At 43.1% G+C, this 72,089-nt stretch overlaps 1 protein-coding gene across 1 annotated transcript; it reads left to right on the top strand.

The window, feature by feature from the left end:
- The first annotated feature begins 18,611 nt into the window (after positions 1-18,611).
- Positions 18,612-67,695, top strand: LOC132897844 (ras-related protein Rab-37). Its single transcript, XM_060939084.1, has 9 exons — positions 18,612-18,719; positions 48,572-48,682; positions 49,015-49,056; positions 54,286-54,352; positions 59,193-59,245; positions 62,392-62,457; positions 62,641-62,697; positions 63,072-63,148; positions 67,200-67,695. The coding sequence occupies exons 1-9, from the start codon at positions 18,612-18,614 to the stop codon at positions 67,303-67,305; spliced, it is 687 nt and encodes a 228-aa protein (XP_060795067.1). The 3' UTR covers positions 67,306-67,695.
- The last annotated feature ends 4,394 nt before the right edge of the window (positions 67,696-72,089 follow it).

Here is a 72,089-nt window from a genome sequence, read left to right as displayed (position 1 = left end):
AACCTGCATGTCTTTGGACTGTGGGGGAAACCGGAGCACCCGGAGGAAACCCACGCGGACACGGGGAGAACATGCAAACTCCACACAGAAAGGCCCTCGTCGGCCACGGGGCTTGAACCCAGGACCTTCTTGCTGTGAGGCGACAGTGCTAACCACTACACCACCGTGCCGCCACCATACGGACCTCCCAGCTGGTAAATAACATATATGTATGTGCTGCCCATACAAATGCTTTAAGCAGAATCGTTCACCAGTGGATGATTAGCTTATAGCTTATCACTTTAGAGCCTCATATATTCTATTCTATTCTATTCTATTCTATTCTATTCTATTCTATTCTATTCAGGCCTACAGTCTTGATTAGAAATGTTTTTAACCCTAAAAAGTGTTCATCTAGACTAACCTCGATTAAACTTTTTGTTTTTTGATTAAATGTGCCTTAATAAGTAAAGTAAAGTAAATGTTTATAGCTTCCTAAAATGGTTCTACATCGAATCCTCTCTTATAGGAAAACATACTGTAGATTAGGAGTGTAATGCAATAACAGTATCCCTATCTGTATCCATTTAGTGCTACAGATATCCGTATCTGTATTAGGTAAACCCCGAGTGGGCATGACCTGTTTTGTTCTTTCTTGCTCACGCCCACAAGAATGTGGAAAAAACTTCCTGTTATCACAATTTTTATTTCCTTAGAGTCTCACAACCACAGTCCTAATGCACATCCACATACAGTCCTGTGCAAAAGTCTTAGGCACATGTAAAGAAATGCTGTCGACCAAAAAATGACTTCAGAATAATGAAATGAAATGTTTCAACATTAAAAAAATACTATAAACAGTAATCAGTAAGCCATAATAAATGAAACAAAGTCAATATTTGGTGTGAGACGACCCTTTGCTTTAAAAAAAAAAAAAAAAAAAACAGTAGTCTCAGGTCCAATGAATACAGTTTTATGTGGAAATGAGCTGTAGGTTTTCCTGAGCATCTTACAGAACCAGACGCAGTTCTTCTGGACACTTTGACTGTCACACTCACTTCTTCATTTTACACCAAAACCCAGCAGCCTTCATTATGTTTTCTTTTTTCATCTGAAAAGTGGGACGGCACGGTGGTGTACTGGTTAGCGCTGTCGCCTCACAGCAAGAAGGTCCGGGGTTCGAGCCCCGTGGCCGGCGAGGGCCTTTCTGTGTGGAGTTTGCATGTTCTCCCCGTGTCCGCGTGGGTTTCCTCCGGGTGCTCCGGTTTCCCCCAAAGACATGCAGGTTAGGTTAACTGGTGACTCTAAATTGACCGTAGGTGTGAATGTGAGTGTGAATGGTTGTCTGTGTCTATGTGTCAGCCCTGTGATGACCTGGCGACTTGTCCAGGGTGTACCCCGCCTTTCACCCGTAGTCAGCTGGGATAGGCTCCAGCTTGCCTGCGACCCTGTAGAACAGGATAAAGCGGCTAGAGATAATGAGATGAGATCTGAAAAGTGCTCTCTTAAAATGTAATATGCTGCTCAGATACAAACTTATTTTTCTGTAACTTTTAATTTTGTCCTGGAAAACAAACATTTGGACTCTAAAATATTTTTGTAATGTTTTGACTCGATGATGTAGAAGTCATAAAATAGAAATCTATAACAAAGTTTGTATGGAAAAAATAGGGGGGCTAAGACTTTTGCACAGTACTGTATATAAACAGCTAATATTGCATCTTTTATTGATAACTGTTTAGTACGCATTATCTGTTCAATCCATCCATCCATTGTCCATAACCGCTTATCCTGTGCAGGGTCGTGGGCAAGCTGGAGCCATGGAAGCTTGAAATCTAACCTGCATGTCTTTGGACTGTGGGGAAAACCGGAGCACCCAGAGGAAACCAGGGCTTTGAACCGGTTCAAGGAACGAAAACGAAAACCGGGAACTTTTTCTATTTCACATGGAACAGAAACGAAACCAGAAACTTTATTATTTTTTATGTTCCGGAACAGAAACGCTTATTAAAAATAATGGTAACCGGTTAATACCGGTTTTTATTTCGTTCCTCAAAGTTTCCATAGCCTACAAATAAAAAAGTCATTCTTCTCCTGCGCAAGTTTCTATGACCCGCTGGGGTTCACTTCCTGTGTGACGTTCGCTGACTGAATGGAGAGAGCGGGAGGGTGGACTACTATCACGTCTCCACATCTTAAATAAGAGGTAAATATTGCAGTCTATCGTTATTCAAAAACGTCAACTTCAAACACGATATCAATATATTTGTCCACGTTAATGAGAGGCTCACGAACATTAAATGACGTTAACCTCTGTTAGCCTATCAATGCATAGGACCTGACTAGCCTTTGGTAACACACTAAACGAATTATCTTTCATTTTTGGCACTTTTTCTGTTTGTGTAGATGGGAAGACATACTGAGAATCCAAATCGCCAACATTTGAAATAATAATTGTTTTGAATTATTTCTTGTCTTATTTAATGAAGGTTGTAATAGAATTAGCCTACATTTGGCTTAAGCTGGATGAGACAGAGACATAATTTTATAGCCATTTGTTAAACAGCTGACAGGGAACGTAATTAACCGTTCCGGGAACGAATTTTTTTTGTTCTAACCGGTTCGGGAACGTCTATTTAATGGTGGAACCCAAAACTGGAAACGTTAAAATTCCGTTTCTGTTTGGAACGAACCAATAGGAAAAAAATTCTGGTTCAAAGCCCTGGAGGAAACTCACACAGACCATGCAAACTCCACACAGAAAGGCCTCCATCAGCCACTGGGCTCAAACCCAGAACCTTCTTGCTGTGAGGCAACAGTGCTAACCACTACATCACCATGCCACCCTTGTTCAATCTAAATTCAGTGTTATATACCTGCATTCATTCCACATACATCCCTACTGGAGAAGGTTCTACAATGAATCTTTAAGGGTTCCTCCAGAGGGACAAGCTCTGTTCCATGTCGATTCTGAGACACCAGTGATGCTGACCTCTTCTGCTCCTCGGACCTGCCTGATCCATCCTGGTGCCCTACTTCTGGCTGGAGTCTCATCACATCGCTCCTGTGGAGGACGGCCCCATATGGACAGCCAAAAGTCACACTTGGAGGATGCTCTGGACTCTTACAGTAATGCTTTTATGGCTGAGGACTGCAGTTGACTTGCTAACTTTAGGACTGCAGTTGTCATGAACAGTTTTGCACTCAAGTTTCCATCAATGAAGAGTTTATAACATCAGCAAAACAGACTTCATGTTAAAACTATAATGACTTTCCTGGTTACACAGTTGTACTTTGTGACTCTATAGGACACTGTTATAGAAGCAAGTTATTTATAATCACGTTGTTTGTTATCACCCAGATGAGGGTGGGTTCCCTTTAGAGTCTGGTTCCTCTCGAGGTTTCTTCCTCCTGTCATCTGAGGGAGTTTTTCATTGCCACCATCACCACAGGCGTCATCATTGGGAATAAATTAGGGATAAAATTAGGTCATGTTTAAAGTCTTTAATTTTCTGTAAAGCTGCTTTGCGACAATATCTGTTGTTAAAAGCGCTATACAAATAAACTTGACTTCACTTTTTTTGTTTGTTTAACCCTTTTTGTAAGAATCCTTGTTGATATTAGAGTATTAAAGCCTGTCGATGCACAATAATTTTGAATTAATCAAGGCTTTTCTAAATAAACTCATTTGCCTTTAATGCTACAAAGGAAGACATTAACAAATGCGACATGAGATGGTTTAATCTGCTCTCACATCTCAGAACTGGTTGTAAAGAGTGTTTACCATCCATCATGAACAGTAGGAGTGTCAGATATCACATTATTCTTTGTTATATTCAGGTCAGTTCTTGCATTAAGCCCAGGGGTGGAAAATAATTAAGTAATTATACTTCATTACTGTAAGTGTCATTTCAATTTGTTCTATGACATGAGCTACTTCCTGTAAAACCGTGCGCTCTGATTGGTTCCTTGGCGGGCAGAATTTTCCGTAATGCCCGTGGGTGATTACAGACTTTCTTTCCAAGTTACCAGCTTTCAATGTTACAAAAAGTAAACAAAAACAAAATCACAAAAAGAGATTAACTGGAAATCAAAACGGAATCAAAAATGGCTGAAGCACAAAAGACAAACAAGAGACAGTGAGTTATTCCAGAAACGAGCAACGAAGAGCGTTCAGAAACTGTTAACCGCTAACAGAAATTCAGTTTTGAAACTGCTAGCTGTTCATTCTGCATGCATGTCTCAACTATGTTACACATATGTGAGTGAAAGCAGCGTCATGCCTCATTATAATGAGTGACTATTTTAATCTTAGAAAACAAAAAGCCATATAATAAACTCCTTATTAACCTCGCTTGCTCGGTTTTTACGGGAAAATATCACATCTTGGTCTTTTTGTCTAGTCTCAAGTCCTCGGTCTGATATTTTCCCGTAAAGACCTTGCGCTCAGTTAATAAGTAGTTATTATTTACACTTTACTTGAATATTATTGCAGTTGAATACTTATAATCTTTCTTAATTACATTTCCATACAAAAATAATTTTAACTTTTTACATTTTTTTTAAAACTTAGACCTTGAAAGTATAAAGGTCGGAGGTCTTTGCTTCTCTCATCCAGCCAATGACTGTATCAGTTGAATGGGTTCATTCGTTTCAGTTTAGCATCCAAACAAGTTCATCGGTGTCAGAAAACACAGAAGGGTCGTGAATTCATCCCCTCTGGTGACTTTTTTCTGCTACACAATGCAGTTAGTGCTGTAGCTATCCATGTGTGAGTGATTACAGATAAGCCACCAGACAGCAGTGTTGAACTTGAGGATGAGCACCCCGGCCCTCCTTCAGTAAAATATGCTCGAGTAACACTGTGTTTGACTTGAGAGCGACTTGAGGGTTTGAACTTCCAAACAGGAAAAAACTAGATAGAACTCGAGGCCAGTGTAGACTACACGCCTTATTAAGTTGTGATTTGGGGATGGACATTTGATCTCACAGTAATCTTGACCTGGTGAAATTACTTGTATCAGCCTTGGAGACATTGTGTTCACAAGGTTTTCGGACAGACATTTGACCTCACAGTGACCTTGACCTTTTGATCTCAAAATCTAATCAGTTTATCTTTGTCCCCAAATCCACAAATGGTGAAAGTTTGATGAAATTCCTTTCCTTCGCCTTGGAGATATTGTGTTCACAAGGTTCTCGGACAGACATTTGACCTCACAGTGACCTTGACCTTAGACCTTTTGATCTCAAAATCTAATCAGTTCATGTTTGTCCCAAAGCGCACAAATGATGAAAGTTTGGTGAAATTCCTTTCATTAGCCTTTGAGATATCGCGTTCACAAGGTTTCGGGACGGACGCACAGATGCGCGCACGGATGCACGGACAGACGGACAACCCGAAAACATAATGCCTCCTGCACCTTACGGTGGCGGAGGCATAAAAAAAAGCAAAGAAAACACGTCCTCAACTTGAAATTCCTACTTGTCAATTTGGGGTTGTCTTTTCATCTATTGCCGCTTTTCCACTACCAACGCGGCTGAGCCGTGCCGTGCTGAGTTGGGCTGAGTCGAGCTGAGTGGGGCTGTTGGGGTTGCATTTCGACTACAACCGTGCTGAACCGTGCTGGCTGGAAGTGGGTGGACACATTGGGTGGAGTTAGCGAAAGTGGGTGGACATCACGTGATGTCGTTAGGCAGCGCAAACAGTGACATCAGTGACCTTTTAAGCGGTAGTCTCACGACCCGGATAGTAAACAATAAACATGGAGGACATGGAGTCGTTAGTGTTGCTGGTCTTGGTGCTGTGGCTTGTTGTCACCGACAACGCCAACAGATACTGGCAAGAGCGTATAGATGAGGCGAGGCGCATAAGGCTTCAGAAATTCTCGTAATTCGTAATTCTTCTTCTTCCAGGTTTACGGTGTTTACAGATCCCAGCGTGCTCGCGGGGCGTGTGTGGGCATGTTTGGACACTCCTCCTCACCAATCAGTGCACAGGGGAGTGTCTCCTCACGCCCCTAGCCCCACTCGGCTCGGTTTGGCTCGCTTCAGCCCCACTCCAAAACCGTGCGAGTTTTGGGTGCTGAGTAGGGCTGAAGCGAGCTGAGTCGTGCTGCTCTGAGGTAGTCGAAACGTGAGCCGTGTCGGGCTGAAGTGAGCTGAAAAAGGGTAGTGGAAAAGGGCCATATGACTTCTTTCCCAGTTTACAGAAGGACATCAAATCAACATGGCTGCACCCAGCATCAAGAGCTGCACTTTTTTATTTTTATATGAGTTATACTGTATATATTAGTATTTCCTTTAGCTCAATTAACATAAGGAGATATTCACTTGTTAAATCTACGAGATTGATTATACAGTTTGATTATACACCTGCTGTTTGGTGCAGTTCTCTAATCAGCCGATCTCGCGACAGCAGCACAATGCATCAAACCATGCAGATACAAATCAAGAACTTCAATTAACTAATGTTCACAATGTTCAAACATCAGAATGGGAAAAATTGTGATCTCAAAGTGTGACTTTCTGTCACTGTGGCATGGGTGTTGGTGGTTTGAGGCAGACAGACTGCTGGCTTGAGTATTTCAGAAACTGCTGATCTCCTGGGGTTTTCACACAGAACAGTTTCTAGAGTTTACACAGACAGGATGGTGCGAAAAACAAAAAACAATGAGTGAGTGAGTGAGTGAGCCACAGTTCTGTGGGTGGAAACAAACGCCTTGTTGATAAGAGAGGTCAGAGATCAGAAAATGGCCAGATCGAGCAGTTTGAGCTGCCAGGAAGGATATAGTAACCCATATAATCACTCTTTACAAACGTGATGAGCAGAAAAGCATCTCAGCATGCAACAGAAAACAGAAGACCACATTGGGTTCCACTCCTGCAGCCAAGAACAGGAATCTTAGAATCAAGAACAAGTTCCTACTAAAATGGCTAGCGAGGGTATAATTGTGACTTTGTATAAAACGGGATGGATCATGTACACACCTAGAAGGCATGGAGTCCGTTTAATTTGAGAAAGTATTAATTTATGTACATAAATCAGCTATATTTAAGTAAGTTTGCCTGTCTTCTTTGCTAATGCAAGGTTAACATCATTGGCTTGGCAGCAAATCAAATTCTAGCTCATGGTTAATATTTCAAAACTGAATGATTGAATGAATAACTGAGATTGAATGATGTTTTCAGGCAAAATGGCATCGTTATTTTGAAACGAATGTTTTAGATACACTATATAGCCAAAAGTTTGTGGACACCTGACCATCACACCCATATGTGGTTCTTCCACAAACTGCTGCCACAACATTGTAAGCGCACGATTGTCTAGAATATTCTGTAACATTACACTTTCCCTTTCCTTGGAGTGAAGAGGCCCAAACCTTTTCCAGCATGACAATGCCCCTGAGCATAAAGTGAGCTTCACAAAGACATGGTGTGCCAAAGGTTGGAGAAGAGGAAGAACCCTGACTTCAATCCTACTGAACAATTTTGGGATGAACTAGAATACTGACTGTACCCCAGGATGTTGAATGTTGACCTCACTAATGGACAAATCCCCACAGTCATGCACCAAAATCTAGTGGAAAACCTTCCCAAAAGAGTGGAGGTTACTATAACAGGGCAAAGAGGAGACTAAATCTTGAATGGCAGTATGGAACTGTCAGGGCCTTCTAGGCCTTTAGAGAAGGTCCAACCATATCAGTATTTCCAATGTTATTTAATTTCTTCTATTCTTTCATAATTTCATTATAATTATTCTCTTCTAATTCTAATTCAGCCTCATTTTCTATCAAATTTGCTTCAGAAATCAAAGGGTTACTGTCCTGAAAACATTAAAATCGAGTTATCCAGTGAGATTGTTTTGTTTGTTGTCTCCAGGCTGAGAAGAATTTAGAGCTGCTCACTCATTGGTTAGGACTTCATTGCTGGGACAGAAGGCCGTGGCAGTGTATATTTAGGTAGGAAGTGATGAATGAATTAACCAATCAGATTTTGATTTATAGTGGGAGGGACCAAAAATGTATTGCCCTAGTCCTTCTCGAAGGTCAACATGAGCGTAACTGTGAGTCGGCGCCATCAGCGCAGCAGTGAAGTCACCTTCCAGCTGGTGTAGCGTTCATCAGTAGTGTTAGCAAATGCTAATAAAGTGGTCAAGCCAGTGCTACTGAGAGCAAGTAGCACAGGCTAACGACCGAGAAACTAAGATTTCTGTCTCCAGACTCTTCTTCCATGCTGCACGCTCGTTACAGTATTTTTCACTCAGATCTAAGTATTCATTTCCTTCTGTAATTTACTGAGTTACTTTTAAAATCAACATCGACAGCTACACACAACGGAGCGACCTGGCAGCCTGACGCTAATCCCTTACAGAATCCTTTACCCTGTTGCTTTGTTGGTGTCTGGCTACGTTTTGGCTGAGCTCAAGTCCCAGCTCTAACAGGAACGGTTCGCTACTGTTGAATGGGATGTTCATAAAGCACATATGGTTAGGTGTTCACAAACTTTTGATCATACTGTGTCAGTAAAAGATTCCATTTCACATGAAAACATGACATTTCATCAGTTAACCTCATTTAAAGTTTTGGGATTTCACGTACATTTATTATTTTAGTAGCATTTATTTGGCTGGGTATGGGGTGGCACGGTGGTGTAGTGGTTAGCGCCGTCGCCTCACAGCAAGAAGGTCCGGGTTCGAGCCCCGTGGCCGGCGAGGGCCTTTCTGTGTGGAGTTTGCATGTTCTCTCCGTGTCCGCGTGGGTTTCCTCCGGGTGCTCCGGTTTCCCCCACAGTCCAAAGACATGCAGGTTAGGTTAACTGGTGACTCTAAATTGAGCGTAGGTGTGAGTGTGAATGGTTGTCTGTGTCTATGTGTCAGCCCTGTGATGACCTGGCGACTTGTCCAGGGTGTACCCCGCCTTTCGCCCGTAGTCAGCTGGGATAGGCTCCAGCTCGCCTGCGACCCTGTAGAACAGGATAAAGCGGCTAGAGATAATGAGATGAGATGAGACTTATTTGGCTGGGTACTTCCATTATTAATTGACCAAGATTTTAAGATATTATTTATATTCTCACTTCCTGTAAGCACAATTTCTCAATACTTTGTCCACCCCTGATGATTAGGCTGTTGTAAAAAAAAAAAAAAAAGAAACCGAGCCATCTCTGCAGTATATACATGGACACATAAGGCTCGAATCCATTGCAGTGGATAGTGTGATCTTCACCTAACCAGTGCAGGATCCATCCTCATCTCTGTTATTTGTATTTATACAGCATGTGTTTCTTTTTGTGTGGGTTGTCTGGCAAAAAAAAAAAAAAAAACGGAATATCTGTGGTTAAAGAAAAGCAACACAAACTCAAAAACACAAAAACAATGGAGCTCTGTGAAACTCGTCGAAAAACATCAACAATGTGGTTTGAAGACTCAAAAGGAAGTTTCTTCTGAATTTGCTCTGAGAGCTCACTGGTTATTCAGGTTCTTCCATTTGCAGAAAGCACAAACGCTGTAAGAATCATTCCAGCACGGCATTTTTCAAAACCGTATGGTATGCCAGTGCAATCTCAAGAAATAATCAGACTGGATTCCAGCGTTTTTAACTTCCTGCCAAAACACCTATCCATCGTTGTCACTTGGCTTTGTTCTTCATGCTCTATTTATTTAATCTGCACAGGCCCGGGCCTCGATAGAGTCTCTTTGTCTGATTGCAAAGCATTCTGGGGCTCCAAATTACCTCCAGATTTCTCCAGAGCAAATGAGCCAGGAAAGTATGAGAGCAATGTCAGACTGGGTGGATGAGTGCATGAGTCAATGGCAGCACAGCATACACTTTTCGGCACTATCATCTGTTATGCTAATGAGCAATAAAGGATAAAAAAATAGCATGAAATCACGTTACATTTATTGCATCACATTTCATAACCAGACCGTCAATGATGGTGTAGCTCATTCCAGCCCCATCTAGTCCAGAAGGAACGATCTAAAGTGGGCCACCTTGCGCAATAAATGTTGCGAGCGATATACACTATATACAAGCTATATATAGAAGCGATATCCACCCTAGGAATACCGACCTATTTACCAGAAAGAATCCAAAATGGTGAAGAATTGACTGAGGAGAAGTGTTTTTTGTTGAACTGCTCATTAAGGCTTAATTAGTCCATAACTTCATTAATAATTGTAATGAAGCAAATCTGGGTAGAAGTTCTATGCACCCTAGGTTCCCCTCCCTTCATGCCAGAAAGAATCAAAATCTGTGAAGAACTGAGGGAGAAGAAGCGATTTGTGTAGAAACTGCTCGTTAGCGATTGATTAATTACTCCATACCTTCATTATTAATTGCAATTATGCAAATTTGGGTAGAAGCTGCATATATGCACCCCAGGCAGACCGACCTTCCTGCCAAAAAGAATAAAAATCAGTGAAGGACTGAGACAGAAGAAGTGATTTTCGTGAAATGTGGATAACGCCGGATGCACAACGGACTACACATGATGGCATAAACTCATCGCCTGTCGGTCAGATGAGCTAATAACTAGGCCCTGCTAATAATAACCTCGCAAAATTAATGAGGTGAATTAATGAATTATCTATTAAGAGTACATTCTCAGCACTGATTTTTACACTAATAAACCATTATCAATATCAGCGTCGAATTTAGCACTCTAAACATATCAACTCATCTTAATTTCCTTATTAATTGTTGCTTGTTTGAAGCTCATACAAACAAATTAAAGAACCATGGCTCGGCATTTATGGTTGTCAGACTGTCCAGGACAACCATATGTTTAGTCCAGACAAGTCAAATCTGCATCTACCTGTCCGACAGGACAAGCTGAATATTTGTTGAAAATCACTATTTTCATAGGGGACACCATGGCCTAATGGCTAGAGAAGCAGCTTTGGGACCAAAAGGTTACTGGTTTGAGTCCTTGGACCAGCAGGAATGGTTGAATTGCCTTTGAGCAAGGCACCTAACCCCAACTGCTCCCCAGGCTGCTCTAGGTATGTTGTATGTCGCTCTGGATAAGAGCATCTGCTAAATGCCATTAATGTAATTTATCTTAAAATAATTATTCAAAAGTTACATCAGTGACTAGTTCAGTCACTTCAGTGATCCGGCCGTGTAATTGTTTATGAAATTCCATTGAACCTGAATACAGCAGGTTTGGGGCGGCACGGTGGTGTAGTAGTTAGCACTGTCACCTCACAGCAAGAAGGTTCTGCGTTCGAGCCCAGTGGCCGATGGGGGGCCTTTCTGTGTGGAGTTTGTATGTTCTCCCCATGTCTGCATGGGTTTCCGCCGGGTGTTCCGCTTTCCCCCACAGTTCAAAGACATGCAGTTGTGTTAACATGGGATGGCCTTTGGCTGAAGTGCCCTTGAGCAGGGTACCTAACACCCAACTGCTCTCTGGGTGCTGTAGTGTGGCTGCTGACTGCTCTGGGTGTGTGCGTGTGTTCACTGCTTCAGATGGGTAAAATGCAGAGGATGAATTTCACTGTGCTTGAGTGTGTATGTGACAAATAAAGGTTTCTTCTTCTTCTTCTTCTTCTTCTTCTTCAGGCACGCCAGCCGGGGTGGGAAAGCCATCTACATCTATCTTCTCTCCAGCTTTATTCACTTCGCCCCCTCGCTTACTGCAGCAGAGAGAAAAGGACAGAAAATAACCAAACATATGTTATGAAGGAGCTTTACAACAGCTGGTCGTTAAAAATTGCCTGTTTTTCAGATAAAATGGCACCCAGACTTTGCAACAACAAAAAAACAGTTGTATGGAAATGCTGTATAATCAGTGAGACTTTTTTTGCCTGCTAATTGTATTTTATTAAATTGTGTAGATTAAACATCATGATAAAAAACCCACATAATTACCTTTTCAATTTAAGCTGCTAGAGTTCACTGAACTAACATTATTTAAATGCTTAAAACAACAACAAAAAAAAAATTTAAAAGAGCCCTGTTTGACTCTGCTGGCTTTCCACGTTCCACATGCACCTGTTCCTAATTTCCCTATTTTCAGTATTTAAGTAGTTTTCCACCTTTTATGGGGGGTGGGGGAAAGTCTTGTTCTCTGACTGAAATGGTATCATAGTCCATGCTTTCTATTCCAAGCAAAATGCAGTGTTGAGTGTGTATTACAAGTATATGTGCTCTGCATCCCCCATATAGCTACAAAGGTTATTGGTTTGATTCCCTGGACCAGCAGGAATGGCTGAAGTGCCCTTGAGCAAGCCACCTAATCCTCAACTGCTTCCCAGGCTACTCTGGGTATATCGTATGTCGCTCTGGATAAAATGCCTGTAATGTTATGCAACATAAAATAGTAAAACCTCTACAACGGTGCACTATAAAAGGGTGTGGTTTCAGCCATACAGCTGGATTCTTTGTTCGCCTTTTCTTTGTGATTCTTAACATTTTCTCCTGATTTTTTTTCTTATGTCTTTCGTCTTTCATATATCCCTTGTCTATATTTTCCTTATGCCTCGCTGTATCTGTGCATTTAGTGTATTTTGGGAATTTGCCAGTTAACTCTACTCGAGTCTGCATTCCTGAGTGTGAGCGTTACATAAGCCACATAAGAGTGTGAGTTAGTGCAGAAGCATGTCGAATTTGGAAAATGACAGAAGAAAAAAAAATCTTGGATCCAGGGTGTGTTTAAATTATTTCCAGTGGCACAGATGGTACTATTTTTAAAACAAAAAGTGCCTGAAGTTTGTGCTTTATTTTTGTGCTAGAGCTACGGTATAAGCTTACTGTAGCCAAGAAGTAATAAGCATTTGCAGAAAACATACATCAGCAAGAAACACATCCGTAGTCTATCTCAGTCATGTTGATGTGGTTTCTGACACTGTATGGATGGTAAATATCCATACATGTCAACCTATACGGAATGTCCATATTTTATACGGATTTGATTCAATAAACATAGTATACAGGCGTACAAATAAAGTTATACAGATTCCTTAAAAAAACTTCAATATTTATTTAGAGCTATAATTAATTCCCACGATGATAAAAGAGCGCATAACATTTACAAACATACTGTACAGCACAGACAGCCAGTAAAGAGTCTTATGACGTCTTATAGCGCCGGAGCGCGCTAGCTCCCAGCCTGCCCGAGCGCGCTAGCTCCCAGCCTGCCCGAGCGTGCTAGCTCCCAGCCTGCCCGAGCGCGCTAGCTCCCAGCTTGCCCGAGCGCGCTAGCTCCCAGCCTGCCCGAGCGCGCTAGCTCCCAGCCTGCCCGAGCGCGCTAGCTCCCAGCCTGCCCGAGCGCGCTAGCTCCCAGCCTGCCCGAGCGCGCTAGCTCCCAGCCTGCCCGAGCGCGCTAGCTCCCAGCCTGCCCGAGCGCGCTAGCTCCCAGCCTGCCCGAGCGCGCTAGCTCCCAGCCTGCCCGAGCGCGCTAGCTCCCAGCCTGCCCGAGCGCGCTAGCTCCCAGCCTGCCCGAGCGCGCTAGCTCCCAGCCTGCCCGAGCGCGCTAGCTCCCAGCTTGCCCGAGCGCGCTAGCTCCCAGCTTGCCCGAGCGCGCTAGCTCCCAGCTTGCCCAAGCGCGCTAGCTCAGTAAACTAGTAAATACAGTAAAGGAACAACTTGAGACTGAAAGGTTTTAACAGTCATCCAAATGACTGAACGTAAACATTGCTACAGTAACATACTAGCTACTATGATGTTGACATTAGCTAGCTTGACCTTCAAAATGGCGGACACCGGGGCGTCACGTGACCCTGTGACGTCAAGTGAAAAACCTCAATTGACAGTGACGGGGGGATTACAGGTGAATTACACCTACTTCATCAATATTCATTTGAAAGGGCAATTGCCTTTGGAGAAAACAAAGGTAGTCTGAAGTTTCTACAATTAGTATTGAAACTACAGAACATTTCTGAACGCTGTTCTTACTTTTATGTAGCCAACACCTATGTTTACAAGGTTCAGACTTCAAAAGTCTTGTGCAGATATATTTATAGTGTGTTTTTTTTTACAAGGTTTGAAGACTCTGAAAATAGTTTTTGTAAGGTTGTGTTTGCACTTAATTTAAATAAAAACAAATTTCATTACATTCACTTTACTCTCATATTATTATTACAGAGGGTGTCCAGAATATAACCATCTGTGTCACTTTTGCATGGATGCTTTTAGTTAGATGAAATACTTAAAATGTCAAGGTTTATCAGACTGCCACAGAGTGTCTGACAGGCCCAGGACCTCAGAGTGTTAAGAAGAAGCCTTTATTTATCACATGCACACTCAAGCACAGTGAAATTCCTTCTCTGCATTTAACCACACACATACCCAGAGCAGTGAGCAGCTATGCAGTTGGGGGTTAGATGCCTTGCTCAAGGGCACTTCAGCCAAAGTCTGTCCCATGTTAACCTAAGTGCACGTCTTTGGACTGTGGGGGAAACAGGAACACCCAGAGGAAACCCACACAGACATGGGGAGAACATGCAAACTCCACACAGAAAGGCCCTCGTCAGCCACTGAGCTCAAACCCAGAACCTTCTTGCTGTGAGATGACAGTGCTAACCACTACACCACCATTGTGCACTGCACAACGCCTTCCGTTCATGACGCATCCTTAATTACAACGGTTCTGATCAAAACTGGTGGAAATGCAAATTAGCTGGCACCAAGGTTCAAAGAATCCTGAATGGAACAGGTTCAAGAACCCATTCCCTTTTGGTTGAAAAGGGGTACATATCTACAGTGCTCAGCGTAAATGAGGACACCCCCTTTGAAAAGTAACATTTTAAACAATATCTCAGTGAACACAAACAATTTCCAAAATGTTGACAAGACAAAGTTTAATATAACATCTGTTTAACTTATAACATGAAAGTAAGGTTAATAATATAACTTAGATTACACATTTTTTCAGTTTTACTCAAATTAGAGTGGTGCAAAAATGAGTACATCCACAAGAAAAACTACTACATCTAGTACTTTGTATGGCCTCCATGATTTTTAATGACAGCACCAAGTCTTCTAGGCATGGAATGAACAAGTTGGCGACATTTTGCAACATCAATCTTTTTCCATTCTTCAACAACGACCTCTTTTAGTGACTGGATGCTGGATGGAGAGTGATGCTCAACTTGTCTCTTCAGAATTCCCCAAAGAAAATAATTTCTTTACACCACAAAGGTGAAGGCTACAAGAAGATCAGCAAAGTTTTACTTATCAGTCAGAATACTGTAGCAAAAGTGGTACAAAAATTTAAGAAAGATGGAACTGCAATGACCTCACAGAGACGTCCAGGTCGTCCACGGAAGTTAACACCTCGACAGGAGCGTCTTCTGATGAGAAGGGTTGAAGAAAATCGGCATGCAAGTTCATTGCAGTTATCTAAAGAAGTAGAAAGCCAAACTGGGGTGACTATTTCCCGTGACACAATACGGCGTACACTGCAGAGGAATGGCATGCATGGATGCCGTCCATGAAAGAAGCCTCTCCTAAAGCCCAGGCACAAAAAAGCCCACCTAGAGTTTGCCAGGGCCCATGCTGACAAAGATGAAGACTATTGGGACTCTATACTCTGGAGTGATGAGACCAAGATAAATGTTTTTGGAACTGATGGCTTCAAAACTGTATGGCGTCGCAAAGGTGAGGAATACAAAGAAAAATGCCTGGTGCCTACAGTGAAACATGGTGGTGGCAGTGTCCTTATGTGGGGCTGCATGAGTGCTGCTGGTGTCGGGGAGCTGCATTTCATTGATGGCATCATGAATTCACAGATGTATTGCTCTATACTGAAAGAGAAGATGCTACCATCACTCCGTGCCCTTGGTCGTCGTGCACTTTTCCAACATGACCAAACACACATCTAAGGCCACTGTTGGATTTCTGAAGAACAGGGTGAAAGTGATTCAGTGCCCAAGTATGTCTCCTGATCTGAACCCAATCGAACACCTATGGGGAATTCTGAAGAGACAAGTTGAGCATCACTCTCCATCCAGCATCCAGTCACTAAAAGAGGTCATTGTTGAAGAATGGAAAAAGATTGATGTTGCAAAATGTCGCCAACTTGTTCATTCCATGCCAAAAGACTTGGTGCGGTCATTAAAAATCATGGAGGCCATACAAAGTACTAGATGTAGTAGTTTCTGTTGTGGGGTGTACTCATTTTTGCAGCACCCTAACTTGAGTAAAACTGAAAAAATGTGTAATCTAAGTTATATTATTAACCTTACTTTCATGTTATAAGTTAAACAGATGTTATATTAAACTTTGTCTTGTCAACATTTTGGAAATTGTTTGTGTTCATTGAGATATTGTTTAAAATGTTACTTTTCAAAGGGGGTGCACTCATTTACGCTGAGCACTGTACATATATCTAGATCTTAGATCCACATACATAAGAAGAAGCCAAGCCAAGAAGCCTTTATTTGTCACATGTATACTCAAGCACAGACTTAAGCACACAGTGAAATTTAACCTCTGCATTTAACCCATCTGAAGCAGTGAACCCACACACATGCACGCACACACAAGTCAGCAAAAGGCTTGTAGTACTCGAGTCCGACTCATGCCCTAATTTTAAGGACTTGTGACTTGACTTGGACTTGAGCACTGATGACTCAGACTTGGGCTCGTGCATTAACTGCATTCGGACTCGTAAATTGGAGACGAGGACTCTGATTTTTTCTTTATTTTTTGTAACATGCCATAATAATTTGGCATAAGATATTTATATCTACATTCATTTTTATACTAATTTCGTGCAAGAGAATGCACATTCACCTGTTCATACATCATGTTCAGGAACAAACTAACGTTCATGGCACTAAAATGCCTGGAGAGACGCTCCTAGGATTGTCCGCATTGCTTCTACAGACTTCTCGTACAGTGGGAAAAAACGTACTGCTGTGTGTTCCATATGTAGTAGAACTATCAAGGAGATGACGGGGACAACCACGAACTTCAATTGTCATTTGGTAAGACTCCACCCAGAGAAGAAAGTGACACTATGTTCATTGCACTGTTGATAGTGGGTGGGGCTTGCTTGCTGAGCAATGAACTAGCTAGTGAAAGAAAGAAAGCAGAACTTTATTCATCACACACTTGTGAAATTCTTCTCTGCATTTAATCCATCTGAAGCAGTGAACACACACGTGAGCAATGAGCACACACACATACCCAGAGCAGTGGGCAGCCATGCTAACAGCGCCCGGGGAGCAGTTGGGAGTTCGGTGCCTCGCTCAAGGGCAGCTCAGCCCAAGGCCGTCCCACATTAACCTAACTGCATGTCTTTGAACTGTGGGGGAAACCGGAGCACCCTGAGGAAACCCATACAGACACAGGGAGAACATACAAACTCCGCACAGAAAGGCCCTCGCCGGCCACTGGGCTCGAACCCAGAACCTTCTTGCTGTGAGGCGACCGTGCTAACGACTTACACCACTGTGCCGCCCAGTGTTAACCCTCTCTCATGTTATTTGCCCTGTTGATAGTGGGCGGGGCTTGCTGAGCGATGAACAAGCTTCTTATCTGTAGCCTGTTAACTAAAATGGGGCAGTCGAGCAGGAACGTTAGTCCAACACAGCAGCAGAGACGCTTTCACATAAAGGCAGGAACAGACACCGTCAAATGGTGCGGTTGGAGTCTTGTTCTCGGATTCGACTCGGATCCATAGTGGACTGGACTCAGACTCAAGGTTTAGTGACTCGACTACAACACTGATGAGCACACACACATACCCAGAGCAGTGGGCAGCTATGCTAAAACACCTGGCGAGCACTTGGGGGTTATTCAGATTTGCATCAAAATCTAATCAATTGTTCCTTCGCCAATGGCTGACCTTTCCTCCAAATTTCATCAAAATGTGTTCACTACTGGGCGGCACGGTGGTGTAGTGGTTAGCGCTGTCGCCTCACAGCAAGAAGGTCCGGGTTCGAGCCCCGTGGCCGGCGAGGGCCTTTCTGTGTGGAGTTTGCATGTTCTCCCCGTGTCCGCGTGGGTTTCCTCCGGGTGCTCCGGTTTCCCCCACAGTCCAAAGACATGCAGGTTAGGTTAACTGGTGACTCTAAATTGAGCGTAGGTGTGAATGTGAGTGTGAATGGTTGTCTGTGTCTATGTGTCAGCCCTGTGATGACCTGGCGACTTGTCCAGGGTGTACCCCGCCTTTCGCCCGTAGTCAGCTGGGATAGGCTCCAGCTCGCCTGCGACCCTGTAGAAGGATAAAGCGGCTACAGATAACGAGATGAATGTGTTCACTACTTTTTGAGTTACGTTGTAAACAGCTGAACAAACAAATGGAGGCGAAAACACAATGTCCTCCAACAAAGCTGATTTGAATTGATTTTATAAATGATTTTGTCGCCATCTAGTGGTCACTTAATATCAGTCCTAAAGGTTAGGAATGATCAGTGCATTGATGAGATTTTTTAAATAATGTGAATTTTTCAAAAGGGAGGCGGGGTTTTATTCTAACAAATACCTGATACCTGCAGTATGTTTGTTTATGTTGCGCTCTCTCTCTCTCTCTCTCTCTCTCTCAGAGCTTTTGAAAAATGTGATGAAGTCGAGTTTGACGTCACGACCACACAGAGGGATTCCTGCGTATGAGGTGACGTAGGCAAGTTGGGAAGGAGCGCGCGCTGGACCGCCCCTCTCTGTGCGCATCCCGCAGATCCGACCGCGATGGAACCGGAGACAGTCGGGGAACCGGAGGTGCGAGAAGAACTGGCCGCTGGAGAGGAGCAGAGCTGCACCGTGTATGGCCTCTACGACCAGGATTTAACGCACAAGGTAAATCATCATCAGATCATCAAAGGGTTCCTCTTCCACACTCTTCCAGAAAAAAAAAAACAAAAGGTGCAGCACAGGTCCAGTTTGCTCCCCAAGGTAGAAAGAATGGGGCAGTTATTTATCTTGTTGTGTAATTGTGTTTCCTTTAACCAAAGGCACAGGGGTCTTACAGAGAAGTGTTTGCTCTTTAAAAACCTTTTTTTTTTTCATTGAAAGTGCTTAAATCCAAATTATCATCCAAACTCTAAAGGTTCTGAATTCACAGAGGAAAAAAAGTACACACAGATTCACACATCCAAATTCACTGCATGTCAACATGCTCGTAGTGTTGGAGTCAAGACCACCTCAACCGAGACCAAGTCATGACCGAGACCAGGCAGGATGAGACCGAACTGAGACCAGGACCAGACCAGTGTGCGTGAAGGTGTGAAAGAAGGCGGCGAGGGGTGACGGTTGGAAGAAAAATAAAAAATTTGCATTGAGTGTTATTGTTATTGGTGTCATTTGAAGCAGGAAATTTTACGTCCATTCACATTAGATTAGATTAGATTAGATTAGATTAGATTAGATTCGATTCGATTCGATTCGATTCGATAAAACTTTATTGATCCCTTTGGGCGGGTTCCCTCAGGGAAATTAAGATTCCAGCAGCATCATTACAGACAAACAGAGAAAAGAAATAGAGAAAACTTCTAGATAAATTAAAATAAATTAAGTATTTACATATACAAATATAAAAGAATAAGATATGGGGAAGAGAGGAAGGGGGAGAGAGAGAGAGAGAGGCGAAAAAAGGGGGGGCACAGCAGGAAAGGTATTGCACTTTATATTTGTACAGTCTGATGGCATGAGGGACGAAGGAGTTTTTGAGTCTGTTCGTCCTGCACTTGGGAAGGAGCATTCTGTCACTGAACAGGCTCCTCTGGTTGCTGATGACGGTGTGCAGAGGGTGACTGGCATCGTCCATGATGTTCAATAGTTTGTCCATAGTCCTCTTCTCTGCCACCGTCACCAGAGAGTCCAGCTTCATGCCGACCACAGAGCCGGCCCGCCTGATCAGTTTGTCCAGCCTGGATGTGTCCTTCTTGGATGTGCTGCCCCCCCAGCACACCACGGTGTAAAACAGGACACTGGTGACCACAGACTGATAGAACATCCACAGGAGTTTCCTGCAGATGTTAAAGGACCGCAGCCTCCTCAGGAAGTACAGCCTGCTCTGTCCCTTCCTGTATAAGTGATTGGTGTTGCAAGTCCAGTAATGATGATGTTAACAAATAAATCAGGCAATGCACAGGCAATTTCGTGAAATCCACACAGTTGTGGTCTTGACCAGTCTTAAAATAAAATCCCGAGTCCTCTATGACTCTGACACCGAGGAAAAATGCGGTCGATTCCGAGACAAGACCGAGACCTTCAAAAAGTGGTTTTGAGACCGGTCTTGAGTACAACACCACTGTGTATAAACCTCTATATTTTCACTATTTACAGATACAGAAAATCTAAAATAGGTTATATTTCAAGAGATATTATCTAAATCTACTTCCTGCAAATGTTTTATAGGATTATTTTAATTGTAAGCTAAGAAATATTTTTAGATCCTGCAGCTCAGTGTGTGTCGTCTTCATACGCTGGAGTGTGTTCACATGTGCACATTCTGTTATTTCGGATTAGAACATTTTCCTAAACCTTTTACTGAAGTCTTGCCACATTGTACATTCTCAAAAAAAAGAAAAAAAAAAAGAAAAGGGTCCTAAGCTGTATTTCTCCTCATCACTGAAGTGGTCCTTTCACATTCACCTTGTGTATCTTTAACTGAGAAAATTGCATGTAGTGTTCTTCTAATGACTACTACTCCATTTACCTACTTTATTATTATTATTATTATTATTATTATTATTATTATTGAGTCATACATGAGTAGACTGAAAATGCTCCTGAAATCTAAACTGAATGGTAAAAACTTGATCATGGCGACCGACTTTGTGAGCAGTTGCAGTTGTTAGGTACAACGCAGCAGTGGTAGGGTGGACTAAGAAGGAGCTTGAGGAGATAGACAGAAACACCAGGAAAATGGTAGAACGGGACGGAGCGCTCCACCAACGAGCTAACATGCTGTCTGTACATGCCGCGGAAATGTGGAGGTCGTGGTCTAACTGGAGTTGAGGAATGTGTAGCCAGTGAGTGTAGATCCTTAGACCTGTACCTGGCTAGCAGCGAAGTGGATCTGCTGAAGTATATAGCAGCTGTAAACAATATGGTGAAGGAAAACATCGAGGGAAAGGATGAGTATAAGGAAAGGATAGTGAAAGAGAAAGTTGCTTTAAAGGAGGCTATGCTTTAAAGGAGGACATGGGCAGTTTGATTGAAATACTAAGATGTTAAAGACAGACAGCTCATGGGATTGGTTTGTGAAGGGTGACTTGAAGCGTGAAACTGAAAGTCTGTTGGTTGCTGCCCAAGACCAGGCACTGAATACGAACTCTATCAGAAAAAATATTTACCATCAAGTTGAATCTGAAAAGGTTGCGAGCGTAGTACACATTGTGAGCGCCTGCAAAATGCTGGCGCAGAATGAGTACAAGCGACGCCACGATAAAGTGTGCTGTCACCTCCACTGGTGTCTCAGTAGGAAATATGGTATTGAGACCGATGACAAATGGTATCGTCATGACCCAGAATCTGTAGTAGAGAATGAAGAGGTAACGATTCTATGGGATTTTAACATCCAAACAGACCGTATCATTGAACATAGACATTCTGATATCATGGTGGTCGACAAAGTAAGTCAGTTAGTCGGTCAGAAGAAGATGTTACTTGGTAGATGTAGCCATCCCTGGAGATCATAATATTGCCAAGAAGGAGATGAGAAAATTGGCAACTATGCCGATCTGAGGGTAGACGTTACCAGGATGTGGGATATGGAGACTACTGTAGTCCCTATAGTGATTGGTGCAGTGGGCTCTGTACCATAGAACTTGAATGCCAACCTTGATAAAATAGGCATTTAGTCTCATGTACCCACTCTCCAAAAGTCAGTTTTGCTCGGCACTGCCAACATTCTGCGAAAAGTGCTCTCGGTCTGAGGTCAAAGTGACTTGATGGAGAGCACTATAATGTAAGAACTCCAGTATAAATTACTGTTCGCACTAAGAGATAATAATAATAATAATAAATTTCTCATGCACTCCAAAAAATTCTCAGTGACCTTATATATATATATATATATATATATATATATATATATATATATATATATAATAAAGTCCCCTCGTTAGTATGAATAAAAAAGTCAAACATTTAAATAAGAAAGAAAAGTCTTAAGTTGTCTTTTAAAGCTTTCTATATCTTAAGTTCCTTAGAGCAGCGGTTCTCAACCTTTTGTACTTAAAGGCCCACCTATTCATACTTGTAACAAGTCAGGGCCCATTAAAAAAGATCCCCAATTATTTTGGCTCATCTATTCTATTATAATCTAATAATCTGTTGTAAAGTGTATTAATGGGATGCAGCATCACTCCCTGCTACAGATGGGAGCTCAGGAATTAAATAAATGCAATAAAACAAACTGTTTTTAATTGTAGGTATTGTATTTAAAACTGTATGGATGTGCCAGAAGCCAAACCCATGCATGCGGGTCATTCTCAGTCAAAAGGGATTAATGATCCAAAAGTGAAGTCTGGTCCATTAACACAAGAACTTACTGCCATGTTTGTGTTCAGCAAACAAGCAAGTTATTAAAAGCAAGAAGTACACTCAAAAGAAGTGGATCTAGAAACCACTCAATGGGATTAGATCCTTACATGCTAAAAAGAAGAATTCCTCCTATGAAAGAAAAATTTACTTGCTAAATTTGACATTGGTAGAATAAATTTTAATCCTATTGCAGCCATAACTAAATACAAAGACAATAGTTATGCATACTATTAATTAACTTAATGTGATGATAATTAACAGGTAATCAACAGATTTTAAGATTGTGTTGTTGTTTTTTTTCAGATTGCACGCAAGTTAAATGTAGAGGAGGAATATGACAAAAATAAAGGCTTGTTCTTCTTAATTTACCCACAATTGTACAGTATTTATTCTACTTGAAAAGTGTACGGCAAACCAGCTACCGGATCTGGGACACTTCGTCATCCTGAATTATTTAGTATTTGGCTTTAAACTTGAAAAAAAAAATTGCAGCCCACTAGATGGCGTTTTGCGGCCCACTAATGGGCTGCGGCCCAGTGGTTGAGAAATGCTGCCTTAGAGTATGTGGAAGCTGGTTCCAAAGCCTTGGTGCACATGATGAAAATGCACGCTTTCCATATGTTTCAGTTCTGTAACGTGGCCTAGAAAGACAGATGGTGTTGTTGCTGTGAGAACGTAGCATCCGGTGTGGCTTAAATGACCTTTAAAGTTTCGCTATATCCATGTTTCCAGGTGAATTTTGCATATTAAAGATACAAATGATAAGGATACCACGCCAGTGAGGAAAAAAGATCCAGTTTAGTAAGCTACATTTTGGTGTTTTGCTCTTATCCAATTATCAATCCATTAAGAAGCCATTCGTGAGGTTTTAATGGATGCGTTAGAGCATGGAATCACATTTGGATTAGAAACCAATGAAAAGCAAAATAGAGCTTTTATTGTGAACATGTGAAGCACCAGAGCACGCTGATAGATCTGCACTGTTTATGTCTTCAGTCTCTGCTCAATTCATTCAAATTAATCATGCATGGATGGATGAATCAGGGTGCTTTAGTTCAATGCACAATCCAGAAGGAAGAGTCAGTAGATTGTGTTCTGCGAGACTCAGGGAGAGAGTTTACCCTTGGGCACTTTAAATATAGAGTTACCTTTTCATCTATAAATAAAATGATTCATGTTTCATCGAGTGTACATGATGTCCACTGTATTAATATCCCAGTTCCACAGTTTGGGTTTAAATGACTCACTTCAGGCAGATTTTATATGGATGAAATCACTACATTTGCACTGCTTGGTGTCGGTTCACAGAATGTACATGCTGGATGATAAGCCTGCGGTTTACAACGCTGTGGTGTGTCATTTCATCTGAATGGAGGTATAAAGTGTGTGTAGTGTATGGAGTGTCTGGATAGAGCTGGAAGCAGAAGAGAGATGCAGTCACACTCGGATTGGAGCTCTGGGGATTTAGTGTGTGTGTCCATAGCCGTCAGTCCCATTGAAGAGGATGGTGGGTGTGTAGGGATCAGTCGTGGACAGAAAGCTCTGTGGCCACCTCAGTGTTACATCACTGACTGTGTGGACTAGAGTCCGTTCTGACAGAGTTACGGCAGGTTAGTTGTGATTTTGTGCATGTTGCTGGGAAAAAAAGAGCTTTTCATCCCATATGTCTTTCTAATAATTCTTAATCATATCCACCCCTCTTTCATCCATCCATCCATCCATCCATCCATCCATCCATCCATCCATCATCCACTCACAAATCCGTCAATCCAGTTATCCACTCACCCATTCACCCATCCATACAGCCTTCTGTCCATCTATCCATCCATCATCCATCCATCTACGCATTCATTCACAAATCCATCCATCCATCATCCATCCATCATCCATCCATCCATCCATCCATCCATCCACCCATTCATACATCCTTCTGTCCATCCATCCATCCATCCATCTACTCATTCATTCACAAATCCATCAATCCATTCACCCATCCATACCTCCTTCTGTCCATTTATCCATCCATCATCCATCCATCATCCATCCATCCATCCATCCACTCAACCATTCACCCATTCATACATCCTTCTGTCCATCCATCCATCCATCCATCCATCCATCCATCCATCTACTCATTCATTCATTCACAAATCCATCAATCCATTCACCCATCCATACCTCCTTCTGTCCATTTATCCATCCATCATCCATCCATCTACTCATTCATTCACAAATCCATCCACCCATCATCCATCCATCCATCCATCCATCCATCCACTCAACCATTCACCCATCCATTCATCCTTGTTTCAATCTTTGTCTGTCCATTATACATCCATCCACTCACTCATTCACAAATTGATTCATCTATACATACATACAGTACATTTGTCCATCCAGCCATCCATCATCCATCCATCATACTGCATAATTCATGAAACAAATTCCACTTTTCCATCCATCCATTTACCCATCCATACATCCTTCTGTCTATTAATCCATCATATAATTCTTGAAACAATTCCATCCATCCATCCATCCATCCATCCATCCATCCATATTTGCATGCATCTATTAGCCATCAATGAAGCTTTTATACAATTCTGAACATATGCCATTCATCCATCTATTCAAGCATGATCTATTACCATCCAAATCATATCATTCCATCCATCCATCCATCCATCCATCCATCCATCTTTTCACCCATCCATTATCCATGTAACCATCCGTGAATGTCATATGATTTTTTAAATAAGTCATATTCACCCATCTGTCCAACCATGATCCATCCATCTGTCTATCCAAGCATCCATCCATCTATGCACCCATCCTTTACTCATCCAACCACCCATGAGCTATATAATTCAATATAATTATGAAATCATATTCAACCATCCATTACTCCTCCATCCATTCAACCTTTCACCCACCCAAACATCTATCAATCTATGCATCTTTCATCTGACCAGCTATCTAGCCATGATGTAATTCTTGGTAACTCTTACCCATTCATCTCTCCACCTATCCATCTGTCATAATCAGAATCCATCCAACCTTTATCTAGCCATTACCTCCATCATACAACTGTTAAAACAAATATCCATTTATCTCTCCATTATAAATCCATCCATATGGATTCCATAATAATCCATATCCATTTGATCTATAGAGGGAAAAGGTGGTGCATTTCAATGGAGTCAGTTGTTTAATCGATGCAGTATTTTTTAGATTTTTTTACTTATTAGATTTGTGCATTTCATTTTTTTTTCTTTCTTTTGAAAAGACATTGGTGAAATTATGACAGGCTTGACAAAACTATTATCACTGGGAACTTTGTTGAATGTTTTCCGACAGCCAAGCAAACAGTTCATACAGTTACAGAATAGAGCTCTTACAATGTATTTAATTTACATTGACAAATTTCAGAGCATCTGTGCTGATTCCGCCTAATTACTTCCTGTCATGTGGAGAAGGGGGAGAGGAGACCCACGCTCGCCTGAGACTTGCTGTTGTCACGGCAACCGCATCTTCAGTCTCCGGCATGGTGCTGGATGACGTGGCGCTGTCAGGTTGAGCATGTGTGAACAATAATGCAAGTGGAGGAGTGTGAACTCAAAGGCCTTGAGGATCGATTAAAAAAAGATTCTTGACTGTGTGAACGAAAACAGCGTGGAGGTTAGAATTATTCGGAGGTGTTGATTTCATTCACTTGCCTTGAAGGCACGGGCAGAAATAATCAAAAGAGCCCTGAGCTCTAACTCTATGCATAAATATCTACTTTTTTTGGTACATTTTGGTGCAAACCTTGTTCTAATTTTAAAGTCTTTGCTGTTGCAGCCTGGAAGCTTCAGTGATTTCCAACTGGGGTTTTATAAAAAACCATCACAGTGGCTGAACATTGAATTTCAACATGAACATCTCATTAATATGGTAATCACAAGGAAACTCTAGAAGCACACCAACTTTTTTGGGCTGTATTATTGAACTCTTGTATGGAAATGCATATGGAAATGTGAAACCCTAATGACTAAAACTTTTAGCTTCATTTTTTACTTTATGACGAAAGGTCTATGCATTAATGCGAAATGCAAAGTACGTGTTGGGTGTCACTCGGCACATCGGTCACGTCGATTGCAGCCCCAGGCTTTATTCCCTTTTAAGTATGGTTCCTCTCAAGGTTTTGATTTGATTTATTCATTATTAAAATGACATGGTATAGAAATGATACAAAAACATAATAATAAATGGATAACACAATAAAGTGCAAGTACTTATTTCCATTGTTGTCCAAGAGGTGTTACACGATCAACGTGGGAACAGAAGTTAGAGTATACAATAGCAAGTGGGGTTAAAAATTATATAGTCAACAAAATAAAAGTAAAAATACTGTAAGTAAGCCCAAAACGGAAGTCATGCATGCTCAGTGCTCTGAACCACCCTCGATCCTGCTTGATAACTTCCAGTTGAAGAGAGCGCATAGTTTTACCTACCTTGGAGGAGAACTAGCAGATGACGGTGACCTAATGCCTGAAATAAGGAAGCGGATAAGTCGTGCTGTGTTCGCCTTCTGCTCTCTCGACTCTAGATACTGGAGCAGGGACAGCCTGTCCATTTCAACCAAGCTGAAGGTGCATAACTCCATCGTTCTTCCAACACTACGGAAGCGAAACTTGGCCGACACTCGCCAAGCAGCTCCACATTTTAGAGGTGTTTCCATTAACGGTCCTTACATCAAGTGGTGGCATCACATCACAAACACTGAGGTCCTCAGATGTGCAAAACCAACCACTGTAGAGATGATCATCCGAGGCAATAGGTTCCGCTGGTTGGGCCATGTCTGCAGAATGGATGACACTCAGATGCCAAAGCAACTTCTCTTCGGTGAGTTAGCGCAGGGTTCAAGGCCAAGGGGTTTACCAAAGAAATACTGGAAAGACTGCGTAAAAGACGACTGGAAGTCTTTCAACTTCAACAAAGACTGGCACGATATTGCCCTTGACAGAAAGTCCTGGCACTCCAATATCTGTCAGGAAAAAGCACTCTCTGAACACAACCTCGAAGATCACCGGCAAGCCAGATGGGCAAGACAGCACAGGGGGGACCCCAATCTTCAAACCTGATGTGGATTATATGAGAGACGAGAGAGACCGTAAGTAAGTGTTTAATTCCGAATAAAAGCTGAAGACACCTGAGAACAATAACTATTGAATAAAAATTCTTTAACCTGAGACTGAAACTAGAGTTTGTACCTCATGTTCTGGATATGACTAGGTAGGCTATTATTCCATAACAAGATCCTGATGTAACAAAAAGAAGATTCACCATGGCACTTCCCTGAGGGGATCTGGAGAGATGTGCTACTGGATCTTGTTCTGATTGAATAACGATTATGTGTAGGTTGAAAGTGAGCTGAGAAATAATTTGGAGCTTTACCATTGTGTGTTGTCGGCTGTCCATTGCTAGCAATGATGACTGCTTCATTAGGATGTGCAGAAACGCAGATGGGGTGTGCGTAATTTTCCTTTCCTAATGAAGCGCCTTGCACAGTATGGTAAGACAAACGACATCATGCCCCCATCGTGGTGGCTCTCTGGACCTCCAGACCTGATGCCAAGTGGTGGGTGCACAAAAGTGCCACAAACCTGATGGGTATGGAAGTTGCCTTGCAGTGTCAACTGACTTGCCAAGTGATGCATCCATTGGCCATTTGAGTGGCTTTTCCACATGCCATCTGGTGGTGTGCCATTGATGCTGTTGGGTTCATCTACCACATTGCACCGAAAAGTGCCCTGCTTCCAGCATCTTATTGACGATGTACTATTTAACCCCATAGCTGGAACCCAGGCAGGTGCTACCACTCTGGGTCAGAGCAAACCTGGGAGCAATGGTGATTAAGGGGTAACCCCATTTTCCCCAGTAATCAAATCTTCCTGGATCTGAGACTCACCACCAGTTGCAGTTTAAAGTCACACCTAGGACTAAACCATTGACAATATTATGAACAATATTTAATTTGAGTTGGTAAACACAAGTCAACAGGCAACATACCAACCGATTTGAATTCATGAGCACCAATATGAGTTCTGCCTCATGCATTTAAAAGGACTTTGTTTTGGGTACACTGTAACTTAGTCTTGTATTTCATAGTTAAACCAGAGTACCATGACGTGCTGGCATAGTCCAGATGACATTGGATCAAGGCAGATACAAGCATCATCTTACTTCTATTGTCAATGTTCCTTGCTTTTCTGTAGAGGAATTTAAGCTTAGCATTTGCCCTGGAAATTGCATCTATAGCCATGTTCTCTCCAGATGGAGATTGATCAAGAGTGGCACCGAGGTATTTCACATTAGTTTGGCATTTCAATGTATTTCCAGCACATTGCACCTGAACGAAATGTTGTTTTGTTAATTTGTGTTTGGAGCCAAATAGAATTTTCAGTTTTTCCAACATAAAGGGAAAGCTTGTTGTCAATCAGCCATTCTTTGATAGACTCAAGCTCTGAAGAGAGTATCTGCTCTATGCTTCTTCCTTGTATCATCTCAGGAAGTTTCTGTTTTCCCCACTGCTATTAAATATGGCTTGTTAAGATGTATGAATTTATATTCAATTTTTATAAAGCTGCAGTGTTTTGTTAAAAATGCTGTATAAATAAAATTTAAGTTGAATATCTGCATGAACCGGGTGGCACGGTGGTGTAGTGGTTAGCGCTGTCACCTCACAGCAAGAAAGTCTGGGTTCGAGCCCCGTGTCCGGCGAGGGCCTTTCTGTGTGGAGTTTGCATGTTCTCCCCGTGTCCGCGTGGGTTTCCTCCTGGTGCTCCGGTTTCCCCCAAAGACATGCAGGTTAGGTTAACTGGTGACTCTAAATTGACCGTAGGTGTGAATGTGAGTGTGAATGGTTGTCTGTGTCTATGTGTCAGCCCTGTGATGACCTGGCGACTTGTCCAGGGTGTACCCTGCCTTTCGCCCGTAGTCAGCTGGGATAGGCTCCAGCTTGCCTGCGACCCTGTAGAACAGGATAAACCGGCTAGAGATAATGAGATGAGACCTGCATGAAACAACCATCCATAATCAATTCTTTAAAGTGTATGTAACGCCCCTAAACCCCACTTTTTTCCTTGTACAAAGCAACAATCATTATGTTGATTGACCATGTGTTTTCAAACCATAGCTGATCCAAAAGGCCATAAATTAATGGAAAATCAATAAAATCAGCCGATTTTCACGGAATCTGCCGAGACTGAACCAGAAGATCCCGAAGTGGTGTGTGATGTCACACGTGTAACAATCCAAGTATCAAGTTCATTCCCATGTGCAGCAGTGGTTAGACCAGTCTTGATATGGAATCACATTTTGGAGAGAATTCTGATAGTGATTGAGATTCTTATATGTCGGATGAAGGGGCAGAAGATTATCAAGGATATTCCAGAGTAAATGGTTATCTTTTCGACCCCCCAAGATGAGAAACAGATGCCAGTTCACTCAGTGCACGACAGTCCCGCTCACCGCCGATAGCGCACCACCAGCCAGAAAGAATCGGAAACACAGATTGGTTTGTGGATTTTTATTCTAAGCTGGCCACTGCAAAATACAGGGAAAATATTTACATGTACCTCGATAAATGCAGAAATATAATCTTTAAAATGTACACTTATTCGGTGTAATTATTGAAAGAAAATACGAAGTGGGCGATAACAGGAGAATCGACGAACTGTCCAAATGTCAGATCAAATGTCATTTATTAAATCAATAGGTTTATTTTTGCTCCAATAATTCCCATGTGGTCATTCTGGTGGTGGTGAACACTTGATGAATTAGATTTATTATTAGTAGGCGACACGAAATCTGCCCACTTCGTTTGCACAAACCCCACCCACTGTCACTTTAATGTCATTTCTTGGACATTTGTGAACTGAATGTCCTGTTGTATATGGATTTGAACATCCAAACACAACACAGTGCTTTCCTATCGTTTCTGTAAGATTCCAACAACAATATCCAATTTCAGCAAGTAAACACGCATAGAGTCAAATGAACCGAAATGACCCAGATAACCGGGGTTTCGTGTGTGATGTCATGTGAGATTAACCCTGCGGCAAAGCTACCTTTTTCTGGGATCCAGAAGCTGCGATTTATTGATTAGTTTATGCTTGATAATAAAATAACAAATAATTAATATTACACCCCCCACACACACTTTATTAATTCACTTTGGTCATTACTAATGATATATATTCATTTTAAAGCATTACAATTAAGGCATTGCATACACTTTCAACCAAATTCACCAATCCAAAAAAGCCAACCATCCACACATTTAATTATCAGATTAAATTATATACCCATCTAACCATCCCTCCATCCATCAATTCTTTAAATTGAATTCACCTATCCAAGCCAACCATCACGGTGGTGTAGTGGTTAGCGCTGTTGCCTCACAGCAAGAAGGTCCGGGTTCGAGCCCCGTGTCCGGCGAGGGCCTTTCTGTGCGGAGTTTGCATGTTCTCCCCGTGTCCGTGTGGGTTTCCTCCAGGTGCTCCGGTTTCCCCCACAGTCCAAAGACATGCAGGTTAGGTTAACTGGTGACTCTAAATTGAGCGTAGGTGTGAATGTGAGTGTGAATGGTTGTCTGTGTCTATGTGTCAGCCCTGTGATGACCTGGCGACTTGTCCAGGGTGTACCCCGCCTTTCGCCCATAGTCAGCTGGGATAGGCTCCAGCTTGCCTGCGACCCTGTAGAACAGGATAAAGCGGCTACATATAATGAAATGAAATGAAAGCCAACCATCCACACAACATTTACTTATCAGATTAAATCATATTCCCATCCATCCATCCATCCATCCATCCATCCACTGATTCATCCATAATCAATGACTGAATATCATTTCTATCTCCAGTAAGACAAACTAGCCTTGAATATTTAAACTCACTTATTTTTGCTCCTGAAGAATAAAATCCGTTTTAAAAAGGTACAATTTTTAATCATTTTTAATTATTTATATACCTGGAGAAAACAGAAATGGAGTAACAACTCTACTAGCTGAAAGAATCACCAGAAACAAAAGCCTCTTTTTTCCATGCTAGAGCTTGTTTTGTACAGGGACAGAAGCTGCTTCAGTGGCATTTCCACCTCTTCACAGTTTGTCATGCAGAGTTAGACTCTCTGCTCAGCAGGGTTTCCTTTGTGCCGTTAGTTATAAAGCTCAGTGCGAGCAGAAGTGTTCGCTGACTAGTTTTATGCTTGCGTCGTGTTTATGGTGCCACCTGTTGTTTTTTGACTTCATCTTCAAGTTCGCTCTGTCAACTCGGCTCAGAGAAAATGCCAGACGCAGTGACATGTTGGAGGATGACGAAAACTACCATGTTTGTTGCATACACAGGACTTAACGACTTATTGTACCTTCTTCAGTTGCTAGTTCTCCATTCTGTTTCCTGACACCATCGCAAGGAACACTGGTGGAAGATCTGCCCAGTGGCATGGCCCATCACAATGTGTGGAAAACGGATTGTGTAAGAAATCTCGGCTGAGGCCACAAGACAACAACGATGATGATGATGTCATGACTGTTACCATCTAGGGAGGATGAGGACTTTAACATGGTTCCTTCAAAACACAGACATCCTTCATTCGTTCATTCATCTCCAAGTAACCTTTTAATAATAATAACTCCCTGAGACAACATGAGGAAGAAACCTTGAGGGGAACCAGACTCAAAAGGGAACCCATCCTCATCTGGGTGATAATGGATAGCATGATTACAAACACCTTACAAAAATTCATTTTAATTGTAATTGTGTACCCAGGAAATTCATTATACTTTTGACATGAAGTCGATTTTGTTGAAGTTATCAACTATCCAAGTGTTTGTTGTATCAACTGTAGGAGATGATTGGTTATAATGTACCCCGCCTTCCGCCTGTAGTCAGCTGGGATAGGTTCCAGCTTGCCTGCGACCCTGTAGAACAGGATAAAGCGGCTAGAGATAATGAGATGAAATGAGATAATAATAATAATAATGAGACTGTCAATGATGGCGTAGCTCACTCCGGCCCCGTCTAGTCCAGAAGGAACGATCTAAAGTGGGCCACCTTGTGCAATAAATCTCATCTCATTATCTCTAGCCGCTTTATCCTTCTACAGGGTCGCAGGCAAGCTGGAGCCTATCCCAGCTGACTACGGGCGAGAGGCGGGGTACACCCTGGACAAGTCGCCAGGTCATCACAGGGCTGACACATAGACACAGACAACCATTCACACCTACGGTCAATTTAGAGTCACCAGTTAACCTAACCTGCATGTCTTTGGACTGTGGGGGAAACCGGAGCACCCGGAGGAAACCCACGCGGACACGGGGAGAACATGCAAACTCCACACAGAAAGGCCCTCGCTGGCCCCGGGGCTCGAACCCAGGACCTTCTTGCTGTGAGGCGACAGCGCTAACCACTACACCACCGTGCCGCCCTGTGCAATAAATGTTGCAAGCTATATACACTATATACAAGCTATATATACCGGTAGAAGCAATATCCACCCTAGGAATCCCGACCTATTTGCCAGAAAGAATCCAAAACGGTGAGGAATTGACAGAGAAGAAGCAATTTTTGTTGAACTGCTCATTAAGGCTTAATTAGTCTATAACTTCATTAATCTCATCTCATTATCTCTAGCCACTTTATCCTGTTCTACAGGGTCGCAGGCAAGCTGGAGCCTATCCCAGCTGACTACGGGCGAAAGGCGGGGTACACCCTGGACAAGTCGCCAGGTCATCACAGGGCTGACACATAGACACAGACAACCATTCACACCTACGGTCAATTTAGAGTCACCAGTTAACCTAACCTGCATGTCTTTGGACTGTGGTGGAAACCGGAGCACCCAGAGGAAACCCACGCGGACAACATGCAAACTCCGCACAGAAAGGCCCTCGCCAGCCCCGGGGCTTGAACCCAGGACCTTCTTGCTGTGAGGCAACAGCGCTAACCACTACACCACCGTGCCGCCCCCGCCTTAACTTCATTAATAATAATTGTAATGAAACAAATCTGGGTAGAAGTTCTATGCACCCTAGGTTCTCCTACCTTCCTGCCAGAAAGAATAAAAACTGGTGAAGAACTGAGGGAGAAGAAGCGATTTGTGTGGAAACTGCTCATTAGGGATTGATTGATTGATTGATTGATTGATTGATTAATTACTCCATTTCTTCATTATTAATTGCAATTATGCAACTTTGGGTAGAAGCTATATGCACCCCAGGCAGACCTACCTTCCTACCAAAAAGAATAAAAATTGGGGAAGGATTGAGAGAGAAGAAGCGATTGTCGTGAAATGTGGATGACACCGGACAACAGATGGACAGCACATGATGGCATAAACTCATCGCCTGTCAGCCAGATGAGCTAATAATGATACTAATAAACAGCATACAGCAACAAAAAACAATAATAATTATATTAAAGATTATATAAACGCTGCGTAAAACTATGAGCATCTGTGATGTACTTGAGTAAAAAAATTGCTCATTTAAACTGGTACAGTTGCTCACGTCTTTAGGAAGAGAATTAACAAGATCAACTGTGAGCTACTGCTCACTTACATATCCCCCGTTCTCACTTATATCAGAACGCAAGCAATCGAAGGAATAGGACACTTTATTATGAATGTTGACTTCAACAAATAATGAACCCTGAAACAAGTAAGTAAAGAGCAGTGTCTCTCCCCAGGGATTTCAAACAGCATCCTGGTATACTGAAATAGCATTTTGCTTCTTGAAATAGTGTCAAAATCCACCCTATATGTCTTGTAAATACATTCAGTCGGTAAACAGGAAGTCGATGTGCGACAGACCTGAAAACGGTAAACACGGTATAGAACTCCAAGCTGAAGTTTGGTCCCAAGTGGCTATGATTTGTGGTTGCTGAGAAAAAGGGTGTTTTGGACGGACGGATGGATGGACGGAGGGACAGAGGTAAACCAGGATACCACCCCTCCTTCAGAGCAGGGGTATAAATATCTTGGACGCTGTTTCTTGAAAAGTACCTGATAGCAATAGCACCTTAAGCTTGGGTGCACTAGATGATTGGACCATGCTGGTGTGTGTAGTTCTAACTTAAGATAAGACGGCCAAAACTATAACGCAGTGCCTTCAATACTAAATTACACAAATGAAACTCTCTCCGCTGCACGATGGTGAGCCAGCCTAGTTTAAGAGTATCAGACATCTGCAAAACATAATGCTTAGTTACGAAACTTGCAGCAGCCAGCTGTAAATGCTGTAATCGCTTAACAAAGTAATCAGGCACGGGATCAGATACTGAACCATTAAACTCTATTTTAGACAAAATAAAAGATTCGACTAACTGTTAGCTAAGAACAGCTAATGTCCCATAGCAACTAGAGATCTCGGAGTTGAGATCACTGTTGCACTTCAAATGTTGATGGATCCCAGTTTCAAGGAGACGAGCTGTGGTAATCCTTTCAAGGATAGTGATAATTATTCTATCCACATTCACTGGATATGAGCAATGGTGCGCTCTGATTGGCTACTCTACTACTAGGCTATCAGCTCATATACCGTGAATAGAGAAAAACAAAATGGCGGCGTGTATTGCTGAACCAACCAAGAGAATGGTAAATCATCATAAATTTATATTACCTGGTTTAATAGGAAAAGCATCAAGTCAAATATACCACTCTGTTATCAAGTATTTAAAAGAAACAGAAATGGCTAAAAGGATATAGTTGTTGTTGTTTTTATGCCTCCGCCACCATAAGGTGCAGGAGGCATTATGTTTTCGGGTTGTCCGTCTGTCCGTACGTCCGTGTGCGTGTGTGCGTGAACGCGATATCTCAAAGGCTAATGAAAGGAATTTCACCAAACTTTCACCATTTCTGCGCTTTGGGACAAACATGAACTGATTAGATTTTGAGATCAAAAGGTCTAAGGTCAAGGTCACTGTGAGGTCAAATGTGTGTCCGAAAACCTTGTGAACACAATATCTCCAAGGCAAATCAAAGGAATTTCACCAAACTTTCACCATTTGTGCAAGTTGCAGGAGGCATTATGTTTCCGGGTTGTCCATCTGTCCATGCGTCCGTCCGTGCGTGCGACCCACAACCTTGTGAACGTGATATCTCAAAGGCTAAAGAAAAAAGGAATTTCACCAAACTTTCTCTATTTCTGCGCTTTGGGACAAATATGAACTGATTAGATTTTGAGATCAAAAGGTCTAAGGTCAAGGTCACTGTGAGGTCAAATGTCTGTCCAAGAACCTTGTGAACACAATGTCTCCAAGGCAAATGCAAGTAATATCACCAGGTCAAGATTACTGTGAGGCCAAATGTCCATCCCCAAATCACAACTTAATAAGGCGTGTAGTCTACCAGGCGGAGGCATCCCCATCGATGCCGTTGGCGTCGAGTTCTATCTAGTTCTCCAGTGTCTTTTGTTCCACACTCCAGTCCAGTCAGTGGCGGTAATGCACCTTTAAGTCAGTTTGCCAACTGCCAAAAAACCCTAAAGACAAAGAAAAAAAAGAAAACAAATTTCACAAATTGTTCCTGTCATTTCGCCAGTTTGTTTACATTCTTAGCAGAAATGATTTTGTCGGATGTTTTGTATAAAGATTTTATTCATCGAATTTTCAAAAAATAAAAATGTTCTGTTTCTCAAAATCCAGTGAATGTGGATAGAATAAAACAGTTATTCCACTCAATGTCATCGTACATGGATTATAGACAACTCGGCGTTACACGCTTCATCAACTATCAGCTCATGTACGACTCGATTTCGTGGAATAACTGTTAAAACCCTTTGATGCAAAACATGGGTCAAAAGTGACCCGGCTGAGTTTTTATCTTCTATATCTCATCTCATCTCATCTCATTATCTCTAGCTGCTTTATCCTTCTACAGGGTCGCAGGCAAGCTGGAGCCTATCCCAGCTGACTACGGGCGAAAGGCGGGGTACACCCTGGACAAGTCGCCAGGTCATCACAGGGCTGACACATAGACACAGACAACCATTCACACTCACATTCACACCTACGCTCAATTTAGAGTCACCAGTTAACCTAACCTGCATGTCTTTGGACTGTGGGGGAAACCGGAGCACCCGGAGGAAACCCACGCGGACACGGGGAGAACATGCAAACTCCGCACAGAAAGGCCCTCGCCGGCCCCGGGGCTCGAACCCAGGACCTTCTTGCTGTGAGGCGACAGCGCTAACCACTACACCACCGTGCCGCCCTATCTTCTATATCTTTGCAATAAATTAATTCCATCATTCAGTATTTAAGATATTCCTCAATTAACTTGTTTTTGATCATCATACATCCTTATTTTATTTTTCCTTTCTTACTTTTTGAATAAAAACCCTTTTTGTATCACTACCCTTCTAATGCACAACATGGGTCAAAAACGACCTGCGTTCATTTTCCAGGTTATTTCATGTATGGCTGAGTGTTTCTATGATCTACTTTTGAAATAAATTCATTTTGTCATTTACTTTTCCAAATATGCAGTAAATATCTTGTTTTTGTTGAGCACAAATCATCATTTTTATTTTTCCTTTCTTAAGTTATGAACAAGCACAGCTTTTGTAATTCTACATCAAGTTTACACACATGGGTCAGAACCGACCCGCATGCATTTACTCCAGCGTTTGGTGGGAACTGTGACTTGTGCTTGTGTCAGACATTTCACAGCTCAGCACAGCGCCCTTTGCCCATCTAATACATGCAAGTAATGTTTTTCAATTGTTCTAACATTACCTTAGAAAAAAATTGATTGTTTAGGTTCCCTTGAGAGTGAGTAGATTACTTGTCAGAAAGTTATAAGTAATTACTATTAGCTACCGAGCTGTTGACATATTCTACTTTAGTTAGCTAATTTTATTGTAGTTGGCTTAGCTAACGACATAGTTAATAAATAAATAACTGGCCCCATTCACTGCTAAAGTAATTACTTGAAACAAATTATTATTATAGTATTAAGACATTTAATTTTAAATCACACTTGGATGACCCATGTGTAGTAATATAAAAAGTATTTTTGTTTATAAAGTAGGAAAGAGAAAATTAAATTAATGATTTGTGGTAATTAAAAACAAGATATTTAAAGAATACTTGGAATATTCAATTATAAAATAAATTGATTTCAAAAGATAGAGCAAAGAAAAACTCAGTCAGCATGAAATAACCTGGAAAATGAATGCGGGTCATTTTTGACCCATGTTGTGCATTAGAAGGGGTGTGCATATGTTTTGCATCAAAGGGTTAATGATAATGCAAGGATTACCTTTGCATTGTTCTAATTGACAGGGCAGAGTAACATCTTCCCTCCCTGAGAACAAGTCAAGCTTTGCTATCTTTTACTCCTGGTCACAGATGGCCGGATCATCGTTAGGATTCAAACAAAGAATCTTCCAATGATTCAGCAAATGTTTTACCAGATATGAAAATGTAACCTACTGGTCCTATTGTGGGATAGAAGCCAATGTGAGCTGAGGCCTCATCTCATCTCATTATCTGTAGCCGCTTTATCCTTCTACAGGGTCGCAGGCAAGCTGGAGCCTATCCCAGCTGACTACGGGCGAAAGGCGGGGTACACCCTGGACAAGTCGCCAGGTCATCACAGGGCTGACACATAGACACAGACAACCATTCATACCTACGCTCAATTTAGAGTCACCAGTTAACCTAACCTGCATGTCTTTGGACTGTGGGGGAAACCGGAGCACCCGGAGGAAACCCACGCAGACACGGGGAGAACATGCAAACTCCGCACAGAAAGGCCCTCGCTGGCCCCGGGGCTCGAACCCAGGACCTTCTTGCTGTGAGGCGACAGCGCTAACCACTACACCACCGTGGATTTTACACCATTTGCATTCTGTTACTTATCTCCTCAGGCACTCACGTTAAAACCTTAAGCTGTGGTTCATGAATAAATTGCCGGCATCTATAAAGAAAACTCTTTTGTGCCCCAGTTCTGCCAGCTTTAGGAACACACTGCTGACTTGGAGCTCCTTTTTGTTTTTCTTTCAAAAAAGCCTTCCTAATTCTAATCAGGTATTTTTGGTGATAATAATATATGCCTTTTTTATTATTACTTGTGCAAGAGCCTGTGTATTTATACTTCGGTTGTGTTTACTGCTATTCTTTGCCCTGGTACAGAAAGTGATCAAAGTCATGCATTAAACGTGATCTTTGTGCTACAATGCATTTGGTAAACTTAGCCCCTGGTCATGGCGGCATGGCAGTGTAGTGGTTCGCGCTGTCGCCTCACAGCAAGAAGGTCCGGGTTCGAGCCCCGTGGCCGGCAAGGGCCTTTCTGTGTGGAGTTTGCATGTTGTCTGCGTGGGTTTCCTCCGGGTGCTCCGGTTTCCCCCACAGTCCAAAGACATGCAGGTTAGGTTAACTGGTGACTCTACACTGTAAAAAAAATCCGTTGTTTTTACGGAAAAACACTGGCAGCTGTGGTTGCCAGAATAATCCTGTTAAAAATACAGTGAAATGTAAACAACATTACAGAATAACTTGTACATTTCACTGGGATTCCATGGACAATTAATGATAACTAAATGTAAATTTTACAGGTATTCAATGTACAATAATCAATACATAACTGTTAATTTTACGGCTAGTCATTGTACAATAAACAATTATTCAAAATGGTTACAAGCAATGATCTGCTAGACAGATATTTTTGGGGGGGCTTTTTTCACCTTTATTGGATAGGACAGTGTAGAGACAGGAAATGAGCTAGAGAGAGACAGGGAGGGATTGGGAAATGACCTTGGGTTGGAATCGAACCCAGGTCCCCAGATTCATGGTATGGCACCTTGGTCGACTGAGCAAAGACAGTAGCCATTTTTTAACTTTTTTTTAACAGGGCAATGATGTAATTTTAACTATCACATTCTGTTTCAGTATTACAGTTTGTCTGTGTTTAAACTACAACAATTTGTAAATTCTACAAAAAAAATATGACATATTCTTACTGTTAAATTAACAGTGGTATTTGGTTAGGAGTTTTACAGTATATTGATGTAAATTACACACTGCTTCATTGTTTTTGTATTTACAGTTTTTTATGTCATGATTTTACATAAATTCACTGTTAATTCTACGGACATTTTTTACAGTGAATTGAGCGTAGGTGTGAATGTGAGTGTGAATGGTTGTCTGTGTCTATGTGTCAGCCCTGTGATGACCTGGCGACTTGTCCAGGGTGTACCCCGCCTTTCACCCGTAGTCAGCTGGGATAGGATCCAGCTTGCCTGCGACCCTGTAGAACAGGATAAAGCGGCTACAGATCTGGATGGTTTGTCACTTGAATAAGCTGCGTCGTCAGTCCTGAAAACTCAAAGGGGAAACACTTTCGAGATTATTTTCTCGTCTTTTGACCTTGATTTCATTTTCAATAAAATGTATGAATCGCTGTTCGACAATAAATGAAATAAAATATCAGCACAAGCATTTTACAGAACAGTGTTACAAAATACATGTAAACTTCAATATTTAAATTGTCCCAACATCTCCTTTCTTCATCTGCCGTCTTTTTTTTCTTGTCCCTATCTTCATTCTTCTTGTCTTTTTCTTTTGAAATGGTTTACGGGCAGTAGGGGAGAGCAGGGAGACTTAGGACACGTTTTCAGCTTTTGGAGACTGTGAAATTTTTTGCAGGTAGCATCACATTCATATTGATTATTATTGTAAGAGAGGATTTACTGTACCCTCTGACCACAGCATTAGTTTCTCAGCTTGGTACATATACTGGCCTTCAGGCTTCGCTTTTTCTGCAGGGAGACATGAGACATTGAAGGGAGACTTGGGACATAGTGGGGAGACATGGAAGAAAAATAAAATACCTAGCTTCATCCTACAGGTTTAATTTTTATTTATGATGAAAACTTGTATCGTAGGAACTGTATGAACACTCAATGCTGGTACAGCGATAGAAAAATGTCAGTTTACTCAAAACCTGACGAGGCAAAACAGAGCCATTCTCAAAAAGGAATGAAATAAGTTTAATACTCATGCAGGGACACGCCCACATTTTTAACAAACGGTTTTGAACAATTTTATATTTGTAAACCACAAGAAAAAAACTGTAACATCATGAACTGTCCCAACTTTCCCCGTCTGGACATTTTGGAAAAAAAAATCCTTAAATGTTTTTTTTTTTTTCTTTTTCCACCCAGAATTTAGGTTTAATACTATATCTGGTAACCCTCAGCTACATACTTTAATTCCTAACAAATCCCCAATTCACCATCATATATTACACCATAGAGTGAAGGTGGAGGTGAAGGCGAAAGGTGATGATACACGGGGCAACTTTTTGGACAATGTTGCTGGGCAATTGCGCTTCGACACTTTCCCATTGAGATCGGGCAACGTAATTTCTATCTGAACAGTTTTGATCATTTTGGGCAACTTTTTAAGATCATCCAATCAGAGTGCTAGCAGCAAACTACATGACCACCTGAGTGAGAGCTTCTGAAATTTTCAACAAAGATGGCGGCATCTCCAGCAGTGGAGCAAAAAAAAAACCAAACAAACCAGAGACAACTTATATCTTTTTATGGCAGTAAGTTGTTCTGTGTGAACCCAAAGTGGTGAATTTACCTCATCAAATACTTAGAAAACCAACAGACATCTATTTTTATGCTCAGGTTGTAATTAAGACGTTGATTTTTTTTCAGCTCAGTGTAAACTGACGTTAGCTAACCACCGCACCATAGAGATTGAATGGGATTTAACTAACTAGCAGTGATTTTTGCTATTATAGTTAGCTGAAAGTTCTCGTTAGCTGTACAGGGATAACGTTAGCTCTCTTGCGTCAAGTTAAAAGTGATGATCAGTGCATGGTTTTTTTTTGTGAGTTGTAATAGAGATTGTCTAACTTACAACCCCGATTCCAAAAAAGTTGGGACAAAGTACAAATTGTAAATAAAAACGGAATGCAATGATGTGGAAGTTTCAAAATTCCATATTTTATTCAGAATAGAACATAGATGACATATCAAATGCTTAAACTGAGAAAATGTATCATTTAAAGAGAAAAATTAGGTGATTTTAAATTTCATGACAACAACACATCTCAAAAAAGTTGGAACAAGGCCATGTTTACCACTGTGAGACATCCCCTTTTCTCTTTACAACAGTCTGTAAACGTCTGGGGACTGAGGAGACAAGTTGCTCAAGTTTAGGGATAGGAATGTGTAGCGCGAATCGCGTGTGGGTGGAGCACAGAGGACGGCAGGACAGAGATCAGGTTTGTTAACCGGCTTTATTGCCACACTTTTCAGAGTTGCAACACTGTTTTCACTAGCGCGAGAGACACACACACACACACACACAGCGTCTCGTCCGGTTCTCCCTCTGCTCTCGCTCTCCCTCCTTAAATAGGGCGGTTTACTGGGGAGAACACACAAAACACAGGTTAATGACACTCAGGTGAAGCGATTCTGCCACTTACCTTCCCCAACTCCGCCCTCCTGTCACAGACCGGTGCTTGACCACGCCCCCGCTGCCACATACCCCCACCGCCCGACTCAGGCCGGGCGCCTGTCCGGCCCGCAGCCGACTCCCCCCCCCCCCTTGACGGGAGAGGAAGTCCGCCACGACCATCTGCGCCCCCGGCCTGTGGACCACCTTGAAGTTGAAAGGTTGGAGCGCCAGATACCAACGGGTGATCCGCGCGTTGGCATCCTTCATGCGGTGGAGCCACTGGAGGGGCGCGTGGTCCGAACAGAGGGTGAAAGAGCGCCCCAGCAGGTAGTAACGGAGGGCGAGGACCGCCCACTTGATGGCCAGGCACTCCTTCTCGATAGTGCTGTAGCGCCCCTCACGCACTGACAGCTTCCGGCTGATGTACAACACTGGGCGGTCCTCTCCCCCCACCTGCTGGGACAAAACGGCCCCCAGCCCTCTGTCCGACGCATCTGTCTGCAACAAAAAGGGGAGAGAGAAGTCAGGGGAGTGCAAAAGTGGCCCCCCACACAGTGCAGCCTTTACCTCAGAGAAAGCCCGCTGGCACTGCTCCGTCCACTGGACCGGATCTGGCGCCCCCTTTTTAGTGAGGTCAGTCAGCGGGCTGGTGACGTCCGAATAATTAGGTATGAACCTACGATAATAGCCAGCCAGCCCCAGGAACTGTCTCACCCCCTTTTTGGTCTTGGGTCTCGGGCAGGCCGCAATCGCTGCTGTCTTATTAATTTGGGGACGCACCTGCCCGTTACCCAAGTGGAAGCCCAGATACCGTACTTCCACCCGCCCAATCGCACACTTCTTCGGGTTGGCAGTGAGCCCCGCCCGCCTCAGCGACCTAAGGACGGCCCTCAGGTGTTGCAGGTGCCGCTGCCAGTCATTACTATAAATGATTATGTCGTCTAAATAAGCGGCCGCATAGGTGGCGTGGGGCCGGAGGATCCGGTCCATCAGCCGCTGAAACGTAGCGGGCGCCCCAAACAGCCCAAACGGAAGTGTGACGAACTGGTGTAAGCCGAACGGTGTGGAAAAGGCCGTTTTTTCCCGGGATAATGGAGTCAAGGGGATCTGCCAATATCCCTTCGTCAAATCCAGTGTCGAGTAAAAGCGAGCCGTGCCTAGTCGATCAAGCAGCTCATCAATACGAGGCATTGGGTACGCGTCGAATTTAGACACCGCATTGACTTTTCTATAGTCCACGCAGAACCGGACCGAGCCGTCGGCCTTGGGAACCAAGACCACCGGGCTGCTCCAGTCACTGTGGGACTCCTCGACGATGCCCATTTCGAGCATGGCCTGAAGTTCTTCCCGAACCACCTTTTTTTTGTGTTCGGGTAATCTATAAGGTCGGCTACGCACTACCACCCCCGGGGGCGTCTCTATGTGGTGTTCTATGAGGTTGGTGCGTCCGGGCCGGGGCGAGAACACATCCGAAAACTCGGCCTGCAACTGGGCGACCTCCGTGAGTTGGGTCGGGGAGAGGTGGTCTCCACAGGGGACCGGAGAGGTGCGAGATGCCAATGACCCTTTTTGGATCTCCGGCCCCAGCTCCGCCTTCTCCGGAACTACCGACACCAACGCCACGGGGACCTCCTCATTCCAGAGCTTCAGCAGATTGAGGTGGTAGATCTGTAGCGCCCCCTCCCTGTCCGTTCGCCTAACCTCATAGTCGACATCCCCGACTCGCCGTGTGACCTCGAAGGGCCCTTGCCACTTGGCGATTAATTTGGAGCTCGACGTGGGCAACAGGACGAGTACCTTATCTCCCGGAGTGAACTCTCTAAGGCGCGTGCCCTTGTTGTACAGGCGGGTTTGCCGTTCCTGGGCCTGCCGCAAATTCTCCTGAGTTAAGTGGGTGAGCGTGTGGAGTTTTGCGCGCAGATCCATAACGTATTGAATTTCATTTTTGCTCTGCGAAGGTCCCTCCTCCCAATTTTCCCGCAGTACATCTAAGATGCCGCGCGGCTTACGCCCATACAGTAATTCAAATGGGGAGAACCCCGTGGAGGCTTGGGGGACCTCTCGCACTGCAAACAACAAGGGTTCGAGCCACTTATCCCAGTTACGTGCGTCCTCACTTACGAATTTTTTGATAATATTCTTGAGGGTGCGGTTGAACCGTTCGACTAAACCGTCCGTTTGTGGGTGATACACGCTGGTGCGGATCGGCTTAATACCCAGTAGCCCATACAGTTCGGCCAGTGTTCGTGACATAAACGAGGTGCCTTGATCAGTCAGAATCTCTTTCGGGATTCCGACCCGGGAGATGACGTGGAAGAGAGCCTCTGCAATACTACGTGCGGAGATATTGCGAAGAGGCACCGCTTCCGGGTATCGCGTTGCATAGTCCACCAGAACCAATATAAAGCGGTACCCTCGTGTTGACCGATCTAATGGCCCGACGAGATCCATCCCAATTCGTTCAAACGGGGTCTCGATTAATGGTAGGGGGCGCAAGGGCGCTTTTGGAATGGCCGCTGGGTTTACTAACTGACATTCGCGGCACGCCGTACACCACTTACGGACGTCGCCGCGAATCCCCGGCCAATAGAATCGGGCCATTATCCGGGCGAGTGTTTTATCCTGCCCGAGGTGTCCCGCCATGGGATTAAAGTGAGCCGCCTGGAATACCAATTCCCGACGGCTCTTTGGAATTAACAACTGGGTGACACGCTCCTTCGTCTGAGTGTCCTGCGTCACTCGGTATAACCTATCTTTTAAAATGGAAAAATAGGGGAAGGTCGGGGTGGCATTCGGCTGGAGCGTTTGACCATCGATTACTCTCACTTGGTCAAACGCGTGTCGCAGAGTTCCGTCTCGCGATTGTTCCAGTGGGAAATCCGCAAGGGATTCCCCAATAGAAAGAGGAGGAGCCGGGGGCCCCTCACTCTGTCGCGGAGATGACGTAGACGGCCCTGCGACCGCAGCTCCAGCCAAAACGACACCGGGACCCCCCCCGGCTAACCGGCAGGACCCACTCTTTACTAGGTGTGCCATCAACCCCCGGAATCCCGGCCAATCAGTCCCCAAGATTAAAGAGTGGGTAAGGCGAGGATTAACCGCCGCCTTCACTATAGATTTGTCCCCTCTGAAATGTATGTGGACCGACACCAACGGGTAGCAGTGAACATCCCCGTGCACACACAACACCTTCACCCCTTGTGCTCCCCCCAATGCCTCGTCTTGCACCAGGCTTTGGCGGATCGAGGTCTGGTTGCAACCCGAATCCACCAACGCCTGATAGGTCGCCCCTTGTACACTTACCGGTATGCGATATGCTCCGGCCTGATCGAGGGCAGCCTCTGGCACGTCGGGGATCCGCACCACCGCCCCCACCTCCATCGCGGCACACTGTTGCTGCAGGTGGCCCGGTTCCCCGCAGCGCCAGCAAACCGGCCCGGGCCTCCCCTCTGCAGCCGTGGACTGGGGGTCACTCACCTGAGGGGGGGGGGGAGAGACAGACATAGAAGGGAGAAACGGGAGGGCACCACGGGTGCGGCGGGCCGGCTGGGGTGGGGCCGGCCCCCGCCTCCATGGTGGGGGAATGGGGCGAGGACGGGACACGGGAGGAGGGGGAAGAGAGAGAGAGAGAGAAGAGGAGAGAGAAGAAGACATCCGTTGTCCTGCCGCCGGGACAGCCGCCAGATGATCCTCCGCCAGTCCTACGGCCTGATCCAGCGACGCCGGGCGGTGGCACTGGACCCACTCCGCGGTTCCGGCGGGTAGGCGGGCGATGAACTGCTCCAGCGCCACCTGGTCGATGATCCCCTCGGCGTCGCGATCTTCGGCCCTCAGCCACCGCCAGCAGGCGTCCCGGAGCTGCTGGCCGAACGCAAACGGGCTGCCGACTTCCTCCATTCGCAGCGCGCGGAAGCGCTGGCGCTGCTGCTCCGGCGTGCGCCCCACGCGCTGGAGGACAGCCCGGCGAAGGTCAGCGTAGGCCAGCCGGTGGTCGGCGGGGAGCTGTAGTGCGGCTAACTGCGCCTCTCCCGTCAGGAGGGGGAGGAGGCGCACCGCGCGCTGTTCCATCGGCCACCCCGAGGCTTCGGCGACCTGTTCGAATAATGCGATGAACGCCTCGGGGTCGTCCTGCGGGCCCATCTTAGTCAAGGTGATGGGAGATGGGCCCGCGGCCGGGGCGCTGGTGGACCCCGCCGACGCGAGGAGGCGCCGGAACGCCTCGCGGTCTTCCTGTTGAGCCAGTACCAGGGCTTCGAAGCGGCGCTCCTGCTCCTTCCGGAGTGTGACGAGCGCCTGGTGCTGGCTCTGCTGGGCCGTGGCGAGGGCGTGGACCAAGTCCGCGAACGGGGAGGATTCCATGGGGCTGCAGGACAGGTGCTCCACGGTCCCGGGTTTCGGCACCACTGTAGCGCGAATCGCGTGTGGGTGGAGCACAGAGGACGGCAGGACAGAGATCAGGTTTGTTAACCGGCTTTATTGCCACACTTTTCAGAGTTGCAACACTGTTTTTACTAGCGCGAGAGACACACACACACACACACAGCGTCTCGTCCGGTTCTCCCTCTGCTCTCGCTCTCCCTCCTTAAATAGGGCGGTTTACTGGGGAGAACACACAAAACACAGGTTAATGACACTCAGGTGAAGCGATTCTGCCACTTACCTTCCCCAACTCCGCCCTCCTGTCACAGACCGGTGCTTGACCACGCCCCCGTTGCCACAGAATGTTAACCCATTCTTGTCTAATGTAGGATTCGAGTTGCTCAACTGTCTTAGGTCTTTTTTGTCGTATCTTCCGTTTTATGATGCGCCAAATGTTTTCTATGGGTGAAAGATCTGGACTGCAGGCTGGCCAGTTCAGTACCCGGACCCTTCTTCTACGCAGCCATGATGCTGTAATTGATGCAGTATGTGGTTTGGCATTGTCATGTTGGAAAATGCAAGGTCTTCCCTGAAAGAGACGTCGTCTGAATGGGAGCATATGTTGCTCTAGAACCTGGATATACCTTTCAGCATTGATGGTGTCTTTCCAGATGTGTAAGCTGCCCATGCCACACGCACTAATGCAACTCCATACCATCAGAGATGCAGGCTTCTGAACTAAGCACTGATAACAACTTGGGTCGTCTTTCTCCTCTTTAGTCCGAATGACACGGCGTCCCTGATTTCCATAAAGAACTTCAAATTTTGATTCATCTGACCACAGAACAGTTTTCCACTTTGCCACAGTCCATTTTAAATGAGCCTTGGCCCAGAGAAGACGTCTGCGCTTCTGGATCATGTTTAGATACGGCTTCTTCTTTGAACTATAGAGTTTTAGCTGGCAACGGCGGATGGCACGGTGAATTGTGTTCACAGATAATGTTCTCTGGAAATATTCCTGAGCCCATTTTGTGATTTCCAATACAGAAGCATGCCTGTATGTGATGCAGTGGCGTCTAAGGGCCCGAAGATCACGGGCGCCCAGTATGGTTTTCCGGCCTTGACCCTTACGCACAGAGATTCTTCCAGATTCTCTGAATCTTTTGATGATATTATGCACTGTAGATGATGATATGTTCAAACTCTTTGCAATTTTACACTGTCGAACTCCTTTCTGATATCGCTCCACTATTTGTCGGTGCAGAATTAGGGGGATTGGTGATCCTCTTCCCATCTTTACTTCTGAGAGCCGCTGCCACTCCAAGATGCTCTTTTTATACCCAGTCATGTTAATGACCTATTGCCAATTGACCTAATGAGTTGCAATTTGGTCCTCCAGCTGTTCCTTTTTTGTATCTTTAACTTTTCCAGCCTCTTATTGCCCCTGTCCCAACTTTTTTGAGATGTGTTGCTGTCATGAAATTTCAAATGAGCCAATATTTGGCATGAAATTTCAAAATGTCTCACTTTCAACATTTGATATGTTGTTTATGTTCTATTGTGAATACAATATCAGTTTTTGAGATTTGTAAATTATTGCATTCTGTTTTTATTTACAATTTGTACTTTGTCCCAACTTTTTTGGAATCGGGGTTGTATCATCTGATCTAATTCACATCCAGAGCACGACTACTTGTGGAACCCGAGGGTGAAACGGTACAAACTTCAGGATCTAAGACAGAAAGAAAGCCTTTCAGGAACTCCATCAGCCCCTTTTCCTCCTCAGCAGCGTCTCCTGCTCCATGTCCTTTTGTGTTTTTTGCTGAGATCAGAATAATGCGGTTATTTTGACTGATAAATATTAAAATAATGGCACATTATCTTTTGACCAGAGGATCTATTCAGTTTTCTTCCAGAAGTGATGCTTACTTGAGCGAAATAAAGGCTGAAGCCAAGACAAAAGTGACGGCTGCAAATGTTTGTGTCCATCTTTGCAGTGTCTGTCTGTCTCCTTGGCAATAGATTTGCTCTTATCTGATTGGTTGTTGTCCTAATTAGTTGCCCTGTGTCTCACCTGGTTGCCCAAAAAGTTGCCCCATGTATCATCACCTTAAGGGTCAACATTTAACTTCTGATGTCATCTAAAACCTGATTGGTTGAAATTAATTTATGGGAATACAAACTGTTCCAAGTCTCCCCACTCTCCCCTATACTATTTTTACAGTATTTCCATAGTAATGTCTATTTTATAACTCTTTTTAAGCTTTTCTGCTTCTGTTTCTACCTCCATTCTCTTGTTTTCCCTTCAGTCTCTGATTCATTTTCACATTTCCTCTGCAGACGATCCTGGTGGGAGACAGCGGTGTGGGGAAAACATCCCTGCTGGTGCAGTTTGATCAGGGAAAGTTCATTCCAGGCTCTTTCTCTGCCACTGTGGGCATTGGCTTTACGGTGACTCACATATTCACACACACACACACACACACACACACACACACACACACACACACACACACACACTCTGTCTCTATTCATACCACACTAACCTGTCAGACTTTCTGAACATGAACACTTTCCATTCATGCCGTTTTACAGAAGGTTTATCTCGAGTTCATGTTCTTATGAAAAGCCAGAGCTCATGCGAAAGCCACAGCTGCAGCGAATGCACTTAAACAGCCATCATGTCACATCAGAGAATAAAATATAAACCAGTCCTAACCATGTGAACTGATGCTGTGTATAATCCTGCACTGCTGTCTTACATGTTCTTTTCACTCCATCAGAATAAAGTCGTCACTGTCGGAGAGGCGAAAGTTAAATTACAGGTGAGTGAAAGTGACGGTGGATAAGAGAGTTTCATAACCATGAATAAACACATCATCCAAACTCAGTAAATGGCTGAACGATCTGATTTTCTTGCATTTATTCATTTTTTTATTTGTTTGTTCTTTTATCGAATGCCATGTTGATTCATTTACAGTCCTGTTTCATGTAGACATTTTCTTTTTACTTGAACTGTATCTAAGGATAAAACTTTAAGACTTTTTAGAAGGGAACAGGGTTATTATGGGATGTGAATGGAATATAAACCTCCTGTTTTCATACTTTCATGTTGGTTAAACTTACATTACATTACATTAATGGCATTTAGCAGATCGACGTACAACATACCCAGAGCTGCCTGGGGAGCAGTTGGGGAATCGGTGCTTTGCTCAAGGGCACTTCAGCCATTCCTGCTGGTCCAGGGAACCAAACCGGCAACCTCTGTCCACTTCTGACTAATGATGCACAGACTCTGGTTCATACTTTTATGATGCCTCGTTTGGTTTAATTCACTCTTCATAGGCCATCCTGCAAAGTCTTTACAAAAGCTATGTACAGTATATTCAAAACTCTGGCAGCATGGTGGTGTAGTGGTTCGCACGGTCGCCTCACAGCAAGAAGGTTCTGGGTTCGAGCCCAGCGGCCGGCGAGGGCCTTTCTGTGTGGAGTTTGCGTGTTCTCCCCGTGTCTGCATGGGTTTCCTCCAGGTGCTCCGGTTTCCCCCACAGTCCAAAGACGTGCAGTTACGTTAACATGGGGCGGCCTTGGGCTGAAGTGCTCTTGAAAAAGGCACCGAACCCCCAACAAGTGTGCTCATTGCTCACTTGTGTATGTGCGTGTTTGTGCATGCGTGTGTTCACTGCTTCAGATGGGTTAAATGTAGAGTAGAGCCCTGCACTCCCGTGGGAGTCCCGCGGGACCCAATGCAAAGCAGTGCGGCACGGGACAAATTTTGAAAGCTCATTGTGGGCGGGAGGGGGAGTGCACAATGCGGGCGCGGGCGGGAGAGGTGATAAGCTGCAGTCCCGCAAACTAAAAACATGTTTAAAATAAAATTTATAAATTATTAATTTATGTCTATCATATATAATTTGTGCTGGATATTTTATTTGGCATTAATAAAAACATTTTAAGATGCCTAAATTTGCGGATGTGGTCTAATCTCGCGTACGTTTCCGATTCCTTTCCACTCTTCCGTATTTGAGATCTCCGATCATGGCAGAAGAGCAGAGCTCCTCTAGTGAAGCTCACAGTGCTTCAGAAGTAAGTGCTGCTTTAAAAAGAGGTACATTTACCGTTAAAAAGTCAAGAGTCCTGAAATCAGACATTTGGAAGTCGTTCTCACTCGTGTACCCCTGAACGTGAGCTGTAGATCGTCTCGTCTCGTCTCGTCTCGTCTTCTTCCGCTTATCCAGGACCGGGTCGCGGAGGCAGCAGTCTAAGCATGGAAGCCCAAACTTCCCTTTCCCCAGACACCTCGGCCAGCTCCTCGGGAAGAACACCGAGGCGTTCCCAGGCCAGCCGAGAGACATAGTCCCTCCAGCGTGTCCTGGGTCTTCCCCGGGGCCTCCTCCCGGGGGGACATGCCTGGAACACCTCCCCAGGGAGGCGTCCAGGAGGCATCCGAAAAAGATGCCCGAGCCACCTCAGCTGGTTCCTCTCGATGTGGAGGAGCAGCGGCTCTACTCCGAGCTCCTCCCGAGTGACTGTGCTTCTCACCCTATCTCTAAGGGAGCGCCCAGCCACCCTGCGAAGGAAACTCATTTCAGCCGCTTGTATCCGCGATCTTGTTCTTTCTGTCATTACCCAAAGCTCATGACCATAGGTGAGAGTCGGAACGTAGATCGACCGGTAAATTGAGAGCTTCGCCTTTTGGCTCAGCTCCTTCTTCACCACGACGGACCGGTAAAGCGACCGCATCACTGCGGAGGCTGCACCGATCCGCCTGTCGATCTCACGCTCCATCCTTCCCTCACTCGTGAACAAGATCCCGAGATACTTAAACTCCTCCACTTGAGGCAGGACTTCTCCACCAACCTGGAGAGGGCAAGCCACCCTTTTCCGGTCGAGAACCATGGCCTCGGACTTGGAGGTGCTGATTCTCATCCCAGCCGCTTCACACTCGACTGCAAACCGCCCCAGTGCATGCTGAAGGTCCTGGTTTGAAGAAGCCAACAGGACAACATCATCCGCAAAAAGCAGAGATGAAATCCTGTGGTTCCCAAACAGGATTCCTTCCGGCCCCTGGCTGCGCCTAGAAATTCTGTCCATAAAAATTATGAACAGAACCGGTGACAAAGGGCAGCCCTGACGGAGTCCAACATGCACCGGGAACAGGTCTGACTTACTGCCGGCAATGCGAACCAGACTCCTGCTCCGTTCGTACAGGGACCGGACAGCCCTTAGCAAAGAGCCCTGAACCCCATACTCCCGAAGCACCCCCCACAGAATACCATGGGGGACACGGTCGAATGCCTTCTCCAGATCCACAAAGCACATGTGGACTGGTTGGGCAAACTCCCATGAACCCTCGAGCACCCTATGAAGGGTATAGAGCTGGTCCAGTGTTCCGCGACCAGGACGAAAACCGCATTGTTCCTCCTGGATCCGAGGTTCGACTATTGGTCGAATTCTCCTCTCCAGTACCCTGGAGTAAACTTTCCCTGGGAGGCTGAGAAGTGTGATTCCCCTATAATTGGAGCACACTCTCCGGTCCCCTTTCTTAAAAAGAGGGACCACCACCCCAGTCTGCCACTCCAGAGGCACTGTCCCCGACCGCCACGCGATGTTGCAGAGGCGTGTCAACCAAGACAGCCCCACAACATCCAGAGACTTGAGATACTCAGGGCGGATCTCATCCACCCCCGGTGCCTTGCCACCGAGGAGCTTGCAAACCACCTCAGTGACTTCGGCTTGGGTAATGGACGAGTCCACCTCTGAGTCATCAGCCTCAGTCTCCTCAGTGGAAGACATGACGGTGGGATTGAGGAGATCCTCAAAGTATTCCTTCCACCGCCCGACAATGTCCCCAGTCGAGGTCAACAGCTCCCCACCCGCACTGTAAACAGTGTTGGCAGAGTACTGCTTCCCCCTCCTGAGGCGCCGGACGGTTTGCCAGAATTTCTTCGAGGCCGACCGATAGTCCTTCTCCATGGCCTCCCCGAACTCCTCCCAGTTCCGAGTTTTTGCCTCTGCAACTGCCCGAGCTGCAGCACGCCTGGCCTGCCGATACCCGTCGGCTGCCTCAGGAGTCCCGGAGGTCAACATGGCCCGATAGGACTCCTTCTTCAGCTTGACGGCATCCCTTACTTCCGGTGTCCACCACCGGGTTCGGGGATTGCCGCCACGACAGGCACCGGAGACCTTGCGGCCACAGCTCCGAACAGCTGCGTCCACAATGGAGGTAGAGAACATGGTCCACTCAGACTCAATGTCCCCCGCCTCCCTCGGAAGCTGGGAAAAGCTCTCCCGGAGGTGGGAGTTAAAGACCTCCCCAACAGAGTGCTCGGCCAGACGTTCCCAGCAGAGCCTCACCATACGTTTGGGCCTGCCAGGTCTGTCCAGCTTCCTCCTCCGCCAGCGGATCCAACTCACCACCAGGTGGTGATCAGTTGACAACTCAGCCCCTCTCTTCACCCGAGTGTCCAAGACATAGGGTCGGAGATCAGATGACACGACTACAAAGTCGATCATCGACCTCCGACCTAAGGTGTCCTGGTGCCACGTGCACTTATGGACACCCCTATGCTCGAACATGGTGTTCGTTATGGACAAACTGTGACTAGCACAGAAGTCCAATAACAAAACACCACTCGGGTTCAGATCGGGGAGGCCGTTCCTCCCAACCACGCCCCTCCAGGTGTCACTGTCATCGCCCACGTGAGCATTGAAGTCCCCCAGTAGCACAATGGAGTCCCCAGTCTGAGCACCCCTCAGTACCTCTCCCAGGGACTCCAAGAAGGCCGGATACTCTATACTGCTATTTGGCCCGTAGGCACAAACAACAGCAAGAGCCCTCTCCCCAATCCGAAGGCGCAGAGAGGCGACCCTCTCGTTCACTGGGGTAAACTCCAACACATGGCGGCTGAGCTGGGGAGCTATAAGGAAGCCCACACCAGCCCGCCGCCGCTCACCACGGGCGACTCCAGAGAAGTGGAAAGTCCAGCCCCTCTCGAGGAGCTGGGTTCCAGAGCCCAAGCTGTGCGTGGAGGTGAGCCCGACTATCTCTAGCCGGTACCTCTCAACCTCCCGCACAAGCTCAGGCTCCTTCCCCCCCAGCGAAGTGACATTCCATGTCCCAACAGCCAGCCGCTGTGACCGGGGATCAGGTCGTCGAGGCCCCTGCCTTCGACTGCCACCCAATCCACACTGCACCAAACCTCTACTGCTACCTCTGTGGGTGGTGAACCCACAGGAGGGTGAGCTGTAGATATTTATGCTCAAATCCACTCAAAGTAGGGGGCGGGGCACCATCACACTGTGTCTTTAAATTATATTAATTTCTTATAGGCCTACTTGTATTTCCTAGAATGTAAATGTGAGGAGTGACATATAAGCTATGTGCAATGTACAATATTCTTAATATCCACTGTAGATTTTGGTAGGTGTGTTGGGTATCTCTGTAAAGCCTCGGCTGCGCATGCCGCCTGGCAACGCGCACCCTCGCTACGTGCGCTAGGTGAAGGATCGGTCAGTGGAGAGCTCAGCTAAGCTCAGCACGTTTAATTCCCCAAGCCAATGACAAGAACTTTCGTGAGAAATAACGCGAACGTCTGCATCATGCGGGATTTGCGGGCGGGAGCGGGACAAAATATGGCAGGCGCGGTTGGGAGCGGGACTGAAAATCATAATTCTTGGCGGGAGCGGGACTGCACAATGCGGGCGGGACCGGGACTGAAAATTCTGTCCTGCGCAGACCTCTAATGTAGAGGATGAATTTCACTATGTTTGAGTGTACGTGTGACAAATAAAGGCTTCTTCTTCTTCTTCTTCCTCAATCTCTCCATGACTGCTCTTTTTCCTCAACTTTCAAATTGAAGAATTATCTCTTCCTTGAACATTTTCTCTTTCTGTCTTATTGCTTAGTCTTTTTTATTTTAATTTAACTAACTAACTAACTTTACTAACATGTAATGACATTGTTCTAGTGTCTTTATTTATTTATTTTTGTGAGTGAGTTAGTTAGTTGTCCTGGTGCTGCAGCCTTCTGTCTTTTGTTTTTGCTGTTTCAGATTTGGGACACAGCAGGACAGGAGAGATTTCGCAGCGTCACTCATGCTTACTACAGAGATGCACACGGTGAGAGAATCTGCTTTCATACACAGCAAAATCATCGGTGCTAATTGAACTCACAGAGTGTTAAAATGAGCACTATCATAGTGTTTATATAATTCTCACAGATTCCGAGTTAAAGTGACACGGGTCGATGGAATAAAAAGATGAATAGTACCCTGTGGAGCTAGAATAACCCCGAGGTGCTTGAATCACACGCTGTATAATGAGCTGGAAACACACTGCATGCTAATGTTTACACTTGGGTACGGAAACGGCCGAAGAAATGTATCCTCATTATAATATTATAATGGCTCAGCTCCTTCTTCACCACGACGGACCGGTAAAGCAATAAACATGGCGGAACCGGCGACCTCCGAACATGGCGGAAGCGAGCGTTCAAGAGCCTTCAAGCTCACAGGGGCGTTTAGATTTGGAATATTTCAATTCTTGATTTTTATCTTTATTTTTATAAAAATATGTATCTAAATATTTTAATTTGTCTCAATTTAGGAGTCTTCGTTCGATCTGGGCGATCCGTCATGTTTGCTGTAGCTCCGCGGTCGCAACCTCTGACCTGCGCATGACCTCACATGACTTTTCCGAACTGGCTGCTGAGCGAGCAGTTGGTAAACAGACTAACACGTGGTTGGCGCGCCCTGCGTTAGGAAATAAAATGTATTGAAACAAGATGATGCATACCAGCTGTGAGGATGGGTATCAGCTCAAACAGTTCAGAAAGGGGAGCGGATTAAATGATTCCTGAACCAGCACATCAACCTGCGTCACTTACAATTTTGCTAGTGTTTATATTCAACTCTTTTATACATCACTAACACATGCAGTGTTATTTAATGACACGCTAAAGTGCAGTTTTAACTCCAAACTGAGTTCATTACTTTCACTAGTAGAGTTATTACCCAACACTTGCAGTGTTAAAAGTATATCAAACTATCCTCTTTCACTAGGAATGATGTTTTGGACTTAAAACACAAGATCAATACATTTGAAGTGTTTACCACCATTTTAAATGCATAATGAACATTCATCAAATCTGAAAATGCTTTTAGACTCGTTAAGACTCCAAAAAACAGTAACAAGATCACACAATCCTCTTGACTATCCCTTTACACACAAGAATTAACAGTTGACAAGAATAAAAATATTATTCAAATAAACTATCACTTCACTTCTATTTTGGAAAAGAGAACTCTTCCAAGCACAGTGGGGACTGGGGGAATGGGCACAAGTATCGAAAACCTGAATATGTCAAACTGATGCCGACACTGATCTTGTGCACAAGCTCACTTGAACCTTGTGCTTGGAGAGAAACTGTGATTAGGCATATCAGGTGAAAATTCAAAGTCAATCCAAATTGCTTGAAACTGCTCTCAGTGAATTCAGAATTGAAGGCAGAACAACATACTTTTTTACAGAATTAAAATATCTTTATCCGTTCTTGAGATATTACAAATCAAAGATTGAAGAAACGGCGTAATTTTTAGAAAACTGCCATAATATTCTGTCTGAGGATCACATGGTCCAAAATGGGCCTTATTAACCAATTAGATCAAATGTTTTTTCTTCATAACTTTTCTATTTTTCAAGACATTTACATGGAAATTGGCAGGAACATAGATGGTTGTATACTGAATACAAAGTTTGAAAAATTAGTAAAAACAATTGTGCAAATTAGTATTTAATTAGTATGAATTATGCTAATTAGGTTAAACCGTTAAATCGGTACACTCAATAAAAAAGTAATAAAAGATTATTTCTAATCCCCTCTTTGTGCTCTGTAGGCCTTTGTATTTCTCAAAAGTGGTGCCTACTAGTGTTTATATGAAATAATACAAATGATTATTTTGATTAATAGTCACAGCTTTCAAGGCGAACCTCAAAAAAACAATGTGATCCACATCCAAGTAACAATTCACATTCACTGAGCTGAAATCAACACTCGTGCTTCTGACTTTGGGTTTTTTAAAATGTCATTCCAACCACTAAGATCTCAATATTTTTCATCAAAACAACTCCAGTTATATTCTAAAATAGTTATTTATTTACATGAATCAGTCTGATTTGAAAAAATAAGTAGGTAAAGCTATGAAAACTCACTTCAAAGTCTCCCGTGAATCATAACATCAAAACTAGCAGATGGAAAATTTTGCTGAATCCTTCACCCTGGGGAGGTGTTCCAGGCATGTCCCCCCAGGAGGAGGCCCCGGGGAAGACCCAGGACACGCTGGAGGGACTATGTCTCTCGGCTGGCCTGGGAACGCCTCGGTGTTCTTCCCGAGGAGCTGGCCGAGGTGTCTGGGGAAAGGAAAGTTTGGGCTTCCATGCTTAGACTGCTACCTCCGCGACCCGGTCCCGGATAAAGCAGAAGAAGACGAGACGAGACCTTCATCAGAAACAGTGAGAGCGAGAGAACATCACTATAAAAGTTATCTGATTGATATTGACGAGTAATCTAGTGGGAAACTGATCAGGAGAGAGAGAGAGAGAGAGAGAGAGACTGACTGCTTTCCCGTGACTCAAAAAGAAAAGCACTGGCAGTTTCCCGACGTCACGCGAGCAGAGTTTTTACTCTGTTGTACCGACTTCAACCTGCCGTTACTCCCAAAGTACTGAACAGATCTTAACCAGATACATTTCTCTGGAAAGCAGAAATTATAAGCTTTTTAATGAGAGTATTCACAATAGAAAATATTCAAGAGTTGAGCAATGACAGATTTGGAAACTTAGATGAGCGTCTGCATGGACAATTTTCACAGCACAGCCAGCGAGCGTCTGATACGCGTACTGTAATTGATTCTTAAATCGGTTATCAAGGACCAGCAAGTCACATGTGCAGCTTGACAAATGAAGCATTTCTGCATATTTCAGGCTAGTTAAAGAGTTTTGCCCAGAACTCACAAACTTGTGGAGACTCATCTGGTGTTGTAACGTCGATATTGAACACACAGTGGGATTTAAACAGTTCATCAAAAGCACCCAAAGAGCCGGTTGCCTGCAGGAGATAAGCTGTTTGTCTACGACGATGTAGAAAGTGTCAGTCTTGTTCTGGGTTTGAGCAAGAGCAAGGATGTATGGTTGCTTCCCCTCTCTTTCACACAGGTGTTCTTCGATGCTGACTGAAAAACAGAAAAATGACATGAAAACATTTTGTACCCATGTGGTGATATTTGCCAGTCAAAGCAAGCATAATAGATCCTTAAAGTCTGACCATCAAATCCCCCATCATGAGAACATGCACTCAATAGGGAGTGTGTTCATCCAAAATTAAAGGGATAGTTTGGATTGTCTGAAGTGGGGTTGTCTGAGGTACTTATGGATAGTCGGTGTATTACCTACAGTAGATGGCTCTCCACACTCCCCAGTTTGGAGAAACTGAGAGCAGCACAGAAACGAAGCAGTGCCCTGCTGTGGAGAGAGTTAGAAGTAGGCTTGTTGTGGTATAATCGGTATTATATGGTGAGGGCAAACAAAATCACGCCATTATCATTATTGATGGCGATTATCAAAGGCAAATTAAATAAGGCTGAGAAAATACAGTGTCCATCTCAGCTCGACTGAATTCATTCATTCATCTTCAGTAACTGGATCCAGATCTCATCCTGGGAGAACCAGGGACGGGGCTGGAACACACCCTGGATGGGATGCCAGGCCATCATAGTGCTCGATTCAATTCAGTTCAATTTCATTTCAAATAAATTCAATTTGTTTAATTTAAACAATATTTATCTCCTGTCAACTCAACATCAGTTCACAGCTCTGCAGTGGGTTTCCCAAAAGCATCGCAGCACGAATATCATCGTTAAATGGTAGAGCGAGCAGCACAATAAATGCTTCCTCTGCAAGTTAAGATGCTCTTAGCGTTAAGAGGCTTTTTGGAAACTCACCTCTGTTCAGTTCGACTTCATTCATATCAGTTCAATTCCATTCAGTCCAGTTTAATTGGAATTCAATTTCGTTGAACTCGAATCAATGACTTGACTTCAGATCAGCTGCAGTTCAGTGAAACTCAGTTCAAATCAATCCATTTTTATTCAGGTCAGTTTGAGAGAGTTCTGTGGCATGACTGTGGGTGGAAAGCAGAAGAGTAGGAGTTTATTTATTTATTTATTTACTGACTGACTTATTTATTTATAATTTTGTAGCTGAATAGGTGCAGAGATATACAGGATCCAAACCACCAATATATACAAAAACCTTACAAAAGCCAGAGTAAAAATAATTTTTAAAAAGAACACTAACAATAGGCGACTGTAAATCAAGTGAACAACGTTTCTCTTTGCCATTTGCCTCTACTTAATGTGTGTTAGGTCAGAGATTCACCGTCTCTTCCTCTTGCTCCAACTGGAGCGATCACCCTCTCGCAGATCGGTCCCTCCGTGTCACCCAGAGCTCTGGGGCGAATCATGAAACAAGACAGGAACCAAAAAATAGTTTCACAGTCTTTATTCACAATTCACCGAAAGACAAGAGACAACAGGAGACTTTATATGTGTGTGTGTGTGAAGGAAGATTGCATGCAAGTGAGAAGACCTTGTCCTAAGTGGGTCAAGTTATCCGCAGCAAAACAAGATACATTATCGCAATGGTATGCAATAATAAGCAAAATGTTCAGACACATTTCCGATGTACAGCCTATTCTTATGATAGCAATGGAATTTTCCACATAAGCAAAATACTGTTTCCAGCTGGTATTAACACAAAATATTTGCACATGTCAGTAGAGCATATAAGAACAAAGGGATACAAAAGGTTAATGCCTTCTTGGTTAAACTGAGATCAAGAATAAATCCTTACAATATGCATGACAAATATATAAACTTTTGGTACGTATTTTTTCCGCCCTTAGCTCTCCTCCTGCTGTATGACATCACCAACAAGTCATCATTTGACAACATCAGGGTAAGGACAGTTATTGATTTGACAATAAAAGTACACACTATAACTGGAACTGCTACAGCTCAATCTTGTCGTACATGGATTATAGACAAGTCGGTGCTACGCGCCCCGTCGACTATCAGCTCATGTACGACTCGATTTTGTGGAATAACTGTTTATGTACATATATAAACAGTATGTATGATATAAATATAACCATATGATGATATAAATATTTATGATATAAGTATAACTATGAAGCATAAACCTCATGCTTATATTTATATCATATCATGAGACACCAGTATGATGTAATCTAAAACATAGTTCTGTAATTAAAATTGTGTTACAATGGCACAGATGATGTCATGGGGGAAATATTATTTACAAGTTTATTGCATCACATTTAAAAAAAAATTTAGCAGTTACTAGTGGAATATTTAACAGTTACCTGTAAGTGTATCTGTAAGTGACTGAAAGACAGATTTTTTTGATGGAGAAAGAAATTCAAAAGGGTCTCGACTGAATATATTTAACAGTTATTCCTCGAAATCGAGTCGTACATGAGGTGAGCGCCGACGAAGCGTGTAGCACCGAGTTGTCTATAATCCATGTACCACGAGCTTGAGTGGAATAATTGTTTTATTCTATCCATATTCACTAGATTTTGAGAAACAGTGCATTTTTATGTTTATTTCTTTTCAAATTCGATCAATAAAAACTTTATACAAAACATTCGACAAAATCATTTCCGCTTAGAATGTAAACAAACCAGTGAAATGACAGGAGCAATTTGTGAAAAATGCGATAATAATAATAATAATAATAATAATTATTATTATTATTATTATTATTATTAGGGGGAAAATATACGTCCTTACAATCAAATACTTTTATTCAATTTTTTTGTGTATTTTCTGGGTTTTCTTCTTCTTCTTCAGGGTTTTTTTGTCGGTTGGCAAACCAACTTAAAGTGCATATTCTGGACCAGTTTTCTTTTTTTTTTATATGAAAGTATGTCCCTTTACACACTCATCCAGAAGGGTAATTTTGCACAAAGCCATCTGTCTACAGCAGAAAAAAATAAAATAACAAAACGCGTCTGGAAAAATCCCAAGGGAGTCTGGAGCCAGATTCGTGACGTTACCTGCGGAAGCGCCAGCAGGCTGCGAGAGCTTTGCACGGTTTCAGTGCACAGCCTGTGTAGACCAAGCGCTCCCATTTCTCTCTCATTGTCCGGTCTTTTGGGAAACGATGAGTACTAATCCCATCAAGATTGGTGTTGCTACACCCTCCTACGATACATCTGTTAACCATTTTAATAATTATGCGATAACGTTGAAGAAATTTGCAGAAAACCACCAGGTCGTTTTCTCATAAACAAACCAGCGCTGATGTAGGATTCAGAAGGAGGCGTCCCGCACGCGACGTCACGAAAGTCAATGTTTCCCGGGAAACCCAAATGCCAAGTTTTTTCAGAGGCGGACCAATTCGCCTCAAATGGCTTGATTTCAACTGAATTTTTCTGGTATTGCGCAAGGTAAAAAAATAGCAGAGAATGCAGAATGTTACAGATATTTGACCAAAGTTTAATATAAAATAGGAGAATTACATTGATCTTGCTCCTGAATTTACCCGTGATATGCACTTTAAAGATGCATTACTGCCAGCGACTGGGCTGGAGTGTGGAACAGGAGATACTGGGGGAGAGACTATATTCTTTTAGCTATTTCTGTTTCTTTTAAATACTTGATCATTTTTGGTGTTTTGTTTTTGAGTAGAGTTTTTATTTCGTCCTCGGTTGGTTCAGTAACACGCTCCATATGAGCTGATATCCAAAAGTAGAGTAGCCAGTCAGAGCACAATATATATATATATATATATATATATATATATATATATATATATATATATATAATATCTGTTGTACATGGAGGTGGAGTCTGATGGTGGTTTTGGAGACTTCGAAACTCCAAGATTTTACTTTCTCTTGTAATTCACCAATAGTGATCCTTGCAGATTTTTTTATTTTTTGCCTCTCTTACCCTCCTCCTCACTGTACATGGGGAAAAAATAAACTCGAGTTCTCTTCCAGGTGAGTTTTTAACAGCTCCAGTTGGTGCCCATTTTTTTTTTTTAATTCTTGCTCAAACAGTAGAAATGGACATTTTCAGCTGAGTAGCTATTTTTTATACCCATTCCCTGACTTCTGAAGGTCAACACACTTCTCCCTCATTTGGTTTGTGTGTTCTCTCTTATCTTTCCCATGTTAATGGATGACTAACCCTGTGTCCAAAATCGCTCACCCGTTCACTACTCCCTACTCCCTATATAGGGAATTACTATATAGAGGACTATATAGTGAGCTCATTGGTAAAATGAAAAAAACTCTTTCGGACACTAGTCCGTCGCGCTGGTATTTACGTCATTAACCCTGGTGGGTTTTTAAAATAATAATGTTTTTGAAATAATAAACACATGCATGTATTTTTGTGATAAATCCATATTATACTGAGCGTATTTCCCACATTAATCAACACAAAGAACTGCATCTTTCAGTTCTTTTAAATCAAGGCTGAATACTTTCTTCTTCGCCGCTGCCTTTTATTAAATCACATTTGAGACTTTTAATCTGATTTCTTTCAGCGCGACTGCAATGCATGATGGGATATATTGCTTTGGTTAGTGACCATCGTTGTACACTACTTTCCATGATGCATTGTGGGATACTTTGAGTGCACTATATAGGGTGTAAATAATCCTCATTATCATTTCGGACAGCACTACAAAATGGCGTCCTCACTATATAGTGCCCTATACAGTGAGTAGGGAGCGATTTCGGACACAGGGTAAGGGAATTTGGCCTCTGTGTCGCCTCATATTTCTTCCCCAGTTAATCAGGAAATCGTGGATTACAGCTTGAAAGTTCCGACACACTCCAATCAACTCAAAAATGTACAAGTTAAATGGGAAACGTGCTTCAGTTACATTCTGTTCACTATCATTTCCAGCGGTGCAAATAATAGTGGCACATGTTTTTGTTGAAAATAATTATTTCTTGATGAGGGATTTATTTTTCTCTGAATTCATTTATTTCAGTTAAAAGTTGGATTGATCCAGTATCAGGTATTCCTTTGCTGATAGCTGATTGGCTGAATTTCCCTTTACAGGCATGGCTTACAGAGATCCATGAGTATGCACAGAGTGATGCAGTCATCATGCTGCTAGGCAACAAGGTACGACAAACTTCACGTGCAACACACAATTTAAACACAAATTTAACACACACACACACACACACATATATATATATATATATATATATATATATATATATATATATATATATATATATATATATATTATATTATATATATATATATATATATATACACTTTGTTTTTTTGTTTTTTTCTTAGGCTGATATGAGCAGTGGGAGAGTCATCAAACGGGAGGATGGAGAGAGACTGGCCAGGGTGTGTTACAGTACAAACCATTACACACCCCTCCCACCCCAAAACTAACCTTAATGCAGTGGCATTTGTCGTAAATTATTGATGAACATTCAGTGAAGGTTGGATATTTTCACAAGCTACAGACTTTACAATAAAATAGAAATAGAAAGATGAGTGTTTGAAGAACTCATCAGATCTTCTGCTGATTTAAAAAGAAGTCAGATATCAAGACTGAAAATATTTTTGAACATTCTTACATTTCTGATATTTTTATACCAGCAAATCCAACTACATATCTGTTATTCCCGAGTGACACTTGAGGTTTTTCTGTAGCCAGCTGACGTGACTGAAAGGATAAATGGAACTGTACCCTGACTCTGTGTTTTACGTTACAGGAATATGACGTCATATTTATGGAGACAAGCGCTAAAACTGGTGTCAATGTAGACTTGGCCTTCATGACTGCAGCAAAGTGAGTCCAGTACTTCGCTTTTGTTTTTATTTGTGCATTAAATGGTCTGGGGATAAACTAGAAACAAGCAGCACAATTCTGGTGAAATTTGGTGATTTTATTAGCTCATCCAGCCGACAGGTGATGAGTTTACGTTATCATGTGTTGTTCGTTGTCCGTCCGGCGGCGTCCACATTTCACGAAAATCGCTTCTTCTCTCTCAGTTCTTCACCAATTTTTATTCTTTTTGGCAGGAAGGTCGGTCTGCCTGGGGTGCATATACAGAGGTGCTTGAAAGTTTGTGAACCCTTTAGAATTTTCTATATTTCTGCATAAATATGACCTAAAACATCATCAGATTTTCACACAAGTCTTAAAAGTAGATAAAGAGAACCCAGTTAAACAAATGAGACAAAAATATTATACTTGGTCATTTATTTATTGAGAAATATGATCCAGTATTACATATTTGTGAGTGGCAAAAGTATGTGAACCTCTAGGATTAGCAGTTAATTTGAAGGTGAAATTAGAGTCAGGTGTTTTCAATCAATGGGATGACAATCAGGTGTGAGTGGGCACCCTGTTTTATTTAAAGAACAGGGATCTATCAAAGTCTGATCTTCACAACACATGTTTGTGGAAGTGTATCATGGCACGAACAAAGGAGATTTCTGAGGACCTCAGAAAAAGCGTTGTTGATGCTCATCAGGCTGGAAAAGGTTACAAAACCATCTCTAAAGAGTTTGGACTCTACCAATCCACAGTCAGACAGATTGTGTACAAATGGAGAAAATTCAAGACCATTGTTACCCTCCCCAGGAGTGGTCGACCAACACAGATTACTCCAAGAGCGAGGCGTGTAATAGTCGGCGAGGTCACAAAGAACTCCAGGGTAACTTCTAAGCAACTGAAGGCCTCTCTCACATTGGCTAATGTTAATGTTCATGAGTCCACCATCAGGAGAACACTGAACAACAATGGTGTGCATGGCAGGGTTGCAAGGAGAAAGCCACTGCTCTCCAAAAAGAACATTGCTGCTCGTCTGCAGTTTGCTAAAGATCATGTGGACAAGCCAGAAGGCTATTGGAAAAATGTTTTGTGGATGGATGAGACCAAAATAGAACTTTTTGGTTTAAATGAGAAGTGTTATGTTTGGGGAAAGGAAAACACTGCATTCCAGCATAAGAACCTTATCCCATCTGTGAAACATGGTGGTGGTAGTATCATGGTTTGGGCCTGTTTTGCTGCATCTGGGCCAGGACGGCTTACCATCATTGATGGAACAATGAATTCTGAATTATACCAATGAATTCTAAAGGAAAATGTCAGGACATCTGTCCATGAACTGAATCTCAAGAGAAGGTGGGTCATGCAGCAAGACAACGACCCTAAGCACACAAGTCGTTCTACCAAAGAATGGTTAAAGAAGAATAAAGTTAATGTTTTGGAATGGCCAAGTCAAAGTCCTGACCTTAAACCAATCAAAATGTTGTGGAAGGACCTGAAGCAAGCAGTTCATGTGAGGAAACCCACCGACATCCCAGAGTTGAAGCTGTTCTGTACGGAGGAATGGGCTAAAATTCCTCCAAGCCGGTGTGCAGGACTGATCAACAGTTACCGCAAACGTTTAGTTGCAGTTATTGCTGCACAAGGGGGTCACACCAGATACTGAAAGCAAAGATTCTCATACTTTTGCCACTCACAGATATGTAATATTGGATCATTTTCCTCAATAAATAAATGACCAAGTATAATATTTTTGTCTCGTTTGTTTAACTGGGTTCTCTTTATCTACTTTTAGGACTTGTGTGAAAATCTGATGATGTTTTAGGTCATATTTATGCAGAAATATAGAAAATTCTAAAGGGTTCACAAACTTTCAAGCACTACTGTAGCTTCTACCCAAATTTGCATAATTGGAATTAATAATGAAGATATGGAGTAATTAAGCCCTAACAAGCAGTTTCCACACAAATCACTTCTTCTTCAATTCTTCACCGATTTTGATTCTTTCTGGCATGAAGGTGGGGGAACCTAGGGTGCATATAGTTTCTATCCAGATTTGCTTCATTACAATTATTAATGAAATTATGGACTAATTAAGCCTTAGTGAGCAGTTCAACAAAAATCGCTTCTTCTCGGTCAATTCCTCGCCATTTTGGATTCTTTCTGGCAAATAAGTTGGTATTCCTCGGATGAATATCGCTTCTATATATAGCTTGTATATAGTGTACATAGCTTGCAACATTTATTGCGTGAGGTGGCCCACTTTAGATCGTTTCTTCTGGACTAGACGTGGCCGGAGTGAGCTACGCCGTCACTAACGGTCTCGTTTTATCAACAGAAGATTGGCTGAAGGAACTGAAGTCATTTTTAAACTTGCTTTATTTCTTAATTAATGTGTTATTCAATTACGTTTTCAGTTTTAGTAACCTTATATCGTGACTCGTATTGGCAACTAATTGCAATTAAATATGATACTTATCGGCCTATTCGGTTTTTATCCATGTTGAATTTAGTTCGTTTGGTCCACGGCAGGCGTCGCTTATCCGCGCGATCTTCACGAGACTTGCGCGAAACTTCGAAACATGAAGTGTCAGCCAGGTGTCAGTGCCGCCATTTTGAAAACTGTTTTCCAAATGAAGTATTGCACAAAAACGAGTTTAAATGACGATTACTGCCTACTTTTTTCCAAACTTTCCTGATTGCTATCAAAACAAACAAAACTTCCAGCTTGATTACATCAGCATTCGAAAGAGGGCGTGCGCGTCTTTTGACAACGTTGGCAGATGTCGGTCACTTTGATTTTCACTGTACGTTTTACTTCCGTCCTACGATGTCTCGCACAGGTCTCAACGAATCTCGTTTACGCCCATTGCTTTGACATATGGACTGATATATTACAGAGCATATTTCAAACACTCATAACTTGCTATAGCAGCGACAAAATAGCGATAAAAAATGCATTCCGATATTTAATAAAATGAGAAATCGAATTTTGGTAATAAAAAATTTGCCTTCAGTTCTCCTTTAAAGATATCTGAAAAATGTAGTTACAGAAATTAATACTGTCCAAATATGACTTGTAGCAATATTTTGAGATGTTCTCAAACGTTCTCCCTAAAGTTAACTCGACTTACTTTAAGGAATGTATGTATTACTCATCGCGGAGCTCCCCATGTGCGAAGTGGGCAGAGCAGAGCTCCATACTTCAGAGAATATGGTAACGCATCGACCTGATTTTTGATGGCTTTTGCGACCGTATGACGTCCGTACAAACGAACAATGTTCATGTACCACCACAAGGAACCCAATCGTAAGTGCAAGGCAATGTGTCTCATAAACTCTTGACCACCAGACAACGAAATTTGTATCGTTACAGAATTTCCATAAGATAGATGTTTTTTTTAATCCAGTGCTTATTTTTAATTTGCTTTTTAAAAAATAACAAACACTGTAGCAGCCCCTGGCATTAAGAACAATAGCACAGAGTCTCTGACTGGTGTATATGCATTTTGTTCCTCTTGAACATGAGTATAGCATTGAACACCAGACATCAAACACCGTACACCGTTCACCAAGCACCATGGAAACTAAAGAAAACAAAGCAAATAATTAACATGACAAATACACAGTTTACAGACTGTGCTCTGAATGTTATACACCTTGTTCCGCTTAACCAAGGATCAACCAAACCTCTACAAGTTCACCAAACCTGCCCCGTTTTCCTCTACGCTCAAAGTCTCGTGCTAAACCACAGTTCAACCAAAACACCGAACACAAACTAAACACACTCCATAAACAGCACACACAAATTTTACACTGTGCATGAATGACGTATCGGGATGACAGACAGCAAAGCTTTATAACATACCATGCTAAACCTCTGACAGAGGTACATGGGGAATATAAACACAGCAACGAGCATCTGGAGTAGAACAAATACAGCTTCCTGGGCTGACAGCTCCGCCCGGAACATGAATAATGAGTGACAGCTCTGGCTGCCATTTATGTATAATTCAAACGAATCCTGTTGTATTTGTTCTTAATTTTTTGCCACTTCGTTCAACAGGGAGTTGATTGGTCGATGTCTGGAGCTGCCCAGAGAGCCGAAGTTCCAAATCAATGATATCAACGAGCAGACACCACAGAAATCAGGCTGCTGTGGCTTCACATAGGACCATACGAGACACGATAACGGATGAGAGAAGATATAAGAACGAGGTGCAATGAGAAAGAATAAGAAGAATGATCAGAGATGTTTCAGGCCAAATGCAGCCCTTAAACCTTAAGAGAAGCCCATGATGTACCGTAAATGATACTTTGAAGGAATGTGATTGTCCTGAGCAGGTCGAAACCACTCCAGTCCTAGAGAGCACGTTTTGTTTGGTCAAATTTGCCTCTTTGGAATATTACTGTGCAGTAGTTTGTTCTGCTTCCTCAAAACATTGCAGCACAAACTTCATGGTTATATTTAACGGATGTCAGTCATGAGACACCAGTATGATGTACTGTAATCTGAAACATAGTAGTTCTGTAATTAAACTTGTTACAATGGCATAGATGATGTAATGGGGAAAATATTATTTACAGTTTATTGCATCACATGTAAAAAAAAACTAGCAGTTACTAGTGGAATATATATATATGTTATTTACCAGCTGCGAGGTCTGTATGGTGAAATACCGTGACCGAGGTCTTGAAAGTGCTGAGCGAGGCCCTCTGGGCCGAGGTCAGTATTCAAGGCCGAGGTCACGGTATTTCACCATACGGACCGACCTTAAGCTGGTAAATAATATATTTATTTTTTTCTTTACCAAATTCTAACAGAAAATGAGAACGCCTGAAAGGGAAAACCGAGTCGAGCCGCCATTTTGAATCCTCATTCACGGCTGTAATGCAAATGGCTTCCTCCTCGGTATACAAGTGCACTTCCATGGCAGGAAAAAAACTACATTTTGCCGCCTATGTAGTCCCCTATTTATACAAAATTGAGTCATTCAGGATTCAGCCATGTTTTTGCTCGGCGTTAGCAACAGTTAGAGGTTTTTAGCTTTCTCCTGAAATGTTCTTTGATTTCTTCTTCCTCAGGGTAGTAAAACTCGCTTTCGCTGTGAACACTGTCATTATCGCTATCCATGCTGTAAAATTAATGCTATTCTCCTGAGAAATGCTGGCAAAAATTTATAAGATTTTTGATAATCTTATAAATCTTATTAAAAAAAGCTAAATGTTGACCAAAAATGCTACTATGTTTGTTGTTGTTGTGAACGAGCGAGTCGCCAGAGGTCCGTAACCGGCGTCCGTAACTGGGATCCGTATCGTAGGATACAGACCCGCTCGCCAGCCAATCGGAGCGCAGGATTTGATGGAACCCGGACTGTGAAAAAAAATAATTAACAGTTATTCCACTCAATCTCATCGTACATGAGCTGATAGCCGACGAGGCGGGTAGCACTGAGTTGTTTATAATTCATGTACGACGAGATTGAGTGGAATAACTGTTTTTTATTCTATCCACATTCACTGGATTTTGAGAAACAGAGCATTTTTATTTTTGTTTTTTTGCAAATTCTATAAAAAAAACTTTGTGCAAAACGTCCGACAGAATAATAAATGTAAACGAACTGGCGATGATGATAATTCTTGAAAAATAAAAAAGATACGTTATTACCATCAAATACTTTTATTCCATATTTTGTTGCTTTTTTTGTATTTTTGGGGGTTTTGTTTTCAAGTAGAGTTTTTATTTCATCCTCGGTTGGTTCAGCAACACACGCCGCCATTTTGTTTTTCTCTACTCATGGTATATGAGCTGATAGCCTAGTAGTACTGTAGAGTAGCCAGTCAGAGCACACGATTGCTCATATCCAGTGAATGTGGATAGAATAAATTGGTATATGGTGTTTATTAGTTATATTCCATTGAAGGGCTTTAACAAAAGACGTATAGCTCAGGAAATTTGTCCCAGGATTTTCTTTTTTTTTTTTTCCAGGAAAATATCGACCAGAAATTTTCAAAATATTTTAGCCTCAGAACTTTAGACTCCGATACGCAAATCAGGAACATAATCCGAGGAAATGTATATCATAGGAACGTTAATCCAAGAACTTTAAGCCATAAACTTTAGCTCAGAAAATGTATCACAGAAACTAAAGCTCAAATTATTTAAAATATCCAGAAATTTTAAGGGGGGGCGGCACGGTGGTGTAGTGGTTAGCACTGTCGCCTCACAGCAAGAAGGTCCAGGTTCGAGCCCCGTGGCTGGCGAGGGCCTTTCTGTGTGGAGTTTGCATGTTCTCCCCGTGTCCGCGTGGGTTTCCTCCGGGTGCTCCGGTTTCCCCCACAGTCCAAAGACATGCAGGTTAGGTTAACTGGTGACTCTAAATTGAGCGTAGGTGTGAATGTGAGTGTGAATGGTTGTCTGTGTCTATGTGTCAGCCCTGTGATGACCTGGCGACTTGTCCAGGGTGTACCCCGCCTTTCGCCCGTAGTCAGCTGGGATAGGCTCCAGCTCGCCTGCGACCCTGTAGAACAGGATAAAGCGGCTACAGATAATGAGATGAGATGAGAAATCTTAAGGCAGGAATTTTATACTAGGAGCTTCAGCCTGGAAATTTTCGACCTTGAAACATTACAAAAGCAACTGTAGATCAGAAACTTTACTCCATAAACCTTACTCCAGGAAATTTGGCCCTGAAGTGGTGAAAGAAACAGTTAGTCGTGCATTTCTATTACCGTGCCTCTGTTGATACATTACATTACAGGCATTTAGCAGGCGCTGTTATCCAGAGTGATGCGCAACAAACCCAGAGCAGCCTGGGGAGCAGGTGGGGGTTTGGTGCCTTGCTCAAGGGCACTTCAGCCATTCCTGCTGGACCAGGGAATCAAACCGGTGGCCAAATTTCCTGGAGTAAGGTTTATGGGGTAAAGTTTCTGATCTACAGTTGTTTTTGTAATGTTTCAAGGTCGAAAATTTCCAGGCTGAAGCTCCTAGTATAAAATTCCTGCCTTAAGATTTCTGGATATTTTAAATAATTTGAGCTTTAGTTTCTGTGATACATTTTCTGAGCTAAAGTTTATGGCTTAAAGTTCTTGGATTAACGTTCCTATGATATACATTTCCTCGGATTACAGTATGTTCCTGATTTGCGTATCATAGTCTAAAGTTCTGAGGCTAAAATATTTTGAAAGTTTCTGGTCGACATTTCCTGGAAAAAAAAAAGAAAATCCTGGGACAAATTTCCTGAGCTATACGTCTTTTGTTAAAGTCCTTCAATGGAATATAACTAATAAACACCATATACCAATTTATTCTATCCACATTCACTGGATATGAGCAATCACGCGCTCTGATTGGCTACTCTATAGTACTACTAGGCTACCAGCTCATATACCATGAGTAGAGAAAAACAAAATGGCGGAGCATTTTTGCTGAACCAACCGAGGATGAAATAAAAACTACTCGAAAACAAAACCCCAAAAGTACAAAAAAAAGCAACAAAATATGGAATAAAAGTATTTGATGGTAATAACGTATCTTTTTATTTTTCAATAATTATTATCATCGCCTGTTTGTTTACATTCTAAGTGGAAATGATTTTGTCGGACGTTTTGTATAAAGGCCTTTTGGTCCCAAAGCTGCTTCTCTATCCTTTAGGCCATGGCTTCACCTTATTTGTTAATCTCAAAACCAATGATTTTGATGCTGCAATGTTTTTGGGAACCTCGGCTTAATTGTATGGCCCTCCAGGACTGGACACTAAAGCTTCATGGGCAGAAGTTAAAATGAGTTGTAGTTATCAAAATTAAAACACTCCCTGTGTGTGCAAACCCTGTTCACTGTACCTCTGCACATCCTGTATGAAACCACCAGAGGGCGCAACAGTGCAAGTGGTGTGAGAAAGTGGACTGAATGGAAACCAGAGACAGTCAGGTCCAAGCTGAGTCCACTACCACCAGCTGCTTTATTTCACCATGAATGAGAAACTAAAACAAGTTGTGTTATATGAATTAAATCATGTTTGAGGGAGAAAAAAAATGTTCTTACTGACTGAAATTATTCGGGCCAGTGATACGAGTTCATATCAGGTGGGCTTTTTTTTCTTTTCTTTTTTAAACTACGAAAATACAGTACTGTGCAAAAGTCTTAGGCACCCTATTGTTTTTCATACAAACTTTGTTATAGATTTCTATTTTATGATTTCTACATTATCAAGTCAAAACATTACAAAAACATTTTAGAGTTCCAAACGTTCATTCGTTTTCCAGCACAAAATTAAATGCTACAGAAAAAAAAGTTTGTATCTGAGCAGTATATTCCATAAGAGAGCACTTTTCAGATGAAAAAAGAAAACATAATGAAGGCTGCTGGGTTTTGGTGTAAAATGAAGAAGTGAGTGTGACAGTCAAAGTGTCCAGAAGAACTGTGGCTGGTTCTGTAAGATGCTCAGGAAAACCTACAGCTTGGGACATTTCCGCACTGCACTCACTCACTCACTCACTGGACTAAAGCAAGACTACAATTATCGACACCTTTGTCCACAGTTATCAACACCGTTCCACAATTATCGACACCCAGATGATTATTTATTTAAAAAAGGTTTTTTTAAATTGGTATGTAGTATTAAGTTAACAAAACATAGGTTTTATTTAAAATTTGTTTTACATAGACTTATTTAGTGGGTGGCACGGTGGTGTAGTGGTTAGCGCTGTCACCTCACAGCAAGAAGGTCTGGGTTCGAGCCCCGTGGCCGGCGAGGGCCTTTCTGTGTGGAGTTTGCATGTTCTCCCCGTGTCCGCGTGGGTTTCCTCCGGGTGCTCCGGTTTCCCCCACAGTCCAAAGACATGCAGGTTAGGTTAACTGGTGACTCTAAATTGACCGTAGGTGTGAATGTGAGTGTGAATGGTTGTCTGTGTCTATGTGTCAGCCCTGTGATGACCTGGCGACTTGTCCAGGGTG

Source organism: Neoarius graeffei, chromosome 14 (assembly GCF_027579695.1).
Source record: "Neoarius graeffei isolate fNeoGra1 chromosome 14, fNeoGra1.pri, whole genome shotgun sequence".
NCBI classification, from domain to species: Eukaryota; Metazoa; Chordata; class Actinopteri; order Siluriformes; family Ariidae; genus Neoarius; species Neoarius graeffei.
The sequence above is the reverse complement of the archived record's forward strand: the minus strand, read 5'-3'. Positions and strand labels throughout refer to the sequence as shown.

What these genes read in the sequence shown, in the direction of transcription:
- LOC132897844 (XM_060939084.1), top strand. Translation starts at nt 18,612, where the DNA reads ATGGAACCGGAGACAGTCGGGGAACCGGAGGTGCGAGAAGAACTGGCC. An exon ending in ACCAGGATTTAACGCACAAG is followed by an intron (nt 18,720 to 48,571) that starts GTAAATCATCAT and finishes TTTCCTCTGCAG; the next exon opens with ACGATCCTGGTGGGAGACAG. An exon ending in TCATGCTGCTAGGCAACAAG is followed by an intron (nt 62,458 to 62,640) that starts GTACGACAAACT and finishes TTTTTTTCTTAG; the next exon opens with GCTGATATGAGCAGTGGGAG.